Source organism: Hippopotamus amphibius, unplaced genomic scaffold (assembly GCF_030028045.1).
Source record: "Hippopotamus amphibius kiboko isolate mHipAmp2 unplaced genomic scaffold, mHipAmp2.hap2 H_1, whole genome shotgun sequence".
NCBI lineage: Eukaryota > Metazoa > Chordata > Mammalia > Artiodactyla > Hippopotamidae > Hippopotamus > Hippopotamus amphibius.
In genome coordinates this window covers 161,275-212,955 of record NW_026648280.1, presented here as the reverse complement: position 1 = coordinate 212,955, position 51,681 = coordinate 161,275, and the positions used below count along the sequence as shown (strand labels likewise).

Genomic DNA, 51,681 nt, shown 5'->3' with positions numbered 1-51,681 from the left:
TATTTCATTCCTTTTTATGGCTGAGTAATATTCCATGGTATATATGCACCACATCTTCCTCCATTCATCTGTCGGTGGACATTTAGGTTGCTCTATGTCTTGGCTATTGTGAATAGTGCTGCTGTGAACATTGAGGTGCACATGTCTTTTCAAATTAGAGTTTTTTCTGGATTGCTAAATGACTTTTTGTGACACTGGACAAATGTCAACATCCATCGGCCTTTGTTTCCTTATCTGTAAAACAGGAAAAGTATTACCTACCTCTTGGGGTTGGTTTGAGGGAGAGACTGTGGTAGACCAGTTGTTCTTTACTACACTAAGCAATAAATTTGACTTTGTGTTTATATCTCAGATGTTGAATGATAGTCACATCCTCCTTTGAAATTCAGATATGAGCTTAAAAATTTTTTTTAAAACACCAACAGAGCTGTGTTATCAAAATTTGGGGGCCACTTTTAAGGACCTAAATCCTCCCTCCTCTTCTCTGGAATCATACCCGCATTGATCAAGAAGGCCACTGGATGCTTTTTCCAAATGCTCAGTGTTTATTTGATTCTCCACGCCCTCAGGCAGGACAGACATCTCACAGATACGGAAGTCCTATGACTTGAAGGTCGCAAGCCTACCTCAGAGGCAAATGCAATGACCAAGTTAAAGTGGGCACACAAGAATCACTACCTATGAGGGCTTTAGGAGAATCAGAAATCATTAACCATCTCTGAGAACCTCTGGGCATAGCTGGACCCTAGAAGCTTCCTCCATCGGAGCAAGCCTGGGTGGGGAGGATTTTCACGTCTTTAGTTTTTCCACCAACACCGGTCATCTTCCGCAAAACAATACCAACGGTCACCAATTACAATCTGCGGCTTGAGTCGCTGTAGCTCCTCCAGAAGCCTTCTTATTCGAGTGGGATATTGCCATTTCCACAGCCTGGGGAGCAGAAAGGGGGCTTGTTACTCTGAGAATTTGCTTCTGACTCCTGTCCCTTCCTCAAAACTCCTGGACACCCCACCAAGGGTCTGAAACCTCCTCTTGTACTTCCTTTTAAAATTTTTGGTCATGCCAGGTGGCACGCAGGATCTTAGTTCCCTGGCCAGATATCAAACCCCTGCCCCCTGCATTGGAAGCACGGAGTCTTAACCACTGGACCCCCAAGGGAGGTCCCTCCTCTTGTACCCTTGAAGAGAAACTATGTTCGCTGTGGAATAAAAGTCAGTCCCTCCTTGTAAAGGAACTCTTTACAAGGCAGACACTGCACTGAGACTTTACAGGCACCTGCCCCTCACAACAGTCTGAAGAGGCAGACGTGGTTATTCATGCGTTCATGAACGGGTTTCCAGAGAACAGACTTCATGCCAGGTCCTGTTACAGGGTTTGGAGGCATGGTGATGACCAAGGCAAAATCCCCACCATCATGAAAAGTATATTCTAGGAGGGAGAAACAGGTATTCAAATAGACACATGGCATCGTCCCCATTTGACAGATACGGAAACAGGCTCCTGAAAGGTCCATGAGTAAAATCTAGGTCTGCCTCTTCCACTCAACTTCACCTACTAAGTCCCCGAGTCACAAGCGTGTGTCGTCAAAGGCTACATTGCCTTGGGAGCCACCGACACAAATATGCCCCTTTTCAACCCAGTCTTCTGCCTTTTCAGCTCACTCGCTGAAGTGATCGCTGACACGCTTCTCTTTGGCTGCAGCAAGATCTCCAGGTTCACTGAGCCGTACTTTCCAATCCAACCTCCCCCACCTCAGATTTCACACCACAACCATTGTCTTCTGTCTGATGATGTCCATCAATCAGAACTTGACCCCTGGATACATGCACCTGCTGTACACTGGACCACACAGGAGAAACCAGTTAAGTCAACCAGGAAGTTCGCTACATCACAGCCAACCTCAAGGGGCCGTCTGTGCCGCCGGCAAGTTTTATGTTTCTCTCATCAGGTCTTTCCTTCCCCCAATCACAGCTGTACTTCTTCACCCACCCCCCCGCCCCCAGCGATGCCCTGAACTGCTGTTTTGTCTGTGAACATGAGGTGCTAAACAGCAAATACTTTTTCTACTGTCAAAATTAATTCCACGCCCGTTCACTCACTCTTTCGTTTCCTTCTTTAGCATTTACCACCTGCGGTAATCTTGAACAGTAAACACATTTAACAGTGGGAAAATACACATAGCCTTTACCCTCGTAACCATTTTTCATTGTGCAGGTCAGCGGCATTCAGTCCATCCACACCATCCACCCTCATAACTCTTTTCGTCTTCCTCAACTGAAACTGTCCGCGTTAGACACTAACTCCCCGTCTTCCCTCCCCCAGCCCCTGGCCCCCACCATTCCACTTTCTGTCGCCATGGATCTGACCACGCTAGGGACTTCACCTAAGTGGAATCATGTAGTATTTGCCTTTCTGTGACTGGCTTATTTCACTGAGCGTAATGTCCTTAAGTTTCATCCACGTTGCAGGCTGTGTCAGTTTCCTTCCTTTTAAGCCTGCATGCTATTCGAGTGTACAGAGAGACCACATGTCATGTATCCATTTGCCCATCCATGGATACCTGGGTTGCTTCTGCCTCTTGGCTATTGTGAATGACGGCACTATGAACACAGGTGTGCAAATATCTCTTCAAGAACCTGCTTTCAGCTCTGTTGGGTGTATACCCACCAGTGGGATGGCTAGGTCCAACGGTAATACTACCTTTAGTTTTTTTGAAGATACAAACATTTGTATGTTGTCTCTCCATGCTCCCCACACCTACCCCCAGAGGAAGCCCCCTGATGTCAGGCACTGTGCCCTGTCTCCGGAGCACCCAGCACCGTGCCTGGAACACAGCAGGCACTTCGTGGTTAGATAAAGATCTGGTTGATGAAACAAGGTCTCAACTTCTCAGATCAACTGCTTCTCTACCAACCAGCATGCCTGTAACAGAGGAGGTTTGTATTTCAGAAGACATCGCTGGGGACCTACCCGATTGTTTGTAGATTAGACGTGGGGTGTGCAAAGGCCGAACACAGCTTTGTCATCCCTCTGAGACCAAAACTGTTCTGCATCAGGTTTAGGCTGGTCAGCTGCTGATTGCAGGAGAGGGCGGAGGAGAGGGCCTCGCCGCCATTGCAGGTCAGTCCACATGCCTCCAACCTGCAGGGCCAGCACACCCAAGAAACAACCTCAAGATCTGGGATCCTTCCTTCAACCCATATTTGACTTCCACCACAACTTTAAAATCACAATGGAATACTACTCAGCCATGAAAAAGAACAAAATCTTGCCATTTGCAACAACATGGGTGGACCTGCGGGTGTTACACATAGTGAAGTAAGTCAGACAGAGAAAGACAAACACTGTATGTTTTCACTTAAATGTGGAATCTAAAAAATAAAATGAATGAATTAAGAAAACAGAAATAGAGTTATAGTCACAGAGAACAAACTAGTGGTTGCGAGTACAGGGGAGGGGCAGTAGAGGAGTAAGGGAATAAGAGGTACAAACAACTAGGTATAAAAGAAAAAAGCAGCAGGACTTCCCTGGTGGTGCAGTGGTTAAGAATCCGCCTGCCAATGCAGGGGACATGAGTTCGAGCCTAGGGCCGGGAAGATCCCACATGTTGTGGAGCAACTAAGCCTGTGTGCCACCACTACTGAACCTGTGCTCTAGAGCCTGTGAGCCACAACTGCTGAGCCCATGTGCTGCAACTACTGAAGCCTGCATGCCTAGAGCCCATGCTCCACAACAAGAGAAGCCACCACAATGAGGAGCCCACGTACCACAACGAAGAGGAACCCCCACTCTCCGCAACTAGAGAAAGCCCATGTGCAGCAACGAAGACCCAATGCAGCCAAAAATAAATAATAAAATAAATCTTAAAAAAATAACCTATAAGGGAAAAGAATCTGAAAAATAATTATATATACATATATAATGTATAACTGGAACTGTGCACTTGAAACTAACACAACATAGTAAATGAACTATGTTTCAGTTAAAAAAAGTAAAAAGTAAAAAGTGGGCTTCCTAGGTGGCGCAGTGGTTAAGAATCCGCCTGCCAATGCAGAGGACATGGGTTCGATCCCTGCTCCAGGAAGATCCCACATGCCACGGAGCAACTAAGCCCGTGTGCCAAAAAAAAAAAAAAAAAAAAAGTAAAAAGTAAAAAAAGCTCATTGATCACATGACCATCACAAATGTAATAAAAATGAAAACGTTTGGAATATTGGGAGAATTACCAAAATGGGACAGAGACACGAAGTGAGAAAATGTTGTAAAAATGGCGCTGACGGACTTGTTTGATGCAGGTTGCCACAAACCTTCCATTTGTGAAAAATGCAATATCTGGGAAGAACAATAATGTGAGGTCCCCCTGTCATCTACTCTCTGTCTCTGGATTTCCCCATTCTGGGTATTTCACAGATGTGGAATCCTACAACATGTAACCTTTTGTATTTGGCTTATTTCACTTTAGTCTAATGTCCTCCAGGTTCATCCACATTGAAGTATGTGTCAGTGCTTCATTCCTTTATTTATAATTTTAACTTTATATTAGAGTATAGTTGATTTATTGATACAATGTTGTTAACTTTATATTAGAGTATAGTTGACTTATTGATACAATGTTGTGTTAACTTTATATTATAGTTGATTTATTGATACAATGTTGTGTGTTTCAGGTGTACAGCAGTGATTCAGTTATGCATTCATATATATATATATATATATATCCATTCTTTTTCAAATTCTTTTCCCATATAGGTTATTACAGACTATTGAGTAGAGTTCCCTGTGCTGTACAGGAGGTCCTTGTTAATTATCTATTTTATGTATAGTAGTATATATCTGTTAATCCCAAACTCCTGATTTACCCCTGCCCACCACATCTCCCCTTTGGTAACCATAAGTTTGTTTTCTGTCTGTGAGTCTTTTTTTTTTTTTTTTCATAAATAAGTTCATTTGTATCATTCTTTTTTTTTAGATTCCACATATAAGCCATATCATATGATATTTGTCTTTCTCTGTCTGACTGCCTTCACTCAGAATGACAATCTCAAGGTCCAGCCATGTTGCTGCAAATGGCATGATTTCATTCTTTTTTACGGCTGAGTAGTATTCCACTGCATGTACTGGCACACTGTTTCAACAAGCCTCTGGGGTGATTCTGGTGCTTACTAGAGTGAAAACCACCCACATCATCATTTGTTTCTTAATCCATCTTTCTCACCAGACTGTAAATGCAGCATCGCCAAGGTCTAGCCCGTGCGCCTCCGTGTCTCCACCATTTGGCACTGTGCCCAGCACACATGGGTTTTCCAGTAAACACTTATGTATTTAGTTCTTACTACCTGCAAACCCTGTTCTCAAGTGTTTGCTATTTCATTCATCCATATAAAGGAGCCCAGTTTGAACTGGTGCTGTGGTATGTTACTCTCCCGAGGTTGTATTCTGTCTAATTTGATGAAATTGTGAAAAATCAGAATATGGTCTTTGTTCAAGCAACTTCATGTTTGGGTCCCCTTCCCTCTGTGCCCAGCCCTCAAAGAGGTGATCACAGGAACATACCCGAGTCTCCTCAGAGAATTCTTCTGCTTCAGTCCCTCACACAGCGCTGTGATTCCATTGTCACCCAGAGCATTGGCGGCTAGATCCAGGCTCTTCAGGTGGTGACTTCTTATGATCACATAGGACAGATTCTTGCAGCAAGCGGCAGTGAGATTGCACTTCGCCAATCTGCAGGGTGGGGAGGGGAGATGGAAAAAGACAGAGAGAGAGATGGAGAGGGAGAGAGAGAGAGAGATGGGGGGTAGATGGGGAGAGAGAGGGGGGAGATGGAGAGAGAGAGAAAGAGGGAGGTTGAGATGCAGAGAGAGAGGTTGAGATGCAGAAAGAGAGATGGAGATTATTGAGAGAGAGGCAATATCTGTACCTTTTGAGGAGACTGCCACAGTGGGATAAGATTCAGAAACAGTAGTAGGGATTTGCCTTGTTCCTTCCTAACTGGTAATCTTTCTGTCCACCCCTGTGGATAGCTTAGAACAGTTTATCATCTCAGGAGACAGATAATAGTGGAGGGTGGGGAAAGGGTTTGAAGCGGTTGGAGGCATCTTTAGACAAAGAAATGAGCGTATCAGAGCTTTCTTTTCACCTGAAGGTGGGATAAAGATTCTCCATGGTGGAGGGCAGGGAGAGAGACAGACAAACAAACCAACCAGGAGTAGACATTGATAGAGTCCCTGACGAAGGGACAGAGAAGATGGTAGAAGTCCCTGAAGCACTAGGTGGGGTTTGAGATCCCAGAGGAGAAGGGGACTCGTGCTCCTGTCCCCAGGAGGAGTGGGAGCAGGTGGGGATGGCCCCTTCAGCAGTGACTGGACGAGTCATCTAGGTAGAGAGGACGGAAACAGCTCCGGAGTCTCACAGCGTCCACTTCGTGCGCTAAGCATAGAATGAACCCGCTGGGTCTCTCTCCATCAGGCAGTCACGTCAAGAACACAGAAGGACGCGCTTGTGCAGACCAGGTGGGAATGATCAAGTCTTAGAAGCCAGTGTGGACCAATGGTGTTGGTGAGGACCAGACAATCTCTCAGCACTGAAGTGCAACCCCAGAGAAATGTCCTCTCCAGTGGACTCGGCGTAAGTTTCTATATGATGCAGCAGTAGGGCTCAAAATGCCAAGTCCATGGAAATAAATAGAGGAATTCGTACTTGGGGGCTACTCAGAGGTTCGTGGACTATGATCTCCGTCCAGTTCCTCTTATTTGTTTATTATTGGGGAGGGAGAGCTCTCAAAGTGGTCCCACTTTTTGGTCCAGTAACTCTACCTTTGTAATTAATCATAAGAAAAAGCTACCAAGCACACAAAGATTGATAAGGTACGCATGACTAAAACACAGGACAGAAGCTAAGTGTCCAGCTTTTGAGGATTTTCTTTTTAAATTTATTTTTATTTTTTGCCTGCACCACTTGGCATGTGGGATCCTAGTTCCCTGACCAGGGATCGAACCCATACCCCCTGCATTGGGAGCGTGGCGTCCTAACCACTGGACCGCTGGGGATTAACAGTGATTATTGCTGGGTTGCAAGCTTAGAGATTTACTTCTGCTCACTGAGGTCTTTTAATTTTTCCTAGGTTTTTTTTTAGTGATGGGATACTGCTATTATATAGAAATGTTCCAATAAGGGGTGAAGAAATTTGAGCCTCAGAGAGAAAAGGGATTGAGAGATAGACAGCCACCCTCACCTCCTTCACCCCACGTACAGAATGAATAGCTGAAGATGAACTTGGTGCAGAAGATGTTCTGAAAAGTAAAGAGGTTTTAGAGATCAAGGGTGTCCTAGAACCCCATAGATCTTTCCACGGGGCTCCCGTTCAGAATACGTTCCCTGTCCTTCCCGTACTCACTGTGTCAACACATCAACTCACCCAGAGTATCCACTGGGAAGAATGGACCTCAGTTGACCCTAAAACTAACTTGTGGTACCACCTCTCTTGACCTTCTAGAACCTCAGGCCCCCACGTGGTAGAGTTGATCCCCAACAAGCAGGGAAACTTACTCCAGGTCCTGGAGGGGACAAGACAGCTCCATCAAGACCTCACACAGAAGGTTCATCCCGTCATCTTCTAGGGGGTTCAAGCTAAGGCTCAGATGCGTCAGACGTCTGTTGCCCATGAGGGCAAATGCAAGAAAGCCACAGCCAGCCACATCCAGGTTGCATGCGTTTAGTCTGCAGGGCGCACACAGGGAAAGAGGACGGTCGTAGGTGTTTCTCGGCGTGACCTTGGGTGAGCAACTCCCCTTGGCCTCAGGTTTCCCCTCCTGTGGGTGTCAGGGATGGGATGACCATGGAACACTTGGCACAGTGCACGTGCTGGATGCTAAAGAGCCATCTCTCTTTAATTTTCCTCCAAACTCAATGCACCAGGTTCCTGTGGCTGTTGTAACAAATGACCACAAACTCAGTGTTTTAAAACACACCTATGTTATCTTATGGTTCTGGAGGTCAGAGTCTCACTGGGCTGGAAATCAAGGTGTCAGCAGGGCTATGTTCCTCCTGGAGGCTCGAGGGGAGAATCTGTTTCCTTGCCTTTTCCAGCTTTTAGAGGCTGCCCACATGCCTTCGATCCTGGTCTCCAGCTAGCAACTGTATCACTCTGTTATCATCTCTCCTCCTCTGATTCTCCTACCTCCTTCTTGCCCTTTGAAGAACACTTGTGATGACATGGGGGCCACCCAGATAATCTAGGAGAATCTCCCCATCTCAAGATTCTTTAATTTTTCTCTTGCTTTTTTTATTTTATTATTTTTTTAAGCTGTGCTGCATGGCTTGCGGGATCTTAGTTCCCTGACCAGGGATTGAACCTGTGCCCCCTGCAGTGGAAGCGTGGAGTCCTAACCATTGGACTGTCGGGGAAGTCCCCAGGATTCTTAGCTTAATCACACTGCAAAGTCCTTTTTACTATGTAAGGTAACATATTAATAGGTTCCAGGGATTAGGACATGGACATCTTGGGGGGTGCGTCACCAGTCTATCTACTCTTCTAGCTCCCCATCACTTATTCACTGCGGAACCTTAGAACTCATCATAAGGGAGACATATATTCTTCAATGAATTTCAGGCTACAGGTATACCATTAATGCATGAATATTTTTCCCTTATATGATTTTACTGATGGACTGATTGGTCAAAGAGATGAAATGGCAGAGCTGGTCGGCAGCACTAAGCGCAAGTAACAGGCTCGAATTCTTACTGTCAAGCCAAAGATTTAGGATAGAAGAGTCTGGCAACACGAGGGGGCAGTATTTAAAATAATGACAGGGACACCTACACCTACTGCAAAATAGCTGGAGCACACAGCACCTCCTAGATGTGTGTGTCCGTCACACACACGTTGTGGCTATTGGTCCTATCACCAGTACCCTCATCTGACTGTCTCATCTCTCGCTCTCTCTTTTTTTTTTTTTTGGCCATGCCATGCGGCATGTGGGATCTTAGTTCCCCAACCAGGGATTGAACCTGCACCCCTCTGCACTGGAATCACGGAGTCTTAACTACTGGACCACCAGGGATGTCCTAAAAAAAATCTCATCTCTTATCTAACGCTCCCCTCCCAGAATCTAACCTATGTAAACATAGGGACCACATCCGCCTCTCACCTCTACCCCTGACAACCAAGGGTGTTTGCCCAATGTAGGTGCTTAATAAATAGTCGAGCCTCGTTGTTCGTGGATTCTGTGTTCCTGACTTCGCCTCCTCGCTAATGTTGGTGATCCCCAAAATCAATACTTGCAAATCAATAACGTGCAGAGGAGAGAAAAATTCCAGTTGTCGGTTTCCACGTGCTCCTACCTCAGGTTGACGCTGTTTCAGCTTTCACACCATAAACAGGAGTCCTTTTCATGGTCCACAAGTTTTTGCCCCATTTTTTTTTTTGTTGTGGTTGTTGGTGATTTTGTTGTTTAAAATGGCCTCCAAGGATAGTGCTAAGGTGCTCTCTAGTGTCCTAAAGATAAGAAGGCTGGGATGTGCCTTATGGAGAAAATATAAGTTATGTAAGCTTCCTTCAGGCATGAGTTACAGTGCGGCTGGCTGTGAGTTCAATGTTAATGAATCAGTGATATGTATTAAATAAGGTGTCTTTAAACAGAAACACGAAACAAGGTTATGTACTGATGGGTTGAAGATAATGTGACACAAGTGAACTTATCTATGAAACAGAGACAGACTCACAGACATAGAGAACAGACTTGTGGTTGCCAAGGGGGAAAGGGGTTTGGGGGAGGGAAGGATTGGGAGTTTGGGATTAGCACATGTAAGCTATTATATATAGGATGGATAAACAACAAGGTCCTACTGTATAGCACAGGGAATTATATTCAATATCCTGTAATAAACCATAATGGAAAAGAATATGAAAAAGAATATATATATGTATAACTGAATCACTTTGCTTATACAGCAGAAATTAACACAACATTATAAATCAACTATACTTGAATAAGATAAATTACAAAAATGTGATCAGAGGCTCCCAAGAACCTAACACTGTATCTACCCCAGGAACAATGGTTCAGTATTCATTAATTTGGTATTCACTAATTCAGTATTCACTAATTCAGTATTCAAGGCAACGTGACAGAACACAGCTGCCACAGTAATGAGAACTGGCTCTATCTGGATGAATAAAGTCTTCCCACTGTAAGAAAACACAGAGGCAGAGATGGGGTTTTCCACGGAGGGATGAAATGTGGGAGCTATCGGGGGGGCTTATCCAGGTCCCTTCATCCTGACAAATTCCACGTTCCCCATGGCTTTGCGCTTTTTGTAATAAAGCTATGAATACTTGAAAGGCAGCGGGTTGGACTCACATCAGCCTCTGTAGGCCACAGCTGGGAAGCTTCACGGCTCGACACAGCAGATTCATGCCTTCACTCCCCAGGCTGTTTCCTGACAGGTACAGGTGTGTCAGGCTCTGGTTCTTGGCAAGAGCCGAGGCCAGATCCTGGCAGTCGCTGGCTGTGAGGCCACAGTTCCCCAGTCTGCAAGGAGAGAGTCCCAGAAAGGAAATGATGTCTATTCTTACATTTCCATCTCTCCCTCCCTTGCAAGGAAGGGAAAGAAAGGTCACCCCATAGTTGACTCGCCCTGGCAGATATCTGGTGATGCCACATCATGTCTGCGTTTAACTTGCAAACTCAACTCCAGTGTTTCAGTCCCCAAATTCCACTCTAAGAGAGTGAAACACTGCCATTTGCAGCAACATGGGTGGACCTAGAGATGATCATACTAAGTGAAGTAAGTCAGACAAAGACAAATATCATAGGCTATTGCTTATATGTGGATTCTAAAAAGTATGATACAAATAAACTTATTTACAAAATGGAAATAGACTCACAGACATAGAAAACAAACATATTGTTACCAAAGGGGAAAGGGGAGGAGGGATAAATTAGACGTTTGGGATCAGCAGAGACAAACTACAATATATAAAGTAGATAAACAACGGGGACCTGCTGTATAGCACAGGAAACTATACTCAGTGTCTTGTGCTAATCTACACGGGAAAAGAATCTGGAAAAGAATCACTTTGCTGTGTACCCGAAACTAACACAACATTCTAAATCAACAATATTTCCAAACAAAACAAAACAAAAAGACTACTCTAAATCTCGTGGGTGGTTAAGTCTGCCATCAGCCACCAATGCAAATCTACTCTCTGTCTGGCTGTTTTCACTCCCCACATGTACTGTGGTGTGAGGTTCTGCAGAGATGAGTGACCTACATTTAGTACATCATGATCCATAGATATAAACCATACAGGCCACTTCTTTATCAAAGCTTAAGAAGCAACAGTACTTGAAAGTAAGAGTTTAATAGGACTTCTCTCATGGGGTTGTGGCAGAGTTCGATGAATTAACACATCTGACGTGCTTAGAGCAGTGTGTTGCATGTAGCAAGCACTTCTGCTGTATCACTGGTGGTGGCTCCTTTCGATTAAGGAAGAAATGCTTGCTGGGTCGCACTTGGAAGGGCTCAGGACGGGCCACTTCAAAAATATGCTACTTTGGCTTACAGAGTATTTTTAACTGAAGGCAATTAAGAAAAATCAGACACTTATTGGCCCGAAAGCAGGGCACACATTTCCCCTACCTCCTGTACTGGGGAAAGAACGACCCTTATCACAGAGATGGAGGTGGCACTGAGGTGAGTCTTCCTATAACCCTTATTTTCCATTAGTTTCCCCCATGCACTTCCTAGTCACCTTCCCATAATTTATTGGCCCATAGAAGCCCCAAACCCCTTTCCTTTGTCTAGTCACTTCTCCACAATTCATTATCTTTTGTTAAAATGGTATACAAGCTCCTGAGTCTAACTGCTTCTTTGGGGTTTTCACTTCCTTTCTGTGAAGCCCTCGTGCACGTTAAAAAAAAATTAACTTCAATAAAATTTGTATGCCTTTTCTCTTGCTAATCTGTCCATTGTCTGTTTAATTTGCAGGCCCCAGATACTCAGCCTAGGAGGGTAGAAAAAAGTTTTTCTCCACTCTTTCCCTACAGGTTATGGATAGAAGGTATGTTGGCTTCCACTGTGATTTTTTTCCCGTTCTGGGCTTTAAAGGGTAATTTGTGCCATTTGGTTTTCAACTTTTGCTCTCATATAGAATCAAACTCGCACTGAAGGAGGATGCTCCTGCCATGGCACCCTTTGGGAATGATGAAGAGAAACAACTTTGCCTAGCCTGTAGGGCATGAAGGAGGAAATTCCCAGGTAAGAGATCAGTTCTCTAGGTATCAAACAGGAGCTCCTATTTTAGTTGTGCCTTTTATTCTCTGTGTGACCTGAGATCACAGACTTCCCTTCTTCTGGATTCTGGTTTCCTTATCAGCAAGTGGGAGGAAAAAATTCCCACCTGGTAGGTTTTTTGTGAAGATGGTGTTAATGGGATAGAACACTTAGCGCAGAGCCTGGTGCTTAAGGATGCCACAGATGGCAGCTTAACCACAATCCTAAGACTCTTTGGGATTTTGGCATTGGAGAAACTTTCAAGTGGATAGTACAGTACTGTTAATTATAATCAGAATGCTGTACATTAGATCTCCAGAACTCATTCCTCTTATAACTGGAAGTTATACCCTTTGACCCACATCTACCCATTTCCCCAACTCCCAGCCCCTGGCAATCACCATTCTACTCTGTTTCTCCAAGTCCAGCTTCGCTCTGGTCTTTTATATCTGTTTGGAGTCAGTAGCAAAGACACAGATGTTAGTTGTGGGGTCTTTCTTAAACCTCCATATTGGGCTCTCCCCTGAGATCACATCTCCCGTCCTAACCCTCGGCTTATACATCAGCCAGTTCCCCTCCCTTTTCTACCACGACTTGAATGATCTCAAGAGAAGATAACTCTAGTGAACAGAGGCACAACTCACATCAGCTTCTGCAGGGTGCACCGTGTGACCTTCAAGGCGTCACAGAGAGACTTTATGCTCTGGTCCGTCACCTTATTTCCTGCCAGGCTGAGGGATTTCAGGCTGACCGACGTGACAAGCATTTGGGAGATCACCTGACAACAGGTGTGGGTTAATCCACAGTGATCCAACCTGCAGAGACAGGCAACGTGGAAACACATCCTCATCTCTCCCCAGAAGCAACCCATGTTTCCTCCCTCGCTGCACGGCAGCCACTCTGTCTGGCTGGTTCTTGGATGCTGTTTGCTCAGGCCTGAGGGTCTGAGCATTGGCTATTCCTGTTTGCAACACCACTCCTCAGCCCCACCCCCACATCTTTTTGTGGTTCAGTTTTTCATTTGCTCTCTGGAGTGTCACTTCTTCTAAGTGGGTCTCACTACCTTGCATAACGATGCCTGCCCTGCCCTACCCAACCCCATCCTCTCGCCTCAGTATTATTTTATTCATAGCAGTGATCACTAGCTGACATCTCATATATGTATCTGACATACAACATTGTGTAAGTTTAAGGTGTGAGCATGTTGATTTGATACATTTATATATTGCAAAGGATTGCCAATGCAGCACTAGCTAACACCTCTATCACAGCACACATTCTCATTTTTTTTTTTGGTAGGAATACTTAAGATCTAGTCTCTTAGCAATGTTGATGTTTACAATACAATATTGGTGTCTGTAATCATTATACTGTGCGTTAGATGCCCAGGACCTATTTATTTATCAGTTGCAAGTTGGTACCCTTAAATAGCATATCCTCAAGGTCTGACGTGGCATGTGACCTGCTGTTTTGCAAGCAGCTTTAGCATCTGAAACATGGACATAACTGTGCTACCAACCACAGTGGTGCTTGTGAAGATCAGAACGTTACTACTGCAGCCAGCCTTGCTCTAATTGTGCAAACCTGTTCTTGCTTCTACCTGTTTGCAGAGCTGGACTCCATTTCCCAGCCTGCCTCGCGATGGGTATAATCACAGGACTGAGTACCCACTAAGAGAATGTGAGAAGTGATTTGAACCACTTGAAGGTCTGGTCCATAAAACCTCCAGGTTTCCCCAAGCTCCCTTTGCTTCCAAAAGCAGAAACCTCCTGTGCCCAACAGGCTCTTAGAAGCTGTGTGTTAACTGTAGGACCTGTCAGCCTGGACTGTTTATATAGGCATCTTAACTCCCTGTGGACTGTTTATACAGGCAGTAAATGCCCTTTTATTATTCCTGAGTTATTGTACATTTTTGGGTCTATTTGTCACAAGACATAACTAATACCCTAGCACATAGAAAACAATATCAATTATTAGCTCTGTTGGGTTTAGATGGACCTTTTAGAGTTCTCCAAACATACATGCTTTTGGTGTGTGTGTGTGCACGCATAGCTTCTTGGTTCACTTATTTTTATCTTCCCGAGCTAGCCTGTGAGGAGAGGAACCTTGTCCCATTCATCAGTACACCCCCAGGACCCATGAGATCATGTTATAAACATAACAGGGGCTCTGTATTTGTTAAATGCAAGAAGATAAATCTCATATTGAGCTTGCAATCAAAGTCCTTCACAATGTGCCCCAACCTGTCTTTCAAAGTCATCCCCCATTTAGAGAGTTAGCCAGTCACCCCATCCCTTTTCTCCATCCAATACATCTTCAGGAGTATAGTCTGGACCGAGTGCTGGGAATACAGCAGCTCTTGGTTTTGGGAATAAGCAGTGAAGGAAACAGAACACTCCTGTCCTCATGAGTCACCAGAAGGTAAATTCATTAGGATTCCCAGAAACGGGCTGTCACCTCCCACCGTGTGGTTTTGCATTTCTCTTTCCTTGGCCCTAAATAGCACTCTCCTATCTCTCTCCTCTTTTCTGACAATGTGTGTCTTATTTATTCTTGGAATCCAAGCTCTAGTCACCCTATTTGCAAAGCATCGAGAGAAAAAGAGAAAGAGAGAGAGAGAGAGAGAGAGATGTGACAGCCACTTACTCCTCATTCCCAGAGATGGTTGTAAAACCCACATGGTATTGAGCAGACACATACGCATTTCCACCCTGTAAGGACTTCTATGCTCTGGCTGACTTCCTTGGGTTATGTTTTTAAATGTGCAGTTTGCAAGTTAACACATGGTGCAAAGCACGCTACTCTTCCACACTTGTGGTATGTCAGTCGACACAGTTGAACAGACCTCACGCTTATCTGTCTCAAAATACACCAAAAGCATCAAGGAGTAGTGGTCTTTAGTCCCAGCTAATCGAATGGGCAAAACATATGCCCAGGAACTACAAAACTGTGGTAACAGCCCCAAACTGGAAATGACCACAGTGTCCCTGGATTGGTGAATGGCTGCACTAACTGTGCACATCTATATCATCGAAAGGTACTCAGCAATAAAAAAGGAACACCCTGTTGATTCACGGAACAGCTTGGATGGATCTCAAGGGCATCTGCAGATTGAAAAACGCCCATCTCAAGCCATGACATACTGTCTGATTCCACTCATATAGTGTTGAGATGAAAAATCATAGAGATGGCAAACTTGAGTACACACACACACACACACACACACACACACACACGGGAATATTAGCCACAAAAAGGATGAAATCTCACCATTTGTGACAACGTGGTTGGAACTTGAGGGTATTATGTTACGTGGAATAAGACAGAAAGACAGATACAACATGATAGCACTCATAATGTGGCATCTAAAAAAACTAATAAAGAAAACCTGAAAATAAATGAACAAACCAAATCAAAAGAAACACGTGGATACATAGAACAGAGCAGTGGCTACGGGGGTTGAAGGAGGTCTGCTGCACAGTGACAGACGGAAGACAAATTTTTGGTGGTGAGCATGCCGGAGTGTATACAGAAGTAGAAATATTATGTTGTACACATGAAACTCATAATGTTATAAGTCAGTGTTCCTGCGATGAAAATAATTTTTTTGCAGCCTAAAGAAAATTGGTTTTTGCCAGAGAAAAAAAATGGAAATTTGCTTTTTTATTGTGATGAAATGTACGTAACAAAATTGACCATCTTAACCATTCTTCAGCATACAATTCAGTGGCATTGCTTATATACACACTCTCGTGAAACCATCGCCACAGACTCCCAACTCTCTGTAATAATTCACAGAAATCTGCTAACACATTATTTCAAAGCAAAAAAGTAAAAGCAATAACGCCCCGAAATCCCCAAAGCAAAAACCATACCCGGGACTTACCTCAGAGACTCCAGCAAACAGTTCGGGTGCTTCAGTGCTTCACACGCCATCATAACGTCTCCGTCCTTCAGGTGAGTGCTTTCCAAGTCCAGGTATTTAATATTTCGGTTGATAAGAGTTACCCAGAGGTGACGGAGACCACGGGTGATGTGGGCACCTTTGAATCTACAGAGGAGAAAAGAAAACACAAGTTAGACATTTGGGTGGCATTCAGTTGCATCCCAATTTTTCCTTCTTGCTCTCTTCTCATTTCAACTCTGCCCTTCCATCATTTGCACTTACAGCTGGCCCTCAAACAACACGGGTTTAAACTGCACAAGTCCACTCATACGTGGATTTTTTTCAATAAATATATACACCTAGAACACAGTGTGCAAAACTTGTATTGAAGTGGATAGACTATCCTTACACAGGAATAAGGTGAGTGATATTCAGTATAAAATAATGTGTTTGTTCTCTTATAGTTTTATAACTTTGCTTTCAAAGAATTCCATTCCTGTACAGTATGCCTTTCTCTCTTGATACTGGAGAAATGGCGTATCAGCCAGTCATCACAGCTAAGTGTTTTTTTCAAAAAATGTAACAATGTGTCCAATACTGTATTATGAATATGAATGTAGTACAGAAGCCATAAGAATTTTATAATGATTCATTCATTAGTGTATAGGCTAGGCTACCGTAAAGCAATCTTATTGCTGTTTCTTCTGTATCTATGCATGAATCATTACACCTGTAAATAAAGGTGAATTTCTGTTTCACATTATATTTTCATTTTTGATGTCCAGTGTTATACATATGTATATACACATATGTACGTTATACATATAACATCTGAAGTGTTTTGTATCATATAATATTGATGGAGGTACTGACAAATGACTCATCTAATACACAGACAATGTAGACTTATGGTATCAATAGATACAGTACTGTAAAACGTGTACTTTCTCCTCCTTACGACTTTCCTAATAACATTTTCCTTTTCTCTAGCTTACTTTATTGTAAGAATACCGTATATAATACATATATAAAACCTGTGTTAATTGATCATTTATGTTATCAGCAAGGCTTCTGGTCAACAGTAGACTATTAGTGGTTAAGTTTTAACTTTGAGTGGAAAGGTATATATGGATTTTCGACTGCATGGGGGCAGGGCTTGGCACCCCTAACTCCTGCACTGTTCAGGGGTCAACAGTATTTAATTTTAGAACAACAAATACTTGAGAAACGATGATGCATCAGGCACTGGGGACAGCGTTCATATTCTGTGCCCTATGGAGCTTAATCTAGCAGGGAAGACATTCAAGAGAGTCAAAAGAGTTTGCTTATGAAAACTAAAAATATAGAGCTAGCATATGGTCCAGCAATCCCACTCCTGGGCATATATCTGGAGAAAACCATAATTTGAAAAGGTACATGTACCCCACTCTTCATTGCAGCACTATTTACAATAGCCAGGACATGGAAGCAACCTAAGTGTCTATCAACAGATGAATGGATAAAGAAGATGTGGTACATATATACAATGGAATATTACTCCGCTGTAAAAAGAATGAAATAATGCCATTTGCAGCAACATGGATGGACCTGGAGATTGTCATACTGACTGAAGTAAGTCAGACAGAGAAAGACAAACATCATAGGCTATTGCTTATATGTGGAAAAAAAGGTTCAAATGAATCTATCTACAAAACAGAAGGAGCCACAGATGTAGAAAACAAACTTATGGTTACCAGAGGGGAAAGGAGGGGAAGGGATAAATTAGGAGATTGGGATTAACACATACACACTACTATATACAAAATAGATAACTAATAAGGACCTATTCTATAGCATGGGTAAATCTACTCAATACTCTGTAATAACCTATATGGGACTAGAATCTAAAAAAGAGTCGATTTATGTTTACATATAACTTATTCACATTGCTGTACAGCAGAAACTAACACAACATGGTAAGTCAACTCTACTCCAATAAAAATTTTAAAAAAATGAAGTATGTTATAGTCCATGAAGAATAGAGCTACAGATATCTAGCCAAGTTCAAGTTGAAGAAAAAAGGCAAATGTCAGACTGCAATGTGATATCATTTGGATTAAAAACTTCTTATGCCACTATATATTTATAATTGCATGGAAAATTTACGAGAATATGTGAAAGTAATTAGGCAAACGGGAAGTTGAAGAGGCATCAAAGGACTTGCTGAGAATCCTTTGTACTTCCTGAATCTCTTTACCAGGATCACGTATGACTGTTGAATGCCGAATACAGTGGTGACACGGATTAAAGCAAGTTATTGGGTATAACAAGAGCTTAATACAGGGGCAGATAGCCGGGAGGGATTTCCAAGGGAAAAACAGTTAGGATAACAGTTGACAGAGAAGTCAAGTTCAGTGTAGGACTTAAGGTGACAAGGGCATTATTCACTATTCTGGGATCACCAGGCTCCATGGCTCAGTGCAGCTTAAGGAAACTAACTGGGGAAGAGATAGACGTGTCTGGCAGAGGAAAATGTTTGCATCCAAGAACTTGACTTTGTCTAGTCTTGAGCGTCACATGTGCTTCCTTGGTCCTGGAGGGGAAAGTAAAAATAGAACCTTTGTGGAAGAGAGCAAGCCCTTCATTTCCTGCTCTAGGTGTCTGGAAGTACCCTAACATCTACAACGGACCTAGGAAATTTTTGGCCAACCCAATATTGGGTACTTAAGTATTTGTTACCTTATTAGCCTGAAGGCATTAAGGACTGATTTAAAGGCTCCCACAGATCTAGCACTTTGATCTTGCTACCGCCTCATGATCTACCATTTGCTGAAATGAGCCTCCCTCACTTTTCCCCCATTAACCAACTCCTATTCATCCTTCAAGAGCCCAAGGAAAAGACCCCAAGGAAAAGACCCCACCTTAGTAATCCCTTCACAAGGGATTATTTAGTCATTCCCTATCCTGTGCTTTCGGGAACTTGGTTCCTACCCCTTCCACAGCACTTATTTCCTCTGAATGTATCTTATAGGTTGTTCTTCCTCAGTAGGTGGGAGGGGAGAGCCGTGATGTAGCCACCCAAAGGAGCATGTGCAGGGGCTGGGAAGCCTTACATCAGATTCTGTATTTTACAGGTTGGCTGCCTCAGGTGGATGCAGAGGGTCTTCATGGCCTCTTCACTCAAGATGCTGTCGCTCAGGTCGAGCTCTCGTAGGTTCGGGTGGGTGCTGAGCGCGGAGCAGAGGTTTTCCCAGCGCTCATCACGCGTCTTGATTTGCAGCCTATATTGGAGCAGGAAAGAAACATTTGCTTCCGCAGGATGGATTTTGACATGAACAACTGCCCCCAGCAATGCCTGAGGAGAGACACCAGTCTACTAGGGCAGGCCAGGGATGGTTTTAGAGGCTCTGAGGCCAGTGTAGCAGATCTCACCTCATGCTCTGGAGGAGTGCTCTAAGGACCTAGACTCCTGAATACTCCATTACCTGCAGGGGTATACCTCCAGCTCTCAAATAAGGTTTGTGCTTAAATGCTAGCTCCCTCTTGAACATCAGAGGGTGCAGTCACTATGGAAAACAGTATGGAGTTTCCCCCCGAAACTAAAAACAGAACTACCACCTGATCCAGCAATCTCGCTTCTGGGGGGTATACCCAAGAGAATTGAAATCAGGATCCCCAGAGAGAGATTTATACCCCACTATTCACCACAGCCAAGACACGGAAACGACCTACGTGTCCATCAGCGGATACGCGGATGAAGAAAACGTGGTGTACACACACAGTGGGTGTTATTCAGCCCTAGAAGAGAAGGAGCCCGGCCATTTGCAACAACAGGGGTGGACCTAGAGAATGTTATGCTGAGTGAAATAAGCCCGTCACAGAGAGACATGTGTGATCTCACTTAGATTCTAAAATAGTCCAATTCATAGAAGCAGAATGTAGAGCGGTGGTTGCCCAGGGCTGGGGGTGGGGGGAAGGGGGAGATGTTGCCCACAGGGTACAAAGTTTCAGTTGTGCAGGATGAGTTCGTTCTGGGGATCTAATGTACAACAGTGTACATCTATCTGGGGGTGGGGGGGTAGTCTTAAGTGTTCTCACCACACACACACACACAAAATATGGTAATTCTATGAGGTCATGGGTATGCTAATTAGCTTGAAGGCGATGATTATTTCAGGTACATCAGAACACCAAGTCATACATCTTAAATATAAACAATTTTTTGTCAGTTATTCCCCCCCCCCCAAAGATGGAAGAAAAAAAAAAAAAAGAACAAAATTGCAGAGGTAGGGTACTGACCCTTGGGGAATCCTGGGCCATGCCTCAGCAAATTCATCCTTTGGGACCTCTCTGACATCAAGCCGGATTTTCCGTAAATACTGGCAACGCTGGAGACAGAAAGAAGACACGGTTAAGTCCATCGGCCGGTTCATTGGAAGCCTCACTGCTTGAAAGCGGTTCAACGCTGAGCGAACAAACTCATCATCTTGCGTCTCGAAAAGACAGTAGAAGGCGTCGAGGAAGTCTTGTGGCGCGGTGGTGTTGGCGTGTTGACCCAACAGAGAAATCCAGCGCAGAAGCCCCTGCTTTGCCGCCAGGGGGACGGGACATCCCAGGAGGGTTTCCAGCGCCCCCATCGCCTCTTTGCTCATGAGGCCAAACAAGAACCTCTTCATCTGGACCAAATGGACGTTGAAGTCGACTTGCTTGAGTTCTGTCAAACTCTTCCTATTCTCAGTGAATGGAGGGTAGGGGTCCCCCCCTCCTTCCAGTCCTTCCAGGACATAGTACAAGGCAGCGCAGAACTCCTGGAGGCTGAGGTGTAAGAACGTGTAACACTTTTCGCAGCGGCTGCCTCGGAGAAGGATGCCTGCGTGAAACAGAGCAGGGAGCTTGGGCTCCTTCAGTCCGTGAACGCCCAGGTCGTCGCTGTAAAACACGAACTTCGAATTCCACACGCCGTCCACAGCCATCCGGCACAAGCCCTTCAAGGCGACTCTTTCTTCCTGACTCAGAGGGCGCTGGACTGCATCTTTTGGAGCCAGCTGATGGAACACAAATGAGGTGTACAAGTTGGTGAGAGTCTGGCCAGCAATGGGAAAGCTCTTTCCTGGTGCCTCCTGCAGCTTGAGAGCCTCACGGACTAGGGAGCACACGACGGACACCTGGCACTTGTCAAACACCTCATGGTTGCCCACCACTGAGTGCAAGGTTTGTATCTTTTGATGTTCGTCCTTCACATGCTCAAGAAGCAACTGCATCCTTTTTTCCACTGAGAGTCCCCCAACCAAGAGGTAACGGGGAGATAGGAGCACGGATTGGAGCTTTTCTATGTCTGCGTCTCCAACAGTGATGATCAGGGAGCACTCGGGGAGCAAGGCTTTCTTCAGCAGACTGTGCATCACGAGGGACACAGGTTGCTTCTCTGTCCAGTCTCCAGAGAGATTCGAGTCGTCGTCTTTGAAGGCGAGGTCCAGGTCCTCAATTCCGTCAACCACAAACAAGAGCCTTTCTGGTTGGGACAGGATCTCTTCCACAGGGACCTGGGCGTCTGGCCACTCCCTGGAGATCAACTCTGCAAAGCTGCACTCCCTCATCCACTGTATCTCTCTGGCATGGAGGAAAAAGACATAGGAGAACATGCTCTGGTAGAGTTCACCTTGTGCCCAGAACTGCAGGATCCTTCTGGCCAGAGCCGATTTCCCGATTCCCGCCTTTCCATGCAGAACCACAGTGAGAGGCCGGAAGCCCCCCTGGTCTGGATGAAAAGCCCCCAATAACATGTGCACGTCCGGACAGTCAGAGGCAAATTTTTCAAAGCTCTGGTGTGCGTCTGGCTTCAAGGAGAATTTTGTCATCACGTGACTTTTGTAGTCCTGTTGGTCATCTCTGTGGCCTGAGTCGGACGGGAGAGAAGAAGAACAGGACTCAGAGTTAGAAGAAAGTCTGGATTTTAGTAAAAAACAACAACAACAACAACAACAAAAGAAACAAGCAAAAAAGCAAAACAAAACCCAGGGACCTAGTGGATACATCTCTGGGTCTTTTGTTTCTTACTAGTAACATACGTATAAGGAGCTCTGTCCCTCGTTTGAACATCGCTTCCTCAAAGCTCATGGATGTTCTGCAAAGTAGCTCTGTGTACCTTTAACCTGACTTCTCTTCCCAGCACTTCATCCCTGATATGTTATATTTTTGTTTGTTTGTTGTCTGTCTCCCCGAAATGGACTCTGCACAGAAACTTTGCTACTTGCTATTGTATCTTCAGTATTTATAACAGTGCCTGGTGCCTTGTGGACACGCAACTACGTATTCACGGAAGGATCGACACCAAACATGCATGTGTGGCCTCTGACAGAGAGAAGCTCGCGGGAGCTGCGGACGTGTGCACGGCCCTGCGTTCCAGACCTTAGGACAGGTGTGCATGTCCAGTTCCAGCCCAGGAGTCCCGGGCTACTGTGGAGAAACAGCTCCACGTGACAGGGAATTCCTGCTCTGTACAAGGAGGCAAGTCTGGCCCTTGAAGTTAGACAGATCCTGCCCGGAATTCCAAGCTCTGTAGTGTCTGTGATTTGGAACACGTTGCCTCATTCTCTGGACCTCTGTTTCCTCACCTGTACGATGTTGAACATCGCCTTCGAGGCTTGTGATTAATATTTAAGGAAAAAAAAAAAGTGCGTTTGACATTTATCAGCACAGGGCCTGGCAGAGATGAGCAATGGCCACTATTATCATTACAAACTGTCGTTCTTTCAACATTACCCTCTATATTTTATTCCCAACATTTGTCATAAATGGTAGTCCTTTTACGCGTTTAATTATTTAGCCCCCAGCTTCCAAGGTAAGCTCCGTGAGAAAAATACCTTGTCATTTTACCTCCATACCTGTCGCCTCTTCAACAGTCTCTGACATCCAACAGGTATGCAATAACAAAAAATTAGATGATCATACTAAGTGAAGTAAGTGGGACCGAGAAAGACAGGTATCATATGATATTACTTACAGGTGGAATCTAACATGGATACAAAATGAACTGATTCACAAAACAGAAACAGACTCACAGACTTAGAAAACAAACTTATGGGGGAGGGGAGGGAGACACATATACACACTACTATATATAAAATAGATAACTAAAAAGGACCTGCTGTACAGCACAGGGAACTCTACTCAACACTCTGTAATAACCTAGATGGGAAGATAATCTGAAAAAGAATAGCTATATATGTGTTACTGAATCACTTTGCTCTACACCTCAAACGAAACACAGCATCGTAAATCAACCATACTCCAATATAAAACAAAAATTATAAAACAACATTTTAAAATTCCTATCCTGGGTCCCTTACATGTGCTGGAACTACCATTACCTTTAAAAAAAAGACAGCTAGACGCTCTCTATACAAGTGCCTGAGACAGTTACTAGCCCTACATAAAATCTCTACACAGATGTTCTAGATCTTCAACTTCATCGTTCTGCATCAGGAGAGATGAACAGGTTTGTAGTAAACCCACAAGCAGCAGACCCTCTGAGATCTGAACAAGGTCCGTTTGCTGAGCTCAGACTGATGTGTTATCTTCAGTCAAAAGGACAGACTGTGCTCCTGGGTTGTAGGTTTTTGTAGAGGTAGAGGAACCCCAGAAAGATAGCCTGCAGTTAACTTCAACCCTTCTTTGCCTCTTCCTTGGCTGCTTTTTCTTTTTCTTCTTTTTTTAAAGAATTGAAGTATAGTTAATTTACAATGTTGTGTTAGTTCCAAGTGTATAGCAGTGTGATTCAGTTTATATATATATGTATATATGTGTGTGTGTGTGTGTATTCTTTTTCAGATTCTTTCCCGTTATGGTTCAGTACAAGATACTGAGTCTAGTCCTCTGTGCTATACAGTAGGTCCTTGTTTACCTATTTTATATATAGTACTGTGTATATATACAATGGACTATTACTCAACCATAAAAAGAATGAAATACTGCCATTTGCAGCAACATGGAGGGACCTAGAGATTATCATATTAAGTGAAGTAAGTCAAAGACAAATATACATCACTTATATGTGGAATCAAAAAAAAAAAAGATACAAATGAACTTATTTACAAAACAGAAATAGACTCACAGACATAGAAAACAAACTTATGGTTACCAAAGGGGATAGGAGGGGGTCAGGGGGAGACGCCTTTTCTTCTTGCATGGATTTAATGATCACGTCTGTACTTAAGAGTTCCAAATATCACTCTCTAGTGCTGATTTCTTCCCTAAAAATCCAGGATCACATATCTAACTCACTGCCTTAAAGGGGCCTCAAATTCAATGCACCAAGAACTTATTTCAGCTTTTGCCTCTAACCAAAAATGTACTCCTTCTGGTAAGTTTCCCATAAGCGATAATTAGAAAGAAGCCTCTATTTCTGAACTTACTTTGGAAAAGATATTTGGCTCACTCCCCCTTAGACAGAAATCTAATTTTAGCCCCACATCATCCATCTATAGTCGTTTTTCATCCATAACATGGGGATACTAACACCTCCCTTATGAGATTGGTGTAGGATTCCACGACACCATCACCAAATGTGAGAACAGGACCCGGCCCGTGGCAGGTAGTCTAGAAATGGCACCAGTGTTGGTGTTTGTCACTACTTATCCCAATTGAACATGGACATCCGTGGCAGCGGTTAGGTTTTCTAGTATTTGTCCAGCGAATGACGAAAGGAACTCACACCTGCCAACGTTAAGTCAGGTTGTACGGATGGAATAGAAGCCCAGCTTGAAGTGATTTCAGAGTTTGAAATTTAAATCACGGACTCCCAACATCACCATCCACCAGGCTGTCTGAACAGAAAGGTGGGAGAAATTCCTGAACCTTGGTTTTGCTGAACCCCCAACACCAAACGCAACTAGATACCTACCACACATCTTACTAAGATAGTGATATCTCAGATATCAATAAATATCTTTCCGTGGTCATTTCCTTGTATATAAATGTTAATAGAATATCATTCACACACATCCATTTTCCTCTCCCCTCTCCCCCACTAACCTGGTGCTTCTTCCACGCTTGGACCTTGGTCCATCTTTGTTGGTATAGAATCTTCTGGTACTTCAGCCAGTAAATATTCTGCAGTAGAGAGTAGATGAGATAATGTCTCAATAAAGTCATGGCAATTACCCAAACCAGGGCTGAGCACATCCTCTGCCCATATTACTGAGGGCAACCAAGACTAGACTCAGGACCTCACAGTTTATTCCGTGACTAGCACGCAATGAGGAGAATGGAGACAGACCCTCAAATACCAGCAGCACGGTGAAACAGCAGAGGTTTATAGGAAAGAGTGTCTGATTTTGAGCACGTACATGTACATTTCAGTGCCATTTTTGCTGTATGATCTTGGGTGGGTCACATAATACGGCAGTATATTATGGGTGTTAAGAGTTAATCATCATCTTAAACACTGCTCTTGAACTTCAGACTAGTTAGTTAACCACTCATTAGACACCTGTGAGTTCTCCAAATAGAGGTACCTTCAACTTGTGAGCTCTAACGTTGACCAATCCCCTATCCCACCCCCCTCCCCCATCTACTTGCTGCAAAACAACTCTTCCAGTGTTTCCCGGGATGAGGCAATGGAACCCCATCCACCCCATCGCTCATGCCAGAAACTTGTTTGATACCATATTCTCTCTCTGCATTTAGTCCTCAAAAACTGTTGTGTCTGCTTTCAAAACATCTTCCAATTCCACTTCTACTTTAACTGCCATCAGCACCCTAGACCAAGCTGCCTTTATTTCCCCCATGGGATGCTAGAATGGACTCCTAACTGATCTCCCCACATCTATTCGTGACTCTTTCTGGACCACTCATGACTTCAGTGACAATGCTGAAACGCCAATTTGATTATTTCTACTCCTACCCCTTTAGAACTATTTAATTGCTTAGGCTTTGCTATTAAAATTATTTTCAAGATGCTGTCTGACTTCTAGACCATCTTGCTCTCTTCATCTCCTGCCATATTCTCTCCAATGCTTCATGGTCTATCCAACCTCTTTCTTTATTAAAGGCTTCACAATGCTGCTATATTTTGCTCAGAATGGTCTTCTCTATCCAACTAGCTCGGCTCATTCCCTTTCTTCATTTTTTTTTGTCTCAGCCTAAACCTCACTTCTTCTGGGAAGTGACTCTCGTCTTCACGTCTCGTATTTTCTACACCATCCATCTGAGAAATTGCCCATTTATCCCTCTTTCCTACTGCATTGAAAGCTATAAATCTGGCATGTGACACATGAGAATTTAAAGATATGCTAAATGAATGTTATCTTTGTCACATATTAGTTCATGGACTTGGCCAACTTGTGTAACTTGGTAGAATCTATTTTAGCTTCTGCCATGCAGAGCCTATTTTTTTGGGTGGGTCTGAAAAATCAATAGCGGGGCACATGACAGTTTCAACACAGTATCTAGACTGGGGGGACAGATGGGTAAACATCAGCTATTATTTTAATTTTATAACCCTTATTTCCTGTGAATAATACTAGTATGTTTTCCACCCAGGGCTTTTTTTTAGGCTCCAAAGGAATAGCTTCTGTTCAAGTCTTCTGCAGCCACAACTGATGAGCTACATCTAGGTACGTCATACCTGTACGTCTTCAGGGCCAATCTGAAGGAAAGTTGAAGGAAAGAATTCCTCCTGATAAAGGAGAGCTATTATTTTTTTCTACTACCTTTCTCCTAAATACCTTAAGATAACCACACAATTTGATCTAAGTACATTGCTATTAATGTGGACACCAATGTTCTGAGGAAAGTCAATCCATAGGGAAGTTCCTTTAACCTTAGTCCCTCAATCTGGGGCAAGAAATAAGGGAGGGCTTCCTAGGTGGTGCAGTGGTTAAGAATCTACCTGCCAATGCAGGGGACACGGGTTCGATCCCTGCCCCAGGAAGATCCCACATGCCACGGAGCAACTAGGCCCGTGCGTCACAACTAATGAGCCTGTGCTTTAGAGCCCATGAGCCACAACTGTTGAGCTCACGTGCCACAACTACTGAAGCCCACGTGCCTAGAGCCCATGCTCTGCAACAAGAGAAGCCATGGCAATGAGGAGCCCACACGCAGCAAAGAAGAGCAGCCCCCGCTCATGGCAACGAGAGAAAGCCTGTGTGCAGCAACGAAGACCCAACACAGCCAATAAATAAATAAATAAATAAATAAAAAGTAGCCATCCATAATTAGAAGATATTAAAAAAATTTAAAGAAATAAGGGAGACGCCTGTTGTACAGCCATTAGTGTTCTCAAAAAACGAGTGAAGCTTTGTTCACCACTTTCTATACGTTATCTTATTGAACCTTTGCAACAGCACAGATAAACATCACAGCCACTGTTCCCAGAGGTGGAATCCAAGGGTCACAGCAGGAGAAAATTTGCCAGAAGCCACACAGGTGGCATCACCAGAGCTCAGGTTTGGCACTTTTGACTCCAAATCCTATCTACTAACTTCAACCAAATTCTGTCCAGATAGAGGGTTTATCTAGCCATGCCTTCTCCTTCATTGTTTCACAGGCTGGAGGTGACTCTAGCTTCCAGCCAGGGAGCCTAACCAATAAGCGAGTTAGTTCTCCTAGTTCAGACTCACGCTGTAGAGGTGGACCCCCTGAGAGAACAATGATACCTTCCCCATTCCCATGGGAACTTGAGGTCACCTCCCTTTTCTCCTACCCCTAGATCTGCCCCAAATCTGTCTTACTCACTTCTCATCTCATCCCTGGCCATCTCAGAGAGTGCCGACAGGCTCATCTTTTCAAAGATGTCAATGGATAGCTTCCAGGCAGAAGATTCTTTGTAATGCTCCTGCAAGAGGGAGGCGAGCAGAGCCGAGTCTGCCGCGTCCACTTGGGCCAGCGGGAACGAGCACGTTGCCGGTTCCGAAGCACTTTCCTTTAGTAATGCCTTAAATGTCTGAAGCTCTTCTTTGCCCAGCTGTTTGAAGCACCATCGCAGCCCGTAGCTGGAAAAGGAGGATATTTGGGCTTCTCCCATCTTAACGCAAGGCTGAGAGCTCGGGTGTTGATGGAAAAGTAGATTCTTTGGTAAACAGAGCGAGTGGGACCTGTTGGAAAAGTGACACGATTCAAAAGAGAACCTTGCATCAAATTCTCAAGTTCATACAACCAGCCTCAGGTGACTCACCAGATGGAAGGACATTCTCTGCTACTTTTGTGAAAGATACTGAGAGAAGCCCACTGAACAGGTGGCAGTTCTTCATAGACTTAAAATTACTTGACACTGTATCTGTCTATCTTGTTACCAGAATATGAGCTCTGGGATATTTCACTGCCTGTATCCCTACTTCCCGAAAGAGCATCTGGTATAGAGTAAGATGGAAAATGCTTGCCAGTGAATCATCTTGGCTAACAGGCTAGACTCAAGGGAATTGACAAATAGGTTCCCACCACTTACTGAAAACCAGTTGTGCCTGTTAATGTAACATTCAGTTACACAAATGTTACAGGGAAGAGCCAGATCTGACCACATGTTGGATCTGTTTCTTTTACTTTAACCTCTGCTTCCTGTTGCTTTCCTTCACTAAAAGGATGCTGTCTGTACACAATGGCCTGCCTCGGGGAACCCTGCCCCTCTACCTGAATGTTAAACCAAAGTGCCTTTGTTCAGGGAAGCGTCCTGACCCTGCGCTCCTGTGGATGGCTGCAAGAAAGAAGAAACTCACACATCCCCTCCCCCGAGGCTGGCCATTCCAGGGGATATTTGCAAATCTTCTGGTCTTTTTACTCTACTTCCTCATCACCTCCTCTTCTCTGTGCTATAAAAGAAACTGGCATCCAGTCCCCAATGAAATGGTTATTTTAAGACATCAGCCTGCGATCTTCTCGGTCTGCCGGCTTTCCGAATCAAGTCGTATTCCTTGCCTGGGCACCTTGTCTCCGATTTATTGGCCTGTCGTGTGCTGAGCGGAGCAAGCTTGGACTCAGTAACACAAACACAGTAAAGGTTTTTGGTATAAAAGTATACTGATAAATATTTGAAAATACCTGATCTGGAACTTGTATCTAGAAAATATAAAACCTTCTAAGAAGAGGATAAATAACTCGATTAACAACAGGCAAAGGATCTGAACAGACATTCCCCCAAAGAAGATATACTCATAATTCATAAGGACGTAATAAGATGTTTAACCTCATTTGCCATCAATTTCGATAACCTCCATCCCCTAAGTCAACTTGTTCTGCAGGTATCTGTAGTGCACCCTAGTGACTGTGCCAGGCACTTCTACTCAGAGTTATCTAGAAGGCTGGCCTGGGACAACATAAACATTTTGCACTTGTTAGGAATGTTCCAGGAATAATTCTTAAATCTGGCAAATCTCTTCCACCACTTGCATGAGCTCGATAAATGGTGCATTTAAATGTAATTGTTATTATTAGATAGTTTTGTTCACAGTAGCAAGACTGAAGGTCTTTTAGGGGTTGATCAATAACAGTTGGGTTAACTCAAGCAATACTGAAAGGTATCACCGTTGAAAATCGTGTTTGTAGAAGCGAATAGAAATAAATGCATTTTGCTAAAACAATTGAGACATTCGTACCATTTCTATGAAAGAAAAAAGAATGAACATTGCTGGTGATGGAGAGATGAAGTTTACGTGCTGAATTACTCAAAACAGAACCCTTGCAAGAATATAAGCTTCTTGGAACATTCCGATATAATATTTAGGAAAAATATTGACCCTATTGGTAGATAAAAGGGAAATACTTATTTCTAAGGATGCATTAAAAATGTTACAGCCTAACCACAGAGCAACTAAAATTTCCTAGGTTAAAATTAAATGAAAATTACACAGAGAACAGACTTGCAGTTGCTAAGGGGGAGGGATGAATTGGGAGTTGGGGATTAGCAGATGTAAACTATTATATATAAGATGGAGAAACAACAAGGTCCTACTGTACAGCACAGGGACCTATATCCAACACCCTGGGATCAACCATCATGGAAAGCACTATGAAAAAGAATATATATGCATAGCTGAGTGACTTTGCCATGCAGCAGAAATGAACACAACACTGTAGATCAACTATACGTCGGTAAAATAAATTTTAAGAAAATTAAATGAAAATTTCCTAGGTATATTTTTCCCTCTAACGTAAAAGCACCTGGATACATGGAGATTGAAAACATCAAGCAAACAAAACATATCTCCCAACTATTTGGTTAAGTGACTAAATTAAGAAGGGAAGCTAACTTGGTGTACCCCCCAAAAAATAATAAATAAATAAATAAAATTAAAAAAAAAAAAAGAAGGGAAGCTTGCCGAGACCAGCTCGGCGACTCGAGGTGAGTGACGGGTGCCGCAAGCTTGAAGAAGACACAGACACAGACTGAAGAGAAAGATGGGACCGGGGGACTCAAGACCTCTAGGATCAAGAGCCCCGCTGACTCATCCCAGGCTGCTTTTATTGGGTTTGTGGGCTAACATTCTCAGGTTACACTCATAAACAGTCAAAAGGCCTCACATGACTGAGGCAATTATCTTTGTTTACTTCCTGGGTCCGAGTTGAGCAGGTGTGGATCTGAGCTGGGGGTGGAGAGCAAAACAGCCCTGGGGGCAGGAGACCTCTCTCAGATATTGGGGGTCTGTGCCCCACCCGTGTTGGCCCCTCTGCGACTGTGCCTGTCTTAGGTTGTTCCTCCCTTGAGGAATCTTACCCGTCTCTGGCTAACCAGTCATCCTCCAGGGCCAAACACGGTGATATAAGGAAGGCTCTATGCACCACCCCTGTTGGCCCCTCTGCGGCTGTGCCTGTCTTAGGTTGTTCCTCCTCTGAGGAATCTTACCCGTCTTTGGCTAACCAGCCATCCTTCAGGACCAAACAGGGTGATATTAGTCTCCATGCCCCGCACCCTCAGCTCCTCCACTGCTCAAGAATCTCATCGCTCGGCCCACATCAAAAAGGTTCCCGAATGTCTTCCCACAGGAAGCTTACTTAAAAGAGAATGCATTTCAGATTGCCACACCTATACGCGAATCTATCCACAATTCGAATTAAACGTCTGCCTTACTGCATGAAGCAATCCACCAGAGGGAGCAGAGGAGCAAGAAGAGAGCCACAAACCTTCAGGGGTGGTTAAAAAGAAACCAGTATGGTTTAGGGAAGGTTGTTTTTAGGACGAGATGAGATGACAGCTTTCGGGATCTTAGTTCCCCGACCAGGGATTGCACCCGGGCCGCCGCGGTTAAAGCGCCGAGTCCTAACCACTGGACTGCCAGGGAATTCCCATGACATGCTTGAGACAGTTCCTATGCTCAGAGCTACGAGGAAATAAAGTGGAAGAAGCAAAGAAAAAACTTAAGTACTTTTCTAAATTCATTCTCAGGAGATTTGCAGCATCTCACGTAAATGTTCCATAAACAATATCAATATATAATGATCATTGTATTGTTACTGTAATAATAATATTATTATAGTCCTGACTTTACAGAGTTGAAAGCAGAGGTTCTGTAAAGTGGAAGAGCTTGCCCTCTTTTAGGAAAGAGCGTTGTCCTGTGCCTCTGATTCTAACGCTCCACCTCTTCCAATACATCCCAGACTGGAAACTTGGTACGTCAAACCCAAAAGACAGGTGAGTCGATGCGAGGAGAGCCCAGGTGGAAGGATTAACGTGGGATAAGCTGACAGACAGCTTCTCCTGTAAAATCGAGGCGGGACTAGTGAGAAGACAAAGATGTGATTCCAGTAGAATCAGGATTGTAGGTTGTAGGGATGCAAGATAAGACTGGTGGTCAAAGCTATTTTCTGGGAACAAAAGACTCACCAGAGCTGTGTCTGTCTCTATCCTTTATCTGTACTCTTTCGTGCAACACTTTTCTGCACAGCTGTCTTTTTTTTTTTTAAACATTTTTTATTGAAGTAGAGTTGATTCACAATGTTGTGTTAATTTCTGCTGGACAGCAAAGTAACTCAGCTACACATGTATATACATTTTAATTATACTGAATGCAGTTCCCTGTGCGATACCGTAGGACCTTGGTGTTTATCCATTCTATACGTAATAGTTTGCGTCTGCTAACCCCAAACTCCCAGTCCATCCGTCCCCTTCCCCCTTGGCAACCACAAGTCTGTTCTCTAAGTCTGTGAGTCTGTTTCTGCTGCATAGATGGGTATATGTGCTGCACAGGTGTCTTGAGTGATGCCCGGAAGCAGCTAAGATTACAGGGCTTGAAATCAGATAGACCTGGATTTGAATATTGAGTCACCTCTTGGTGCCCCAGGCAAAGGCATTTAACTCATCCGTAACTCAGTTTCCTCCCTTGACAAAGAAACCCTCAGGACTGTATAGCACTTTGATGACTATAAGTCATGGTGAACGTATTATTAGCAGAATTAACACAGGGGCACCCCCGGACTCCTGTAAGACAGGGGCCAGACATCAACTGGTCTTGACCTTCGAGTCAGAGCACCCCATTTCTGTCCTCTACACCTAGAGCTTGGGAAGAATTGAGAGATGTACCCAAATACCCCAAACAGATATGTTTTGTGGGTGGAGCTTTTCATCAAAGCGGGAAAATGGGACACTTCCTTGTCTCTAAGGGTATCTTTGGTCCCTGGGCTCTGACTCGTCTAAACGGAGAGAGTGGGAGCACGGAGTAGGGCTCGATAAATAGGTTCCAACCAAGAGCGGAGAAAAATGGGGAGAGAAATGTACCAGGAACAAGACAGGAGAAAATACTCACCAAGTCGCCTCCTCACCTCCAAGACCAGATCCCAACTGGCAACCACGTGGTGACGGGTCTTTGGGGAATCCTGGGCTGGTGACGTTGTTGCCGTCCATTGGCTGCCACCGTGCTAAAGGGCCAGACCCGGGGTAGATGAGGAGCAGCTGCTTTCTGCACCTGTATGCCCCGCCCCCTTTTCACCTGTCAGGTGAGGAGGCTGCATCATCCTTAGCACACCTGTGCCCAGGACCTCTGGATGAGTACCAGCCCTCACCTGGTCGTCCCAGAGCAATGATGTGTGTGTGTGTGTGTGTGTGTGTGTGTCCTCATTTTACCTGACCTGGCATTTACTGACCACTCTCTAATGATGCTGCTATTGTTTGTTCAATTGACTTTCTCCATCAAACTCTCTCCTCTGGATTCCTGTGAACTCAGTATGTATACCTGTTTGTTATCAAATGAATCTTCTCCAACATTCTAAAGTGCCCCTCTAATGAACATCCCTCATCACCAGGGAAATGCAGATTAAAAACACAATGAGGTATCACCTCACACCTGTCAAAATGGCCATCATCGAAAAGACCACAAATAACAAATGCTGGAGAGGATGTGGAGAAAAGAGAACCCTCGTACACGGTTGTGGGAATGTTAATTGGTGCAGCCACTGTGGAAAACAGTATGGAGTTTTCTTAAAAAACTAAAAATAAAACTACCATTAAGACCCAACAAGTCCACTCCTGGTGTCTATCTGGAAAAAAACAAAAACTCTGATTCAAAAAGATACCTGCACCTCAACCGTCATAGCGCTATTTACAATAACCAAGCTATGGAAGCAAGCTAGGTGTCCACCAACAGATGAGTGGATAAAGAAGATGTGGTACAGGTTCCTAGATGTGGTTGCCTTTGTGATTTTCAGGCCTCATGGACCCTCTCTCTTTTTTTTAAATTTTATTGAAGTATAGTTGATGTACAATGTTGTGTTTCTGCTAAGTGATTCAGTTATACATATATATATATCTTTTTAATAGTCTTTTCCATGACGGTTTATCCCAAGAAACTGAATATAGTTCCCTGAGCTATACAGTAGGACCTTGTTGTTTTTCCATTCAATATATAATAGTTTGCATCTACTAACCCCAAACTCCCAGTCTTTCCCTCTTCCACCTCACCTCCCCCTTGGCATCCACCAGTCCGTTCTCTATACCTGAGGCCTCAGGGACTCCTTCTTTTTAGAAAATTTATTTTATTTTTTAAAATTTTATTGGCTGCATTGGGTCTTCGTTGCTGCGCATGGGCTTTCTGTAGTTTCGGAGAGTGAGGGCTACTCTTCATTGTGGTGCGTGGGGTTCTTATTGCAATGGCTTCTCTTGTTGCAGAGCATGGGCTGTAGGTGCACGGGCTTCAGTAGTTGCAGCACAAGGGCTTAGTTTCTCTGCAGCATGTGGGATCTTCCCAGATCAGGGCTTGAACCTGTGTTCCCTGCATTGGCAGGTGGATTCTTAAGTACTGCGCCACCAGGGAAGCCCTCAGGGACTCCTGATTCCTCTCATCTTTCTTTGTTCTACAAGTCCCCGCAGGTAGTAGGAAAGGTATTCACATAGGTGGCCTTTGGCTGAAGTGGACGATTTCATTTACATCAAAAGGGTTTTTAATTGAAAACCCATCTCTGCTCCTCTCCCAGCCAGGGATGATTTGCACCTGGAAGAGAAGGACTCCGCAATTACCTGTAGCAACTGGGGCTTGGTGGCTTCTTACCCTATCCGGATGCACGCTGCAACGGAGGGGGCGGGGCGCCCGGAGACAGACCTGATAGGAGCTGGAGGGACCCGCGGGCCAGTCACGGGCTGGGGAGGGCGTGGACATGACTATTTCTTTGAGGTTCGCTGCGTCCGCCATCTAGAAGTTTGTATGGGATTAGAAGTCTGGTAAGTGATGTCTGCTTACTCCGTGGCTCCAAACTTTTCCTTTCTCTGCATCCCTCCACTTGTTGGATTCTGCTGCCGTTTTTTTTACTGTTTTTTAAAAACCAGCTCTATTGAGGTGTGTTTAATGTACAGAAAAAACACTGCAGGTGTTTAACACATGCAGCTTGATGAGTTTGGACACAGGCATATACCACAATTAAGGGAAAAGACATAGCCAGCACCTCTGAAAGTTTATTTCTGTCCCTGTGTGTGTGTGTGTGTGTAATACAAACTTTTTTTTTTTTGGTTGCTTTGGGTCTTCGTTGCTGCCTGCGGGTTTTATCTAGTTGCCGCCAGCAGGGGCTACTCTTCATTGCACTGCGTAGACTTCTCAATGCGGTGGCTTCTCTTGTTCCAGGGCACGGACTCTAGGCACCCAGGCTTCGGTAGTTGAGCACACGGGCTTAGTTGCTCCATGGCATGTGGGATCCTCCCAGACCAGGGCTTGAACTCGCGTCCCCTGCATTGGCAGGCGGATTCTTAACCACTGCACTATAGTAGAAACATTTAAGGTGAGACCCTCCCTCTTAGAATTTTCAGGGTACAATACAGTATTGAGGACTGCGGGCACTTTGCTGTGGGGCAGAGCCCCAGAGCTCATCTGCTTGCATAACCGACACTTTATACCGTGGGAGGTACATGCAATAGGGTTTTATTCAGCCTTAAAAAAGGAGAAGACACTGCCATGTGTGACAGCGTGGACGAAGCTGGAGAACAGCATCCTGAGGGAAGTAAGCCAGTCCCAGAAGGAAGTCACCCAGGATCCCGTATATGTGAGGCACTGAACAGACGCCAACTTTTGGAAGCAGAGACTAGAACAGTGGTTACCAGGAGCTTGGGGGAGCGGAAAATGGGGAGATGTTGCTGCTGCGTTTTCTTCATGAGCAGGAATCTGGACCCCCTGTCCTCTCATTTGAAGCCTCCCGCTTTCTAGACCCAGGAGATTCTCCAGGTCTTTGAGAAATTGCCACTGAATTTCTCCCTTCTTGTATTTTCTCCATGCAGGGTTTCTGCACCTGTGTTCACTGCCCACTGTCCTGTCAGCCTCTCTCCACCCTCCTTGCCTCAATCTGACGCCTCCTTCAAGTCTCTTATAATCCCCTTTCCTGGTCTTGCTTGTTGTACGAGGTATAATCTCACGGGCCCTGTGGGGGCCCGTCGCACACCCAACACACGTGATACGAATTGCAGTTGGTCCTCCTTACCGATGGCTTCCGTGTGTGTGAGAGTTCACCTGCTCGCCAGAGTTTATTTATAATAACTCCCAAATCAATTCTTGTGGTGCTTTCCCCGGTTATTCTTAGGTGTGCACAAAAAGGTTGAAAGTTGTTTTTTCCATTTTTAAAAAAATGAGATATTGCTGATTTATGATGTTACTGCTGCAGAGCAAAGTGATTCTGTTATACATACATACATTATACATTCTTTTCCATATTCTCTTCCATTAGGGTTTATCAGTGTGTGCTGAATATAGTTCCCTGTGCTGTACAGTAGGACCTTGTTTATCCATCCTATATTTAATAATAATTTGTATCAGGTAATCCCAGACTCCTAATCCAACCTGTCCCCTGCGTGTTCACTTCGTTATGGAGATGTGTTTAAATCTCTGATTAATCACCCTTTTAGTTCTAGTTTTGCTTTCTATATTTTGAAGCTATATTAGTTGCTGCATAAAATTTTAGACTTGCTGTATCTTCCTGCTGGACTGATGACATTATGAAGTGTGCTCTGTAGTTAGTAAAAAAATTTAGTCTTAAAATCTGTGTTGGTAATGACATAGCTGGTTAGGATGTGCAGGCTGCATTTTCCCCCTTTAATTTACTTTAAATGTTTTATGCTCTTGTACTTGAAGTGTACCTTTTATTTTTAATCAACTTTGACAGGTAGTCTTCAGTGTTTAGCGCCCTTATGTTCATATAGTTGCTAACACATTTGGAATTTTCATATATTCCTGGTTTCTATTCTTTTTTTTCCCTATCATTTTTTGAATAAACTAAATACTTCCTATTTTTTCTTTAACTAGTTACACATTCTTTTACTCTTAGCGTGGTTGCTCCAGAGAGGGCAATATTCACCTTTGACCAGTAGTTCGCCTGAGATTACATCCTGACTTTATGATCAGTGCACGAACGTGGAAACGGTTTCGCTTTGTTTACTTTCCTTTCACATTTTCTGTTAATGTTTTCATATTTTACTGTGAAGGTTACAGAGTCTATAAGATGTCACTGTCAGGGGTTCCTTGACCACAACAGTCCTTCACATTTATTCACACACCGTCCACGTCTGTGCTCTTTGTTCCTTTCTGTGCTGCTGTACTTGCATCTGAAAAGGCTTTTGGGTGGTTTTTAGTGGTATACATGTCTGCTGACAATGAATTCTGGTTTTAAAAAAAATTAGGATTTTCCAGCTTTGTCGACATAAGGTTGACAAATAAAAACTGTAGATATTTAAGTTGTACGTAATGATTTTTAAATGTTCTCAACGTGGTGATTTAACAGATCCACGTGTGAGATGACCACCCCAGCCAAGTGACTGAGCCCGCCCTTCCCGTCACACGTCGGCGTTGTGTGTGGTGAGAACACTTAGGACCTGCTCTTTGCAGATTCCAGGTACACAGTAGACTACCCTTAACTGCAGCCACCACGGTGTGCGTTACTCCCCAGACATTATTCACCTTGTAACAGGAACGCGTGCCCTTTGACCAACATCTCCCAAATCTCCACCCCCACGCCGCACCCCAGCCCCTGGCTACTCAGATTTTGGGTGGAAATTTTTATGCTTTTCCTTTGTTTTTAAAGGACATTTTCATGGAACACAGAATCTAAGTGGCAGGGAATTTTTTTTCTTTATAGCCTTGTGAAGATGTCATTTCATTTTTCACTTTTAGAACATGGAATTGGTAAACATAACTGTGTGACTGGTTGTGTAGAGAATGTACTGAGGGTAACAGTTCATGGTATATAAGAAGTGCTTCGTATTGTTGATGAAAATAATAAACAATCTATAATAAGAAGAGAAGAGTTATTTCTGCCAAACTGAGGGCTATAGCCTGGGAAACAGCCTCTCTGAGGGGATTTCTCCAAAGAGATAAGGGAGGAACCAGTAACACATGATTTATTTCGGGGGGTGGGGCAGGGAAATACATGTAGTCAAGCAGACATCTTTGTAAAAGATGACCACTGATCACAAAGAACAGGTATCTCAAGTGGATGATTTTAGTGTTTTCCTGTGTATGGGAAGATGCGAGAGTCTAGGGTCACCGAAGTTCTTCCTTAGACGTGCATCTTCACTGTGTAGGAGCCCGGGTGCTGTGTAGGTGGGCGACTGCAGGGGGTTGAGACTTAACCCTTCATATAACTGGACGATGGGCCACACGTGGTGGTCACAGCAGATGCACAATGCATGTCTGACACCCGAGGACAGGCTGCTTTTGCCAGCATCAAGTTCAGGCCAAATCAGGTACCAGCCAGAAGGACCTCCCCATACCTCACTATGTGAAAGTTTGTCCCGGCCGTATCGGTTTTCCTTCTCCTTAGAGCTGAGGTCCTCATGTGTGCCCAGAGCTGTTCTAGGCGCTGGTGGTGCAGCCAAGGACAGGCAAGGTCTGTGTTCAAAGTGCGTTGACGTTCTTGTGCAGCAGAGAGAGAGATAAGCACACACACAGGGAGCGGGAGGTGCTGTGTGGAGAAAACAGAACACGTGGGTAGATGAGACAGTCTTGAAGGAGGTGAACATCACGGTTCGTGGTCTCAGCTGTCTGTTTTCTACAGGTGCTATTTGTTTCCTGGCTGTACCCATTCTTGAGTGAAGCCGGAAACCTTGTGTGTTGGGCCAGGTGACCTCCTCTGCTGGCATCTTTGTAGACGATGGCTCCAGTGATAAGCTACTGTATCACCTGATGGGCTTGGATCAGTGTCAACTGGAGGAATTCAAACTTTGCCTCCAGTCCGCACAGCAGCTGCCTGAGAACGTCCGGAAGATGGCCTGGGCAGACTTGAAAGCCATCAGTCCCACTAACCTGCTCTGTCTGATGAAGGAACATTCATCAGTAAGGCAGGTATGGGCCGTGACCCTCCATGTCTTTGAGCACATGAAGCTGACGTCACTACAGGAGCAAATGAGAGCAGAGATGACAGGTGAGTGGGTCTGTGAGGGGGAGAGGCTGCCTGGTGCTCATGGGGGTGGGGAGGGTGCTGCTGGAGTTTTATGGGGTCCTTCCAAATTGCTGGTCTCCCCCAAGAAAGAGTCTCCCTGTGGGCTATGAAAGTTTAAAGGAATAAAGGCTATGAAGGTTTTTTTTTAATTAATTAATTAATTAATTTATTGGCTGCATTGCATCTTCAGTGCTGCACAGGGGCTTTCTCTAGTTGCAGTGAGCAGGGGTTACTCTTCATTGTGGTGCACGGGCTCCTCATTGTGGTGGCTTCTCTTGTTGCAGAGCACAGGGTCTAGGTGCGCGGGCTTCAGTAGTTGTGGCACACCGGCTTAGTTGCTCCACGGCATGTGGGATCTTCCTGGAGCAGGGATCGAACCCTGTGTCCCCTGCATTGGCAGGTGGATTCTTAACCACTGCACCACCAGGGAAGTCCCAAAGGCTATGAAATTTAAAGGTAAAAAGGCTATGAAAGTTTGGAGCTCTAGCCTGGGAGGGGATAGTGATGAAAGCAAGAGGAGGGAATTCAAAGATGCACATTCAGTTCTGTTCCAAGGCTGCTTTTGAAAATGAGAATTTGCTCCAATGCAGTTGTTGCCTTAGGGAATGATGTGAGCACCACAGGAATTTCGTGTTTGCTTATACATGACTTTTTCCCAAGAGAAACTCTAGGTACATGCAACCCCCCGAAACAACAAAACACAAAATTGTACCCTGCTGTAGTATGTATTTTTTATTGTAGTATTGTGTTTGTTGTAGCGTTGCAGTATTTATTTATTGTACTAGTCATGTGTTTCATAGCTAGTTAGCAAGTGTAAAACTGTGCTAACGTTTTAATCATCTGCCTTTTAAAAATATATCCTGGACGCATTTTCCTTTAAAATAAAAACCCATTTGTTCTTGGTTTTGTTTTACCATGCACCTTCACCTGGTGCAGAGTCTTAGGAATGCACGTGTCACCCTATGGAAGAACCCCTGAGACCTGTAGAAAACCCCCTCTGCTGGGGCCTGTTATGTGCCAGGCACTGATCTAGATGCTCTCTGTGCGTGGGTCCTGACTTCTCACCGTCCCATAAGGAGAGGGTCCCGTTATTCCTGTTTCACAGACGAGGAAACGGAGGCACAAAGCTCAAGTAAATCGCCCAAGGTCACGGAGCTGGGATGAGAAGCCAGCAGTGGGTCTCCACATCCTCTGTGCTTGACCGTGTGCTGCTTCTCTTGCCCCAGAATGAGGGCACGAGTTCAAGGAGAGGGGATGAGAGTTAGCAACGTGCAGTCTTCCCTGTCAGCTTTGGGCGTGGGAGGCTGTGCGTCACGGCAGTTCAGGCCTGGCGCGTCTTCTGGGTGGGGGTGGGGGAGGGGGACTCCATTTCCCTGCATCTTCCCTCCCTCATCCCCCTCCCCCCTCCCCATCACAAATCCCTTACACACCCCTGTCTGGAACAGGCAGAGGTTGGGCAGAGAGCTAGGGACCGGGGTCTGGAATCCTTCAATCCCGTTTGGCAACCGCAGAGGGAGACACCTGCACAGAGGAGAACGCTGTCAAAGGAAGAACTTCCCTCCTGGCCCCTGGTCCTAACTGGCACTGTCAGTGCCCTACCTGAAGCTGCTTCACAGGAGCCCCTTTCCCCGTCCTTACCTGGTTCCCAGCTGGCCTCCTAAAGGGGTGGGCGTGCAGAGGACGCCTCCTCAGCAGGAGGAAGCCCTAGGCCACACCTGTCCCGCGAGCCGTGGGAGATGGTAAAAAGGGCCCAGGGAACAGGCCAGGATGACGGACGCCCCATCAGCTCTTCTTCTAGGAAACACAGCTCAGTGGGAGTCTCTGTGCTTGGAAGGTGCTGTGGCAGAGGGATCTGTGAGTGTGTGAGAGCACCTGTCTGCAGGCACAGGCGTGCTGTCTTTTAGGGACGGTGGCTTTAAGAGCTCAGGTTCTCAAAAAAAAAGAAAAGAGAAAAAATAAATAAATAAAAAAAAAAAAAAGAAAAAAGAGCTCCGGTTCTCACAACAGACCTGGATTCAAAGGCTGGTTCTGCCTCCCCAGCGGTAACCCTGGGCAAGTTATGCACCGCTGGGCCCCATTCTCTCTTTTTGAAAACAGAGCTGGCTCTACGGAACTCCGAGTTTCTAGGGTGAAAGGCTTAGAAGGCACTGGGCGTAGGGTAGATTCTCAGTCATTGATTCATCTTTGGGGCAGTTTTTTATTCTAACAGCATCACCTTCCCTGGTGGTTTCCAGATGCTACTTTGAAGATGATGCCAGACAGGCAGTATCAGAACTTGGAGGGTCTTTACCATCTCACTGTACACACCCTCCACCCCACCAAGGCTAGTTCATCCAATTCTGGGGTGGGGGGGGCAGTGAGGAGTGAATCTCAAGTTCAGCAGGCTTCCGTAGGTGGCCAAAGGGACGTGAATTTAGGATTTTTTTTTTAAGTTGGATGTAAATTTTCGGCTGTTCATTTGAAATAGGCAAGCACTTTTTTTGTACTTTTTAAAAAAAATTAATTTTATTGGGGTATGGTTGATTTACAATGTTAGTTTCAGGTGTATAGCAAAGTGATTCATTTATACATATGCATATATCTGTTTTCAAATTCATTTCCCATTTAGGTGGTTACAGAATATAGGGTTGAGTTCCCTGCGTTTATTTCGTGAATAGTAGTGTGAATGTCACCCCCTAGGTGGGTTGTTAATGAGAAACCCGTCTCTGCCTCGCCTCTCCCAGCCAGGGATGATTTACACCTGGAAGAGAAGGACTCAGCGATTACCTGTAGCAGCTGGGGCTTGGTGTCTTCTTGCCCAATCCAGAGACACGCGGCAACGGAGGGGGCGGGGCGCCGGGGGACCGCCTGAAAGGAGCTGGAGGGACCCGAGGGCCAGTCACAGGCCGGGGAGGGCGTGGAGTTGACTGCGTTTTTGAGGTTCCTTGCATCCGGCATCTAGAAACTTCTATGGGATTAGACGTCTGATTGGTAAGGGATGTCTCCTTTCTCTGGGGCTCCAAACTTTCCTTTTCTCTTGTCTTGTCTTCTCTGTTTTCTCTATTTTTAAAAGCAGCTTTATTGTGATTGATTTAAAGTAGTGGGGTGAGGTAGAAGAAACTAGCTTTATTGAGGTATAATTAACATACGGACAAAAAAAAAAAGAAAAAAATAAAATATACGAACAAAACCCACTGCACATATTTAACATATGCAACTTGGTGTGTTTGGACACAGGCATGCACCACAATCGAGGAAATAGACATAACCATCACCTCTAAGTCTGTGCCGTGTGTGTGTGTGTGTGTGTGTGTGTGTGTGTGTGTGTGTGTGTGTGTGTAGTAGTAGTAGTAGTAGAAACATTTAACGTGAGAGCTTCCCTCTTAGAGTTTTCAGGGTACAATACAGTATTGAGGACCATGGGCACTGTGCTGTGGGGCAGAGCCCCAGAGCTCATCTGCTTGCATAACTGACACTTTATACCGTGGGAGGTACATGCAATAGGGTTTTATTCAGCCTTAAAAAAGAAGACACTGCCATGTGTGACAGCGTGGACGAAGCTGGAGAACAGCATCCTGAGGGAAGTAAGCCAGTCCCAGAAGGAAGCCACCCAGGATCCCGTATATGTGAGGCACTGAACAGACGCCAACTTTTGGAAGCAGAGACTAGAACGGTGGTTACCAGGAGCTTGGGGGAGCGGAAAATGGGGAGATGTTGCTGCTGCGTTTTCTTCATGAGCAGGAATCTGGCCCCTCTTGTCCTCTCATTTGAAGCCTCCCGCTTTCTAGACCCAGAAGATTCTCCAGGTCTTTGAGAAGCTGCCACTGAATTTCTCCCTTCTTGTATTTTCTCCGCGCAGGGTTTCTGCACTTGTGTTCACTGCCCACTGTCCTGTCAGCCTCTCTCCACCCTCCTTGCCTCAGTCTGATGCCTCCTTCAAGTCTCTTATAATCCCCTTTCCTGGTCTTGCTTGTTGTACGAGGTATAACCTCACGGGCCCTGTGGGGGCCCGTCGCACACCCAACACACGTGATACGAATTACAGTTGGTCCTCCTTACTGACGGCTTCCATGTGTGTGAGTTCACCTGCTTGCTAAAACTGAGTAGTAACTCCCCACTTCAGTGTTTGGGGTGCTCTCCCCAGTCATTCTTGGGCGTGCCCAAGGAGAGGAAAACTCTGAGTCCCCTGACACACACTCCCAGCTGAGGCTGGACCGGGCAGTGCTCTGCCTTCCTGTTTAAGCTCAGCTCTCATCCTCTGCACAAGTATCTATTTTTTGAGGGTCTATTTGGTGCCACTTTTGGGGGTCTACGTGGCACCAATTTTGGGGGTGACATTGCTGTTTAACCACCGTTAAGTGTAGTCCTGGAGTGCAGTCTAATTTTTCTGAGAACCTGAAGGCTGTCATGTGTCTTCCGGAGAAATAGGTGTGTTACGTCAGCCTCCTTCAGGCGTGAGTTACAGTGCTGTTGGCTGTGAGTTCAACATTAATGAATCAACAATATATTTTGAGTAAAGTGTCTTTAAACAGAGACGCACATAGAGCAAGGTTATGTATTGATTGGTTGACAAAAATGTAACCAGAGCCTCGAAGGTACCTAACCCTGTATTTCCTCTGGAAGCAATGGTTCCGTATTCAGTACTTCAGTGTGCTGGTGACTTTGTGAAACATAAGTACTGTGACCAATGAGAACTGAGAATCGGGTGTCCTTATGACAGGAAATGGTAGGTGTTTAATGAACACCTGACGTGCTGCTCACGTACCTGGGTATAGAGGGTTGAACGAGGCAGACGGGTTTCTTAAACATGGGGTTTAAAAAATTTTTATTTTATTGGAGTAGAGTTGATTTACATTGTTGTGTTTCAGGTGTACAGCAAAGTGAATCAGTTATATATATATGTGTGTGTACACATATACAGTTTGTCATATTCTTTTTCACTATGGCTTATGCCAGGATATTGAATATATGAGGGTAAGTCAAAAATTCTCTGCACTCTGGTTATATTAAAACTTCTGTCACCTGCACTGTCTTATTAGCACTTTCCGTTCAAGGCTACAGTCTCCCCAGTGTCACATCAGTTCATTTGTGACTGCGGTGCGAGCAGAAACAGATGCCCCACTTGTGATGTGCATGAAAGAAGAGCAGTGTGCAGTGATTCAATTTTTTTGTGGTCTGAGGGTGTCCCTGGTGCACACTTCTACCCACAGTCGACACCCTGCAAAAACTTAATTTTGAGTGTGAAAGCACCCTCCCTATGGTCCTGATCTTACTGTATCGGACTTTCACCTGTTCAGTCCCCTGAAAGCAGCCCTACGAGGACAAAGATTCACTTCTGATGAAGAAGTGGAGACAGCGGTGCATTCGTGGCTCACAGCTCAACCTAAAATATTTTTTAATGAGGGAATACGAAAGCTTGTTGACAGAGGGACAAAGTGTATTGAAAAGCAAGGAGATTATGTTGAAAAATGTTGTATTTGTCATTTCTAAGAATTAATTGCAATAAATTCTGCAGCCAGAGTGTAGATAATTTTTGACTCACCCTCATAGTTCATCGTTTTTTTAAGGTTGAATAATATTCCATTGCATACAGGTGCCACATCCTCTTGACCCACTCATCGGTCCTCACACACTTAGGTTGCTTCCATGCCTTGAATATTGTAAACAGTGCTACCGGGATCGTTGGGGGTGCAGGTGTCTCTTAAAATTTTGGTTTTCTCTGGATCTACGCCCAGGAGAGGGATGGCTGGGTCACAGGGTAGTTCTGTTTCTAGTTTTTTAAGGAGCCTTCATATTGTTCTCCATAGAGGATGTAACAATTTACATTCCCACCAACAGTGCAGGAGGGTTCCCTTTCCTCCACACCCTCTCCAACATTTATTGTTTCTAGATTTTGTGATGATGGCCATTCTGACCGGTGTGAGGTGGTACCTCATTGTAGTTTTGATTTGCATCTCTCTAATAATTAGTGCTGTTGAGCAGCTTTTCATGTGCTTTTTGGACATCTGTATGTCTTCTTTAGAGAAATATCTATTTAGAACTTTCACCCATTTTTTATTAGGTTTTCTTAAATTTTTGTTGTTGTTATTGAGCTGCATGAGGTGCTTGTATGTTTTGGAGACTAATTCCTTGTGGGTTGCTTTGATTGCAAATATTTTCTCCCATTCTGAGGGTTGTCTTTTTGTGTTGTTTATGGCTTCCTTTGCTTTGTAAATGCTTTTAAGTAAAATTAGATCCCATTTGTTTATTTCTGTTTTATTTTTCATTATTCTAAGAGGTGGATCAAAAAAGAACTTGCTGCGATTTATGTCAAAGTGTGTTCTGCCTACCTTTTCCTCAAGAGTTTTTATAGTATCGTCCTTACATTTAGGTCTTTAATCTATTTGGAGTTTATTTTTGTATATGGCGTTGGGGAGTGTTCAAATTTCATTCACTTTTTCATTTTTTAAGGAACCTCCACACTGTTCTCCATAGACACCTTTACCAGTTTCTGAAGGTGAGTCAAAAATTATCCGCCCTCCGGTTGTATTAAAACTTCTAGGGGCTTCCTAGGTGGCGCAGTGGTTAAGAATCCGCCTGACAGTGCAGAGGTCACGGGTTCGATCCCAGCTCCGGGAAGATCCCACATGCCACGGAGCAACTAAGCCCGTGTGCCAAAAAAAAAAAAAAAAAAAAACAAAAAAAACTTCTAACTTCTACAGTCAGAGGTGCAGGTAATTTTGGACTTACCCTCATATATTTCCACCAACAGTGGAGGAGAGTTTCCTTTTCACCATTCCTTCTCCAGCATTTATTGTTTGTTTTTCAGTTTTTGGACAGAGGCCATCTGACCGGTGGGAGCTGATACCTCATTGGAGTTTTGATTTGCATTTCTCTAATATTTAGTGATGTTCAAATCTTTTCATGTGCTTTTGTTTTTCAAAACTCTGTGAGTAAAACTACCTCTTGCAATTGGCTTCTTGAACGTCTGCCCTGTCGGGGATGCTTTTTCGATGACCCACCGGAGGAGATTTCTGGAGGGCGGGTGTCGTTTACGGCCCCCACACGCCTTGTGAATATGAATCGCGCTGTCAGCACAGGTTTTATGGTGGTTGTTACAGAAAACGGCCACAAGGCAGCAGCATTGCTTCCTGCCAAAACTTTTTTTCTTTTGTTAATTTAATTTTTGTTTCATATTGGAGTAGAGTTGATTTCCAATGTTTGTTTTAGGTGTACAGCAACCTGATTCAGGGATGCATAGACATACATCTGCTATTTTTGGGTTCTTTTCCCATAAGATTATTACAGTGTGTTCAGGAGAGTTCCCTGTGCTATGCAGTAGGTCCTTTTTGATTTTCTATTTCATACGTATTAGTGTGTATATGTTAATCCCAACCTCTTAATTCATCCCTCCTTTCTCACTTTCCATTTTTGGTAATTGAAGGTTTGTTTTCCAAGTCCGTGAGTCTGTTTCTGTTTTGTAAATTAGATCACTTGTGTGATTTATAGATTCCACCTGTAAGTGATATCTTAATGCTATTCGTCTTTCTTTCTGTGAGTGACTTCACTTCGTATGATAATCTCTTGGTCCACCCATGTTGTTGGAAGTGGCATTCTTCTTCTTTATGGCTGAGTAATATTCCATTGCACGGGTACCACATCACCTTCATCTTTCTGTCCACGGACACTGTGCTTGGTTCCCTGTCTCGGCTGTTGTAAACACTGCTGCCGTGAGAAGAGGGGTGCACGTGTTTTCAGTTATGATTTTCTCTGGAGTCAAGCCCAGGATTGAGGCCAGCAAATCACAGGGTGGCTCTATCTTTGGTTGCTTTAAGGAACCTCCGTACATTTACACAGTGGCAGCACTAATTTGCACTCCCCGACAGTGTAGGAGGGCTCCCTTTTCCCCACGCCCCTGTATTTGTAGATTTTTCACGATGGCCATTCTGACCGCTGTGAGGGGAACACCTGTTTGTAGTTCTGATTTGCGTTTCTCTAATAATTAGGGAGGCGGAGCATTTTCTCACGTGGTTTTTTTTTTTTTTTTTTAACGGAGTAAAATTTACCTCTTCCAGTTGGCTTCTTGAACGTCTGCCTTGTTTTGCATTCTTTTTCAGTGAACTGTCCCAGGATGGTTCTTGAGGGCAGGGGTTATTTATTTACAGCCTTGCAGCCTTGTGGATACTCAGTGCCCACCACCCCCGGGTTTCGAGTTGTTGTTCCGGAAACCGGCCACCAGGCGGCAGCACTTCCGGATGCCCACTTGAGGTTCCCCTGGCAACAGGAGCCCTAGGGAGAGGCCGGCTGGGGGCTGGTCCCTGATAGGGAATGTGCCCGAAGGAGCCCCCGAGGGCGTGTGTCTCCTGGCCTCTTCTCCCTTCCCCGTCACTCCCGGGACAGATCCCAGCCCCCGCCCAGCCCCTCTGCTCAGGACCTGTGGTCCGCAGCTGGGGAGGCTGCCAGGAAGGAGGCTGGTGGGGGAACCGCACCCCCTGACACGCGGAGCCCAGGGGACTTGTGGGAGCTCTCCCAGCCCCGAGGTCCTACCCTGCCCTGGGGGCACTAGGTGTGGTTCGGCTGTGGGAGGGCCGGCCTGGCTTTGGAGATTGTGGTCCCAGGCCCAGGGTAGCAGGCCCTCCAGTTCCGCAGGGGACTCCTTTCTCTGGCACACTTCCCCTGCTCCCTCAGCCCCAAGACAGTCCATCCACGGGACCTAAGCCTGCCCAGGCCCCAGGGATGTGACAGCGGCCTGGCTTTCCCAGGCCTGGAGGAAGGGAGGCAGCATTTGTTTGTTGGTTTGTTGGTTTCAATATTTCTTGTGCATGGGAGGAGACGGGGATTTTCAAAGTTGAGGCTCTTTTCTTAAAGTGCAAAGGAACTTGACTGAGTTATAGGGAGACCTCTCCGTTCCTCTGCAGGTTCTCTTCCCACATCATTTATTCCAGAGGCTTGAGTAAGGCCCTCTGTGTTAACCACTGGGTTCTTGTGGATTATCTGTTTGGGAAATATTCGTGTGTATCTCTTTATCTCAGCCTGCAAACGTCTCCCTCCTCCATCCCCTCACCTTTGGCCTTGGTCATCACAAGGTTGTCTTCCAAGTCTGTGAGGTGGTTTCTGTGCTGAAAAGACGTTCACTTGTGTGTATTTGTGGATTCCGGCTCTGAGGGATGCCATGTGATGCTGGTCTGTCTCTGTCTCACTTCACGCAGCAGGATCAACGGTGCTTCCTTCCGTGCTGCTGGCAATGGAACAATTTCCTCCTCTTTTTGGGGCTGAGCACTCTTCCTTTGTGTATTTGGACCACATCCTCTTTGTGCATTCATCTGTCATTCTAGACTGAGTTTGCTTCCGTGTCTTGAGTATTGTGACCAGTGCTGCAGTGAGCCTGGGGTGCGTGTCTCTTTGTGAATCCTGGCTTTCCCCGATCTACACCCCCAGGCATGGGATTGCTGGGTTTCCGGGTACTTCTGTTTCCCGTGTTCTAAAGGACCTGCAATCTGTTCTCCCTGGTGGACAGACCGATTTCCATTCGCACTCCCAGTGTGGGAGGGTTCCCTTTTCTCCACACCCTCTGCAGCATTTCTTGTTTGTAGCTATTTTCAGGGATGGGCGGTCTGACTGGTGTGGGGCGAAACCTCGCTGTAGTTTTTATTTTCCCAAGAACTTTTATTGAGATACAGTTGACATCCAATAAACTGCATATATTTAGAGTGTACAATTTGATATTTTTTTCTTATTAGTAATGTATATATGGCAATCCCAATCTCCCAATTCATTGCCCCCAACCCTCCCCACTTTCCCCCCACTTGGTGTCCGTATGTTTGTTCTCTGCATCTGTGTCTCTATTTCTGTCTTGGAAACTGGTTGTTTTGTACCATTTTCCTATATGCTGCATATATGTGTTAATGTATGATATTTATTTTTCTCTTTCTGACTCACTTCACTCTGTAGGACAGTCTCTAAGTCCATCCATGTCTCTACAGATGTCCCAATTTCATTCCTTTTTACAGCTGAGTAATATTCCATTGTGTATATGGACCACATCTTCTTTATTCATTCATCTGTTGATGGACAGTTAGGTTGCTTCCATGTCCTGGCTATTGTAAATACTGCTGCAATGAACATTGGCGTGCATGTGTCTTTTTGAATTATGGTGTTCTCTGGGTATATGCCCAGGAGTGGGATTGCTGGGTCATATGGTAATTCTCCTTTTCGTTTTTCAAGAAACCTGTATACTGTTCTCCATAGTGGCTGTATCAATTTACACTGCCACCAACCATGCAAGAGCGTTCCCTTTTCTCCACATCCTCTCCAGAATTTCCTGTTTGTAGATTTTCTGATGATGCCCATTCTAACCTGTGCGAGGAGATACCTCGTTGTAGTTTTGATGTGCGTTTCTCTAAGAATTAGAAAGTGAAAGCGCTTCACGTGCTTTTTTTGGGAAACTGAGTAAAACTTCCATCTAGAAATAGGCTTGTTGAGCGTCTGCCCTGGCTTGTATTCCGTTTTGATGAGCTACCCCGGGACGTTTCTGGAGCGCAGGTGTTGTCTCTGCAGCCCCGCAGCCCTTGTGAGGAGTCAGTGCCCCGCAGCGCAGCATGGAAAGTTGTTGTTACCAAAAGCGGCCACAATGCGGCAGCATTCCTTCGTGCCCACCACTTTTTTCCTTTTTTTGTTTTCCCTTTTCATTTAAATTTGATTGTAATTTCACATCGGAATGGAGTAGTTTACCAATGGGGTGGCTTTTCCAGTGTACAGCACCTTGATTCCGTTGTACACAGGTGTATCTCTGTTCCTGTTTCGGGTGCTTTTGCAATAGGAGTTATTACAGGGTGTTCAGGAGAGTTCCCTGTGCTCTTCAGCGGGTCCTTCTGGATGTCTCTACGTGTGTATATGTGAATCCCAAGCTCCTCCTTTATCCCTCCTCCCCCTCGTTCCTTTGTGATTCTCATACGTTTTCGAAGCGTGCGAGCCTGTTTCTGGTTTGTGATGCGTTCGTGTCGTGAATTTGTAGATGTCACCTGGAAGTGCCGTCTTATGATGTGTGTCTTCCTGTGTCTGTCGTCCTTCCCTGAGCGTGATACCCTGTGGGCCCTTCCCTGTGGCTGCAGGTGGCATCCCTCGTTCCTGTCTGTGTTGGAGCCCTATTCCATCGCAGGATGCCTGCGGCACCGAGTCTTCATCTTTCTGCCCGTGGACATTTGGCTGCACCTCTGTCTTGGCTGTTGTCGATAGTGCTGCCATGAGAAGAGGGGTGCAGGTGTCATTTTGAATGATGATGTTGTGTGGATCTAAGATCAGGCGTGGGATTGCCAGGTCTGATGATAGCTGAGTGTTCAGCTTCTTTAGGGAACCTCCTGAGGGTTCTGCAGAGTGGTGGCAGCAAGGTCCATGCCCACCAACCAACAGTGGAAGAGGGTACCCTTTTCTCCACGCCCTCTCCAGCAATGATTCTTTCTCGATGTTCTGAGGACGAGGACGGCCACCCTGACTGTATGAGTTGATACCTCCTGGTCGTGCTGATTTGCATTTCTTGAATGGTTCGTGTGGTTGAGTGTCTTTGCTTTTTTTTTTTTTTTTTTTTTAATAGAGCGTGAGTACAATTGACCTGTTGACATGGGCTTCTGAAACATCTGCCGTGTTTTGGATTCTTTTTTGCTGACCTCCACCAGGACACGTGTGGAGGGCTGGGATTATTTATTTACAGCCCTGCAGCCTTGTGGATACTCAGCGCCCACCAGCCTCGGGTTTCGAGTTGTTGTTCCGGGAAGCGGCCACCAGGCGGCAGCACTTCTCGTTGCCCACCGGCGGTTCCCCTGGCAACCGGAGCCTGAGGGAGAGGCCGGCTGGGGGCTGGTCCCCATGTGCAATATGCCCCAAGGAGACCCCGAGGGCGTGTGTCTCCCAGCGTCTTCTCCCTTCCCCGTCACTCCTGGGACAGATCCCAGCCCCCGCGCAGCCCCTCTGCTGAGGGCCTGTGGTCCGCAGTTGGGGAGGCTTCCAGAAAGGAGGCTGGCGTGGGAACCGCGCCCCCGGGGACACGGGGAGCCCAGGGGACTTGTGGAAGCACGTCCAGCCCCGAGGTCCCGCCCTTCCCTGGGGGCACTAGGTGTGGTTTGGCTGTGGGAGGGCCGGCCTGGCTTTGGAGATTGTGGTCCCAGGCCAAGGCGACCAGTTGTTGTTACTAAAAGCGGTCACAAGGCGGCAGCACTGTGCCATGCCCATCACTTCTTTTTTTCCTTTTTTTTTTTTAAAATTTCATTTTAGTCTCACATCGGAATAGAGTAGTTTACCAATGGGGTGGCTTTTCCAGTGTACAGCAGCTTGATTCCGTTGTACACAAGTGTATCTCTGTTCCTGTTTTGGGTGCTGTTGCAATAGGAGTTATTACAGTGTGTTTGCTAGACTTCCCTGTGCTCTTCAGCGGGTCCTTCTGGATGTCTCTACGTGTGTATATGTGAATCCCAAGCTCCTCCTTTATCCCTCCTCCCCCTCGTTCCTTTGTGATTCTCATACGTTTGTTTTCGAAGCGTGCGGGTCTGTTTCTGGTCCGTAGTGAGTTCGTGTCGTGAATTTGTAGATGTCACCTGGAAGCGCCATCTTATGATGTGTGTCTTCCTGGGTCTGACTTTCTTCCCTGGATGTGATACCCTGTGGGCCCTTCTACGTGGCTGCAGGTGGCATCCCTCCTTCCTGTGCCTGAGCTGCAGGGCGGCACGAAGCAGTGCTGCTGCCTTGTGGCCGTGGTT

At 45.1% G+C, this 51,681-nt stretch overlaps 1 protein-coding gene across 1 annotated transcript; it reads right to left on the bottom strand.

Moving 5' to 3' along the window:
- Nucleotides 1-797: 797 nt before the first annotated feature.
- NLRP5 (NLR family pyrin domain containing 5) lies at nt 798-28,234 on the bottom strand. Its single transcript, XM_057719718.1, has 11 exons — nt 27,878-28,234; nt 25,172-25,249; nt 20,438-22,034; nt 19,252-19,419; nt 16,160-16,324; nt 12,918-13,088; nt 10,359-10,529; nt 7,546-7,716; nt 5,554-5,721; nt 2,971-3,141; nt 798-930 (listed from the first exon to the last, which is right to left on the bottom strand). The coding sequence occupies exons 1-11, from the start codon at nt 28,164-28,166 to the stop codon at nt 798-800; spliced, it is 3,282 nt and encodes a 1,093-aa protein (XP_057575701.1). The 5' UTR covers nt 28,167-28,234.
- Nucleotides 28,235-51,681: the final 23,447 nt, after the last annotated feature.

Bases quoted from the DNA above. Each gene is read 5' to 3' on its own strand.
- NLRP5 (XM_057719718.1), bottom strand. From the start codon at position 28,166: ATGGGAGAAGCCCAAATATCCTCCTTTTCCAGCTACGGGCTGCGATGG. The intron at 22,035-25,171 runs GTTAGTGGGGGA...CGTCCGACTCAG, and splicing joins AAGCGTGGAAGAAGCACCAG to GCCACAGAGATGACCAACAG. The intron at 931-2,970 runs GTAGGTCCCCAG...TCTGCTCCCCAG, and splicing joins TCTAATCTACAAACAATCGG to GCTGTGGAAATGGCAATATC.